Source organism: Lactuca virosa, chromosome 9, assembly GCF_052849685.1.
Source record: "Lactuca virosa cultivar CGN04683 chromosome 9, Lactuca_virosa_CGN04683_v6, whole genome shotgun sequence".
Classification (NCBI taxonomy): Eukaryota; Viridiplantae; Streptophyta; class Magnoliopsida; order Asterales; family Asteraceae; genus Lactuca; species Lactuca virosa.
In genome coordinates this window covers 70,538,440-70,610,039 of record NC_136434.1, presented here as the reverse complement: position 1 = coordinate 70,610,039, position 71,600 = coordinate 70,538,440, and the positions used below count along the sequence as shown (strand labels likewise).

Here is a 71,600-nt window from a genome sequence, read left to right as displayed (position 1 = left end):
GATTTTGTAGGTTTACTTGGGTTGGGCCAGCTGGATGTGGGCGGAGTGAAAATGTTGTGTGTGTTTGATGATGGTGAGGATGTTGTGGGAGATGTGGGGACAGGTCTTGTTGAAGGTAACATTACCGGTGTGGTTGGGGGTGGCGCAGATGGGGCAGGTGGTGGGGTTGGTGCAGGTGGCGCGGGTGATGAAACTGGTGCAGGTGGCGCCAATGATGGTGTATGAAGTTGTTTAGATCTGCCCTTCGGAGTGTGAAAAGCTTTGATGAAGCTTTGTTTTTGTTTTGTTTTCGAACAATGTGTGGCCTCTAAGGCCTTTTATCGTGTTATGTTGACAGTATTTTGCTTGCATGAATCGATGGTGGCTTTGTTTCTTTTCGTTTTCTTTTTGGTGGCATGTTGCGTTGCTTGTTTAGGCATGCTTGTTTATTTTGAGCATTTTTTATGATATTTTAGACATGCCAAACCTCCTATGTAGGTTTTTGTTGTTTGTTATGACTCTGTTCTGAGATTTGTCATTTTATTGTGTATGCATGTGGATTCACTAAGTATCCTTTGTGTTGTATTTTTGCTTTATTATACATATTCATTGTGCACAACATATCAAGACTAGTGAATTTTCTTTTATTTATGTAATCCTTATACATGCTAGTTTTCTGCACTATAATTCCCTGTCGGACTGCTCTCTGAGCGTTCGCCTGTTGGTCCGGGTGATCATTCCGGCCAAGGTATATTTCACTACCTTCCCTTTTGCGTGGGGGCTTGTAGGCTTTGCTCAAAAGTGGAATCTCCTTAAGTTCCTTGCATTCCATGTTCTTGGTATTTGTCTTCCCTCAGGTGTTTCCAAAGAGTATGACCCGTTACGGTGTGCTTCCACCACCTTGTATGGTCCTTCCCACGTATGGCTCAGCTTTCCGCGTGGCTGACTTCGTTCTTCCGTAGGACGTAATCCCCGACCCGAAAGGCCTTGTCCTTAACTCGCTGGTTGTAGTATCTTTCTACTATTTTTCTGTAAGCGGCCTGGGGCATGCTCGAGCGTGCTCGTCGTTCTTGCAATAGGTCTAAGTTTTCCCTTAGGTTCTCATCGTTTGCTTATTCGTGGCAGTATTTTGTTCATATCGGTCCTATCATTATTTCCACTGGTAACATTGCCTCAGCTCCATAGGCAAAGTTGAACGGTGTTTCATTTGTACTGGTCCGTGGTGTGGTTCAATATGACCAGAGGACTTCCGGTAGCTCATCTACCCAATTACCCTTTGCTTTACCCAACTGCTTTTTGATTCCATGTACCGGCATCCTATTAGACACCTCTGTTTGTCCATTGGCTTGGGGGTGCGCTACGGACGTGAACCTTTGCTCTATTCCTCTTTCGACACACCAATTTCTGAAGGGGTTCTCGGCGAACTGCAGCCCGTTGTCGCTGACCAAGACTTTGGGTGTCCCAAACCTTGTTATAATGTTTTTCCACATGAACTTAATCATTTGTTTTCCAGTAATGCATGCCAATGGTCCGGCTTCTATCCATTTCGTGAAATAGTCAACCGCCACGACTAAGAACTTCACTTTCCCTGGTGCCTATGGGAAGGGGCCGACGATGTCGATTCCCCACTGATAGAAAGGTCACGGACTAACTATGCTTGTCAACTTGGTAAAGGGTACTCCTTGCGCCGGCGAGAAGGTCTGGCATTCCACGCACGTCCGAACTAGTTCAATGGCATCCTGATGTATGTCCGACCAATAGAGCCCCATGTGTACTACTTTGCTTGTGAGTTCCCGTGCTCCCTCGTGGGCTCCGGCTAACCCCGCATGGGCTTCTTTTATGGCCTTTTTCCCTGAATCGTCGTCTATGCATTTTGTTGGGTTTTGGTATAATACAACATCCTATGGTGCACATACAACCCTAAATACCTTGGACCTATGTTTTCACTAATTATACATGCAAATGGTTTCCAAGGTATTGAACCTATAGCTAGCATGCAATTGTCATACAAACTACATAAAATACTAGATAGTGTAACATACCTTTTTGTGTGGCTGAAAGTCTTGATGTATTTGGCCTTAAGAACTTAGCCCCAATAGTGTGGAAGCCTCAAATGAAGTCACAACACATCAAGGACAAAGGTAGGACTTGAAAGAGAATCTCCATGCACTCTAAAACATTCATGAACTCCAAGAACATGCACACACACTCTAGGGTGACTAGGGTTGGCGGTTTTAGGTCATAACATAATATTTATATGTGTTGAATTCTAAGAGTCATGGGTATAACCCAAACCCATATCCATGGATTTTATGATCCATGGTTCATGTGGCCCAACTCTTTATGTATCCATACATAAACTTGGTCCAACATGGATCATAAGCCCAACACATATAAATATAACTAATTACCATAATTAGTCCCCATAGTTTTAATTAGTCTCTTTTGATCACTAAATTAATTCCAAATTAATTCTTGATCAATACTAATTAAAACATATGACTTCATATTAATATATTAGAACTTATAATATATTAATAAATCATATATAACCTCTTCTCTCGAAAGTCCATCCTAACAAATTGTCCTGATGATATGCAACCCAAATGGACCATGTTACTCTCGGGTCGAATACATACCAATAATAGTTATGGGCTTAGACACCTAATCCAACAGTCTCCCACTTGGATAAGTCTAAAACTATTATTGCATATGACTCCAAAACCCGACTAGCAATCGTAGTTCTTAAAGCCGCTGTCGAACTCTGAACAAATCAATGACGCGTCCATTAGATAAGGGATCATATATTCCTCCATTCTAGATATCATATGGACTGAGATATGGATTATAATCATTCTCTCTGTCCATTTGTTGTTTCCCGATTTCCGATTTATGACGACTGACTAATTGAACAAATCAAATCAGTCCAGGCCCGGCCGAGCACTTACGTTTGTCATCACCAAATCATCGAGGGGCCCACAGATATCGCTTTTATCCCTCCAAGGGTAAAAGGAATGGATAAACTTCGACTCATATGCTTGTTCTACTACTTGTTGAATCATACACAAATGCACGTTTTATAACATCGAGTTACCAAATGCGTTTACGTGCAATCAATGTATAACCAACTCATAGGCAACAAGTCATATCTCTAGGTTTGAAGAATATAAGATATTATCGTCTCATGATCACTCGTGATAAAATCCATGAAGTGATTCAAATGAGCGTGGGTTGAATCCAATACTCGAATCCCTATTCCAGGAGTACTCATGAATGTTGTAATAACTCTTACTATGTCCACTACCTTAGACATCTACAAACCCGATTCATGACAGTCTTGCCTTAATACCTACTTCCAACGTATTATCGACTGTGGATGGTTTGAATAACTTAATCATTCGGAAAGAATAACCTAGTTATTCTGGAAGTCAAAACATGCAAAGTGAAACACAAGAATAATACTAATCCTCTATGGTCCCAAGCACCTTTGAGAGTAAATAAAACACCTTTTATTTAAACACCATATTGATTACTCATTATTCATTGTATAATGTTTCAAATAATCAACTTTATACTTGAATTAAAACAATAGTTGTCCCATGCTCCAAGCATGTAAACTATGTTTTCTAAACACTAGTCATGCCATACACCAAGTATGCACACTATGTTTATCTATGATCTTTACTTTGTGAAATAGATCAATTGAACATGATTCCAATGATGCTCGTTTCACAATCCCAAATCTTTATCGCAAATGTAAGAATTCCAAATTCCTACCATTTAATGAAATCTGTTAGATTCTAAACTTATATGCATTGATCCTCTCGTAATGACTATGCACAAAGTCACAAAGACTTGTCAACAGATATTACAGAGTATTCCAATGGAGATCAATTCCATGGAAATGAAGTCTCACATTCAAAGTACATTCCTTTGAATTTCCTTCTTGCATTAAGTTTTCTAATCTTACACAGATTTGAAGAACAACTTCCACCTATGGAAACCTTTCCAGATTCCCATTTTGACTATCACTTCTGAACAAGAGTTACCTCTTTTCCGAATATGTCAATATGGTCCTTCCAAAATTAACACTTATACTTCCAACTGTCCATGAGCAACCAATCTTTGGTAAACCTTAGATTGTCCTCGACAATTGCTTAATCATTTTAGTCATATCCAATTCTAGACTTTTCCCTTCTTAATGCCCCGAGCATTTGGAAAATTTAGAAAGGATAAATATTACAGCACATGCAATCGATCCTATATCCGAAGCATATGGGACACGATTCATGATGTCTCACATAAAGACGTGATCATAGATCAGTCTTTTGCTACAATATATATATTTTTTTTATTTGCCATGTTCTCAAAATTTGACTATGAAGAGGAATGCCGTAATCATAATCGAATTTTGAGAACGCAATATATATAGAATTTCCTTATGTTTGGCCATTCCAACATAAAATTCGTATATATATCCTTGACTAAAGATGATTAAAATCTCAATCTAAGCTTTTAGAATTGAAGTGAAGTATAATTTCCTCTCCCTTAATTATAGCAAAACAACTTTTCAACCCCTGCAACTTCACGAATTGAAACTTTTGTTTTCTATAATTAACATTGCTAGCTTGCAATACTGAACATAATAATCATGCTCCCACTAACATGATAATTATCAGCACAACACTTATGCTCCCACTAGCTTTGACATGTACTCAGAAATCAGCTGGACTTCTAGAAATCAATACTTTATTGACTTCCTTAACAAAGTTTAGTTTTCTGATACGAGATGTTTTGACAAGAATTTATCAAATTCATACACCTTTCCTTAGATAACTCATATGAGTGTCTAAACAATTTCAGAACTATGAAAAGGGATGCCGTAATCATAGTCTCAATTGTTTAGACCTTTGCCATTTCTCACAAGTCCATGTTAGTGTGCCGGTTAACCACACACGCTCCACTAACGACTTTGAGAATGCAAATAACACAATTGCTATCTACTTAAAATCTACTTAGTGAAAGCGTTTCCTCATCATCATTTTCATGAATCGGAGAGAAACCTTATGACACTTAGATTTTATGGTGAATGAGTTCCTATCCATGTGAATTTGTCAAACCACAATCACAAGACAAGGTTAGTGACAAATCCAAACTCATATGGATTGAACTTGTGCAATCTTAACTTTTTGCCAACTGGCAGCACAAGGTCCTGCCATTGCTTCCAAGTTGTTATGCAACCAATTGAGAACTCTCAGAACTCCTATGCAAAGCCAACTTTAACTTGAACAGGCACAAAAATGTCAACACGATAGGTTATAAACCTCAAGTCGTGTGCTAGTGAAGAACTTCAGGTTTTTATTCTTGATTAGTTCTTGGAACTTTCAAGATCTTTAAGACTCCCACTGTCCTCTTGACATATAAGACTCTCTTGTCAAGAACCATTTCTTATCAAGGGTCAGTGCAGATTCTTATCAAGACTAACACTTCACATAATTGGCCTTAGTTGGTCTCTGTTTAACCCAAAACATCACAACTTACCAATTTCAAATATACAAGAGTAGAGACACATTTTACTCTTACTCTTGACAAGTGTTACAAACCTTCCTTAAGATATGTCACTCGAGTTACAATCTTGGAGTATGACTCTAAGACTTGTTATGGAACGAAGTATGATTCATTTTTTGATTTTAACCATTTCAAGAATCCACGATTTCTCTTCTTAGCCAAACAAATGCACTAAGATGTCCTTAGAGAAACAATTGTGATATGGTTTCATAATCACTAAGATAATCATAAAACAAGATACTCAAGTACTCTCCCATCTTTTCAGATTGGAGAAACTTTTATCTTCCTGCCTTATTTGATTCTTCTTATTCGTTCTGCCTAACATTGATACTTTTCCAATGTTTCAGAATTATACTTAAAAATGTAAGTATAACCATATTTACTAAGCTTTAGTAAATCATGACGAATAGTCTCATCATTCTTTGTGGTGGACCTGACCAATGCACACTCAAGTGTACCCGATCCCCTAATCCTTTCACTTGACTCACATATACATGTGAACAATGAATTAGTCTTAATTTCCCAAAGATGAAAATTCTCATTCATCATACAACTTGCATGATCCCAAGTTTCTACCCTACTGAAACGTGGGTGATGAGAATCTTTCCTTATTTGGTAAATTATGACACTACCACAGTCGAAAGAATCAAATCCATTTTCCAATATTGCTATCAATGGAAACATATAAACAACAAATTCTCACAAATGCCACTGTAAGGATATTTTAAAATAAAAAACTTTTTTTTATTTTAGAACTTTGCGGAAAACCATATCCTTACAATGCAAATGCATGTGAAAAACTATGTTGTTATGTATTCCTAAGCAATCTATCACAACTCTTTAAGTAACAGCTCAAAATTCTTCCTTTAAGCTTCCTCTTCACTTTGGTTCTTAAAACATCAAAATGTGATCTAATCACACCATGTAATAAGAATCTCCAAATAGGAACTTAATAAAGTTAGATAATGGACTTTACCTGAAGTAGAGTCAAAACTTTTGACTTTACCATCCTTACAGACTATCAGGTAAATTTGGCCAGCTTCGCAACCAATGCCCCTTCTTTTGGCAATAGAAGGTTTGGGAAGTCGATCTTCTAATCAAATTTGCTTTTACCAGTGCTCAAAATCATTGCTGACTCAGCAGCACCAAGCAAATAGGTAAGATCATTAAGGGTCAAGTCATGGTCTGTCACATAGTAGTCCCAAAGGAACTCACTATGTGACTTAGAAAGTGATTGAACATCCAACTTTCTTAATACTTTGACACCCAACTTTCCCGGCTTGTCAATACGTGACTTCATCTCCAAGATATGATCACACATAGACCTTGCTTGCCAATAGGGCTTGAGTGACCTTGAACTTGTGGGTTAGGGAGAATAATTGGAGGGGGTGATGAAACTGGTGCAGGTGGCGCCAATGATGGTGTATGAAGTTGTTTAGATCTGCCCTTCGGAGTGTGAAAAGCTTTGATGAAGCTTTGTTTTTGTTTTGTTTTCGAACAATTTGTGGCCTCTAAGGCCTTTTATCGTGTTATGTTGACAGTATTTTGCTTGCATGAATCGATGGTGGCTTTGTTTGTTTTCGTTTTCTTTTTGGTGCCACGTTGTGTTGCTTGTTTAGGCATGCTTGTTTATTTTGAGCATTTTTTATGATATTTTAGACATGCCAAACCTCCTATGTAGGTTTTTGTTGTTTGTTATGACTCTGTTATGAGATTTGTCATTTTATTGTGTATGCATGTGGATTCACTAAGTATCCTTTGTGTTGTATTTTTGCTTTATTATACATATTCATTGTGCACAACATATCAAGACTAGTGAATTTTCTTTTATTTATGTAATCCTTATACATGCTAGTTTTCTGCACTATAATTCCCTATCGGACTGCTCTGAGCGTCCGCCTGTTGGTCCGGGTGATCATTCCGGCCAAGGTATATTTCACTACCTTCCCTTTTGCGTGGGGGCTTGTAGGCTTTGCTCAAAAGTGGAATCTCCTTAAGTTCCTTGCATTCCATGTTCTTGGTATTTGTCTTCCCTCGGGTGTTTCCAAAGAGTATGACTCGTTACGGTGTGCTTCCACCACCTTGTATGGTCCTTCCCACGTATGGCTCAACTTTCCGCGGGGCTGCGCGTGGCTGACTTCGTTCTTCCGTAGGACGTAATCCCCGACCCGAAAGGCCTTGTCCTTAACTCGCTGGTTGTAGTATCTCTCTACTGTTTTTCTGTAAGCGGCCTAGCGCATGCTCGAGCGTGCTCGTCGTTCTTCCAATAGGTCTAAGTTTTCCCTTAGGTTCTCGTCGTTTGCTTATTCGTGGCAGTATTTTATTCATATCGATCCTATCATTATTTCCACTGGTAACATTGCCTCGGCTCCATAGGCCAAGCTGAACGGTGTTTCATTTGTACTGGTCCGTGGTGTGGTTCAATATGACCAGAGGACTTCCGGTAGCTCATCTACCCAATTACCCTTTGCTTTACCCAACCGTTTTTTGATTCCATGTACCGGCATCCTATTAGACACCTCTGTTTGTCCATTGGCTTGGGGGTGCGCTACGGACGTGAACCTTTGCTCTATTCCTCTTTCGACACACCAATTTCTGAAGGGGTTCTCGGCGAACTGCAGCCCGTTGTCACTGACCAAGACTTTGGGTGTCCCAAACCTTGTTATAATGTTTTTCCACATGAACTTAATCATTTGTTTTCCAGTAATGCATGCCAATGGTTCGGCTTCTATCCATTTCGTGAAATAGTCAACCGCCACGACTAAGAACTTCACTTTCCCTGGTGCCTATGGGAAGGGGCCGACGATGTCGATTCCCCACTGATAGAAAGGTCACGGACTAACTATGCTTGTCAACTTGGTAAAGGGTACTCCTTGCGCCGGCGAGAAGGTCTGGCATTCCACGCACGTCCGAACTAGTTCAATGGCATCCTGATGTATGTCCGACCAATAGATCCCCATATGTACTACTTTGCTTGTGAGTTCCCGTGCTCCCTCGTGGGCTCCGGCTAACCCCGCATGGGCTTCTTTTATGGCCTTTTTCCCTGAATCGTCGTCTATGCATTTTGTTGGGTTTTGGTATAATACAACATCCTATGGTGCACATACAACCCTAAATACCTTGGACCTATGTTTTCACTAATTATACATGCAAATGGTTTCCAAGGTATTGAACCTATAGCTAGCATGCAATTGTCATACAAACTACATAAAATACTAGATAGTGTAACATACCTTTTTGTGTGGCTGAAAGTCTTGATGTATTTGGCCTTAAGAACTTAGCCCCAATAGTGTGGAAGCCTCAAATGAAGTCACAACACATCAAGGACAAAGGTAGGACTTGAAAGAGAATCTCCATGCACTCTAAAACCTTCATGAACTCCAAGAACATGCACACACACTCTAGGGTGACTAGGGTTGGCGGTTTTAGGTCATAACATATGTATTTATATGTGTTGAATTCTAAGAGTCATGGGTATAACCCAAACCCATATCCATGGATTTTATGATCCATGGTTCATGTGGCCCAACTCTTTATGTATCCATACATAAACTTGGTCCAACATGGATCATAAGCCCAACACATATAAATATAACTAATTACCATAATTAGTCCCCATAGTTTTAATTAGTCTCTTTTGATCACTAAATTAATTCTTGATCAATACTAATTAAAACATATGACTTCATATTAATATATTAGAACTTATAATATATTAATAAATCATATATAACCTCTTCTCTCGAAAGTCCATCCTATCAAATTGTCCTGATGATATGCAACCCAAATGGACCATGCTACTCTCGGGTCGAATACATACCAATAATAGTTATGGGATTAGACACCTAATCCAACACATTTGACCCATGGGGCCGTGTGGCCTTTTCTCTACAGCGCTCCTCCCAGGATCGCGTATTGGGGGGCTCGTATCCTCGTTTTTCGTGCCTCTCCGTGGTCGTCAGGAAGTATGCCATGCTGCAAGTAATCTATGATGGGTGTCATCCAGTTGGGTTGTGCCGTAGACAGGGAATCGACTTGGCGCTCGTCGATGCTCCTCTCTTTTAGCACCTCCACCAAGACCTCCTTAGAGAGATGCCCAAAACATGTTGATGCGAGCTTGCTAAGGGCATCCGCCCGTCTATTACTTCCCCTCGAGATCTGTTTTATGGTGAAACTCTTGAGCGGTCTTGTGATTCGCTGGACTGCTTTGACATACCTTTCCATCTGTTTATCCTTTGCTTCAAACTCTCTGGTGACTTGGTTGGCCGCCAGACGTGAGTCGGTCAAAGCTACGATCCTTTCCGCCCCCATTTTTACTGCCAATCTGAGGCCGGCTAACAGGGCTTCATATTCAACTTCATTGTTGGAGGTGTAGAAGTCGAATCGCAGAGCATACATGATTTCTTCACCCGTAGGGCTGGTCAGGATTAAACCCGCACCTGAGCCTTCCTTGCTGGAAGCTCCATCCGTGTAGAGGGTCCACTGCTGATCAGTCTTTTCTTCTGAGTGTCTTTGTTGGGCCGTGCTGGTTATTTCTTGTTGGAGTTCCCCCGGGATTTCCAACAGGAAATATGCCAATGCCTGCCCTTTGATGCTCATCCTAGGATGGTATCTGACGTCGTGCTCTCCTAGTTCTATAGCTCATTTTGCAAGGTGTCCAGATGTCTCTGGTTTCAAGAGTGCCTGGTTGATCGGGCAACTGGTTAATACCTCTATCTGGTGGGCTTGGAAATACCGACGGAGTGCCGTCTCGCATAGATTAAAGCGAGCACCAGCTTTTCGATGATTGGGTAGTTAATTTTTGGCCCCTGCAGGGCCTGACTCACGAAGTAGATCGGGAGTTGCCGTCCTTGCCTTTCGACTACTACCACTAAAGAAATAGCGTCCTTTGATGCTGATAGATAGACCTGCAGCGCCTCGCCCGGTACTGGGCTGGCTAAAGTGGGGAGCGTGTGTAATGCCTTTTTTATTTTCTGTAGCGCGGATTTGGCCTCCGGTGTCCATCGGAAGTTGTTTTTCTCTATGCACCCCATGAGTGTGTGGAACAGGGGCATAACTTTCTCGGCTGACTTAGAGATGAACCGATTGAGCGCTGTTAGTTTTCCATTCAACCCTTGGACATCTCTTAGTGTGTTCGGCGAGGGTGTCTCTTCAAGCTCGCTGATTTTGGATGGGCTTGGTTGGATTCCCTCCTTTGTTACGTAATATCCGAGGAACTATTTTTCTTCTACCACAAATGTGCACTTTGCTGGGTTCAGCTTCATCTTAGCTTTCTCCAAAGTTTGCAACGTCTCCTTCACATCGCATAGTAATCTCCGCTCGTCTGGGCTCTTGATGACCATGTCATCAACATAAACTTCGATGTCTTTGCCAATTTGAATGGCAAACAGATAGTCGACCAATCACTGGTAAGTTGCTATGGCGTTCTTTAATCCGAATGACATTTTTGTATAGCAGAAAGCGTCGTAATCTGTGTAAAAGGCTGTTTTCTCTTCATCATTCTTGCTTATTAGGATTTGGTGATATCCCTTGTATGCATCCAAGAAACATTTCCATTGGAAATCCTATAGGGATTCCACCTTCTGGTCTATCTCTGGTAGTGGGTAACAATCCTTGGGACACGCTTTATTGAGATCCGAATAGCGATACACATGCGCCAGCTACTATCATGCTTCTTCACCATTACTGGGTAGGCAATCCATGTGGGGAAAATCGCTTCCCTAAGGATCCCAGCGTTGGTCAACTTGGCCACTTCTGCATTAATTGCCTTGTTTCGATCTCCTCCTTGGACTTGCTTCTTCTGCTTTACCTCTTTGGACCCCGGTTTTATCATTAGCTTGTGTTCTATGATCCCCTGGTCGACCCCCACCATGTATGTGGGTGTCCAAGCGAACACATGTTTATATTTTTGTAATAGTTGAACCAGCGTTTGCCTTGTTACCGTGGGAAGGGACGTTCCCACATTTACTTGTTGGTCTGGGTATTCTGTGTTAATTACTTCCCCCCGCCCCCCACTCGACGAGTCTGACCTCGGTCTCTTGGCCTCGGCTGAGATGTCTTTTGGTTGCATGATCTCGTAGCATTTAAACTCCCTTGGAGGGGTGGCTATGATTGTCCATGAGCCCCGGCTCGTGCTGAATTTCACTATTCTGTGGATTGTTGACAAGATTGCTCCGAACTTTAGTAGGGCAGTACGTCCTAATATGACATTGTGTTCGGATGGATGTCGTATGACCACAAAATCTACAAGGGCGGTCTATTGCTTGGTCTTGTCTTGACTGGTTAGAGTAAATAGAAAGTGAATCGTACCTAGGGGCCACAGGCTGTGTCTTGTGAACCCTGTGAGCTGGCCTGCGGCTGGCCTTATTCCTTCCTTCCATGCGTCTGGCAGCAGCTGGAAGCAATGCTCATAGATGATGTCTGCAGATCTTACTGTGTCGACGTATACCCGGTGGATCATGATGTCTCGAATGGACCCCTGGATGATAAAGGGGGTTGTCCCCTTTCCAACCGGTTGGGCTTGGGTCGGTCACAGAGAACGTTAGTCCTTGCATGGTTTCCGTGATGCTGCGTACACCAATCGTGTGTTCCGCTCTCCCCCTTTTATGGTGAATCGCGAGGATTTCTTGCCTGTAATATGCTCTTCCAGTGTCGTCTTTGGGATTCTCTGTATCGAATTTGGTCCGTAGACTCTTGGCGATTTCAATCACATTTCCCTTCAGTTGCTTCTCTTCCATTTCCCTTTTTAAGACTGAGCAGTTGACCGTATCGTGTGTCCTACTCTTATGGTATTCGCAATATCGCGTCTTAGTGCCCTTTACTGCTGGTTTTCCGGCGACAGTGTAGACTTCTGCTCGTCTTCCCCGCCTCTCGTCTTTGATGAAAGGTCTGAAACGTCCCTGCGGTCGTCTATCTCGTCCCGAGAACCTGCCTCCTCCTCGAGAATCATGGTGGGGAGTAGACTGGTGGTGTCGTTTCCCGGCTGAGGAAGACATGGCGTTGAGGTATGCTTGCTTCGACGCTTCGCCTTCTTCTTGGCGTAAGAATCGTTCCACTCGCTCCTTTAGTTCTGCTCTTGTCTGGGGTTGCTTGCCCATGAGTTTCTGAGATAGCGAACCTGGTAATAATCCCCAAGTCAACGCTCCCGCAATCAACCCCTCATCGTGTCCTGGGACGTCTAGTGTTGCCTTGGTGAATCTGGCGAAATAGTCCTTGACTGTTTCCCCTCTCTTTGTTTACATCCAATGATAGAGTGACAATCACCTTTGTACTTCCGGAGTTGCATGAAGTTGGTTAGAAAAAGATACTTCAGTTGGCTAAAGTTACTGATGTTGCCCGGGCACAGTGTCTTGAACCACGTCCATACGTTGTCGTCTAGGGTGGTGGGGAAATATGTGCACCAGAACCGTTCGTCTAGCTTGAGGGATGTCATGGTCCACTCGTATGTGTCAATGTGGCTGTCTGGGTATGTGGTTCCGTCATACGTTTTGAGGTGGGGTAGTTTGGCGGTGTTGGGGATTTCGTATTTCAACAATTCTTTAACGAACGACGACGTGACACTTCGTGAAAGGCAATCTTGGTTTGGTGTCCGCTGAACAAATTGGTACCCTGGTTGTTGCATTGCCAATAAGGGCTATACTAGCATGTTATTGTAGGCTGTAAGGTCCAGTGTTGCTTGGCCATAGAAACTTGACGGATGAAACGGGATGGGAAGCGTGTGAGCCATGGGTATTTGTTGGTAAGGCGTGAATGGCGACGCTGACGCGGTGCCCGTCACCAATGGTGGATGGTTTTGGGGTTGTGATATGACGCTTGGACCAGTTGTGGTGTTGTTCGTTGGTGCTGCATGTGTGTATGTGGGCAATTCGTTTACCGGTGGAACTCTGGGGGTCGTTTGTTGTGGGTCGTTAGCGGTTTGGGCAGATGGTGGTAGAGGGTTGTAGTCGGTGTTGTTAAATCCGATGGTGTTAGGAAAAAACGGTGACAGAGGAGGTACAATGTATGGATTGGGTACGTCGCTATTGGGGAATGGTGGAGGAGTTGCGTAAGTCAGCATGGGTAGTGGTGTTTGGCTCTGGGCTACGACAGACGACATGGTTGCTACGAGAGGAGGTGGCGGGCCACCGGATGATGGCGCTGGTGGAGTGCTAGCCGCTTCCAACGACGCCATCGGATGTATTGGGCTATGCGGTGGTTCTGATGGCTCGTCAGTCGTCTTGTTGGTCATGTGTGGCTAGGTCAAATAGAAAGAGAAAGGGTTTGCGTGTCTGTTGTCACACAAACAGATGGCGCCAAATGATGTGACCTGTTCTCCGACCACTTGAGCTGTTAGTAAGGATCGCCAGAGGGAAACCTGAAAGGTCATAAGGAAAGGAAACCGTTAGCTGTTCTCCGGGAGGAGGTCCCAGAAAAACGCTCCGACAGTCAAGTCAGTAGGGTGGATGAATGTGAGGGTTAAGGATCTGGGAAGAATAGCTTACCCGTCAAGGCAGGGTGATCATCCTTTTATAATGAGAATCCTCCTCGATCCGTAGGAGGGACAAGGACTGCAATCCCGACAAGATCCACCGTCCTTATTGACGGGTCGTGTTCCTCGTAGTGTCAGAGCTAACGATTGGTCCAGGCGATAATGCTCTGGATATGCTCCTTGTCTCATGGATCCGTTATCCTTGGACTGTAGCGAAGGACAACGTTTGGCGAGGGCGGGGCTCTTGCACGGTCGCCCCGCTGGATTCCTTGGTGGTCAGGGCGGCCGAGTCGGGCTCGGTCGGACCTCGCTGGGAATTCCTTGCCCAGGGCTCTCTTATTTCTGGCCCGCTCTGAGGGGAGTGTCATCACTTATCATAGTCAAAACTAGTATGTCAAATAACCAAAACATGTCATAGAAAAGTAATATCAGAGTACAACTCCCAAATATCTCATAATGCGGAAAATCATAGTGTTGCGATCATGCCGACTCCTTTCCTTTTGAAGAAGAAGAAGTACCTGAAACCAAAACTGAAAACCGTAAGCACGAAGCTTAATGAGTTCCCCCATCATACCACATAACAACATACTGCCAGACATATCTGGGTGCCCGACCTACCCTGTCAGGCATATCTGGGTGCCCGACCTACCCTGCTGAGCATACCTGGGTGCTCAACCTACCCATGTCAGGCATACCTGGGTGCCCGACCTACCCATGCCAAGCATATTTGGGTGCTCGACCTACCCTGTCAAGCATATCTGGGTGCCCAACCTACCCTCCGATTTATTTCAACCGGCTATGGGGTATGTCTCACCCCCTACCTGTGACATCCCCATTTTCACGGCCAGAAAAGACCGATTTTGTTTATGCTTTATAAAAATCAGAGTATCTCTTTTAATAAAAATGTTGCGGAATTTGTTCCCAGAAAAACATGATATATACGTTATCAAAGCATTTCCGAAGAAATGTATAATATTCATTTTAAAACCTTGGGATGTCATCGTCAATACAGAAACATAAGCATAAACAGAACTTACATTCATTATCACTAGTGATTTATATCTCCTTAATCTCTCAGTGTAATGTGACTTCATATCAACACTTGTGATATAAATAAACTGAGTGGGTCAGGTTGGAAAACCTGGTGAGTACATAGGGTTTTCAGCCCACAATAATATAATTATTATGTTTAAATAATCAAACAATCAACCCAATTACCCATCCCCATTATCTTCCTTACTCTTAAGAGTCTACCCTAAGAGTTATCTATCCTGCATTCATTCATTCCAAAGTCCATCGCTTCCAGGGTTCATATGATAGGCACTAAGTCCATAGCTGCCAATGCTTGTTTGTAAAGCACTAATTTCATAGCTGCTAAAGTTCATTCATCGGGTACTAAATCCATAGCTACCAGCGTTTATCTATCAGGTACTAAGTCCATAGCTACTAACGTTTATCTATCAGGTACTAAGTCTATAGCTACCAACGTTTATCTATCAGGTACTAAGTCCATAGCTACCAACGTTTATCCAATAGGCACTAAGTCCATAGCTGCCGATGTTATTTATTAGGCACTAAGTCTATAGCTGCCAATGTTCACTCATATCATCTTTTGTCTCTCATCATTCATCTACCCATGTTTTACCCAACATATTTGTAGATATAAAATACATATACAGTTTAAATTATTTAAAACATGTATAAATCGTTCATCCAACATAGATAACAAGTATACAGATAATATGCACACATAGCACGTAATTTATATAAAATACTTCATATCTATGTGTAAGATGAAAGGGACCATGCACTCACCTGAGAAGGTGGTGACTCGGCACTCGAAGAACACTTCGTTACTCTCAACACAATTGTAACGCCCGTAGATCCGGGCTAGGCAATTTAGAGACGATAAGCATCAAAAATGACTTTTTGATCGAAGATTATTTAGAAGGATTAATCTTAACCAAGTTGTAGTATATGTCTCAAGGTTTCCAGATATATAAAGAATGCCGAAATCCGAGTTATAACGAAGAAGTTATGACATGTCGAAGTTTCGCGACAAACCGGCACGGTGCCGAATGTCGTAAAAAGTGAGTTTTTGATAAACTAATTTTTAGCCTTAGTGATCTAAATGAAACTCGTAGTATTCGTTAAACCGAGAAGTTCGATAAAAAGAACGCCCAAATCTGACTTCGTATGAGGAAGTTATGATTTTTCGAAGTTTCAGCTTAGCAGTAGACAGCTAAAAACTCGAATTTTAGATCGAGTAATTTTTAGCCGACACGACCTAAACGAGAATCGAAGGTCTCGTCATTTGTAGCACAACGGTAAAAAGTCTGACGAAAACGGACGTCGGATGAAGAAGTTATGAATTTTTAACAGATTTCCTGTCCCGGTCTGTTAAAAATAATAATATAAAAATTAAAGTCAAAATTAGCCGACGAAGTCTAAGCGAAAGTTGTAGAGCGTAATTTTATCTACGTGTGCATATAAAGAACGTCAAAAATGGAGCTCGTATGCGAAAGTTATGGATTTTAGAAGTTTTTGCACAAAAATCGAGAAATTTCGCATAGGTGGCTTCGGCCACGTCACCCTCGCCCAAAACATGCCACGTTGCTGACTCATCCGAAGCTGGCTCCGCCGCGTGTCGCATACCTGTCGCTGTCTCATTGGACCGAAGCCGAAGCCAATCCCCATCGGACGCGCCTCGCTTCTGACCCATCCGAGCTTCGCACCAGGCGCCACGAACCCACCCTACCTCGGACTAGACCTCGGTCCAATCAGGAGGTGACACCGGACCCTCGCACATGCGAGGCATGTGCTGCCCCCTTCGGATCTGCTGCCGCGTAGCTTCTCTCCTGACCGTCCGATCAGCAGCTCGCAGCCTATAAATAGGAGGGTACGAACCCTCCCGGCTAGAATTTAGAAATTGGCAATTTTGGCCCCTTTTTCAATATTTTGGCTATTTTCACATCCCCCGAAGCCCCGGTATCGATTATAACCCCCGGAATACGCCCCGAAGTGCCCGAGAAGCCTGGAAAATTTATCTTTTCGGTTTCGAAGCCCGACCCTTCGCAGAGCCCGGTTTCTCAATAAAACTCTCGGTTTTATTAGAAACGATCGTTTTAGGAAACGAATTGCTGCCCAATTTTCATTAAATCAGGTGAGTGTATAGTCACTTTCATCTTACACATATATATGAAGTATTTTATATAAAATACGTGCTATGTGTATATATGTTGTTTGTTTATTTGAGATGGATGTTGAATGAATGTTTTATACATGTTTAAAATGATTTAAAATGTATAAATATTTTATCTTCAAATATGTTGGGTAAAACATGGGTAGATAAAGTAGGAGGGATAAAAGTACAGTATAGATGTACGTTGGTAGCTATGAATTTAGTACAATATAGATGTACGTTGGTAGCTATGAATTTAGTAAAGTATAGATGGACTTAGTGCCTGTTGTATAAACCCTGACGACTATGTGACGTAGTGCCTGTTGTGTAAACCTTGGCGACGATGTGACTTCATGCCTATTAGATAAACCCTGGCGACTATGAGACGTAGTGCCTATTAGATAAACCCTGGCGACTATGAGACGTAGTGCCTATTAGATAAACCCTAGCGACTATGTGACGTAGTGCCTGTTGTGTAAACCCTGGCGACGATGTGACTTCGTGCCTATTAAATAAACCCTGGCGACTATGAGACGTAGTGCCTATTAGATAAACCCTGGCGACTATGAGACGTAGTGCCTATTAGATAAACCCTGGCGACTATGAGACGTAGTGCCTATTGTATAAACGTTGGCGACGATGTGACTTCGTGCCTATTAGATAAACCCTGGCGACTATGAGACGTAGTGCCTATTGTATAAACCCTGGCGACTATGAGACGTAGTGCCTATTGTATAAACCCTGGCGACTATGTGACGTAGTGCATGTTGTATAAACCTTGGCGACGATGTGACTTCGTGCCTATTTGACATAAATTGCTGAGGGAAAGCAATGTTGTCACCCCGATGTTTGTTTTATTTGACATAAATTGCTGAGGGAAAGCAATGTTGTCACCCCGATGTTTGTTTTATTTGACATAAATTGCTGAGGGAAAACAATGTTGTCACCCCGATGTTTGTTTTATTTGACATAAATTGCTGAAGAAAGCAGTGTTGTCACCACATTGGTTGTTTTATTTGACATAAATTGCTGAGGGAAAAGCAATGTTGTCACCCCGATGTTTGTCTTGTTAGACATAAATTGCTGAGGAAAGCAATGTTGTCACCCTATTGGTTGTTTTATTTGACATAAATTGCTGAGGAAAGCAATGTTGTCACCTTATTGGTTGTTTTATGTTAGGTTGTCTTGTTAGACATAAATTGCTGAGGAAAGCAATGTTGTCACCCTATTGGTTGTCTTATTTGACATAAATTGCTGAGGAAAGCAATGTTGTCACCTTGTTGGTTGTTTTATGTAGGATGTCTCGTTTGACATAAATTGCTGAGGAAAGCAATGCTGTCACCCCTAATGAAAATCCTTAGGCTAGGTCCCTTGTGATAGTTGTTTTAGGGACGTAAAGTGAGGATAACGGGAATGGGTAATTAGGGTTGTTTTTGGTTGATGAAATTAATAAATTATTTGTTGATTGATAAACTTAAAGAGTTTATTATTTATTGTGGGTTGAAAACCCTATATGCTCACCAGGCTTCCAAGCCTGACCCACTCAGCTTTTTATATTACAGGTAGTGGACCCCGAGCATAGTCGGATGATGACAATGAGTGATTTTTGGATTATAGGTCAGTAGTTGTAAATAACTGATGTAAGGCTTATAATGTCTTGTTTATGCTTTTGATCTGTATCGGAACATGACATCCCGAGGTTTTAATATAAAATGAGAATATATATTTCTTAAAGAAAGGTTTTGATAAATTTTTATCATGTTTTGTTTTGGGAACAAATTCCGCAACATCTTTTAAAAAGATTTCTCTGATTTTATTTTAAAAAGCATAAACGAAATCGGTCTTTTCTGGCCGTGAAATTGGGGATGTCACAACAATTTTCCTCGGACAAAACCTAGTATCATTACCACTAGAGTTTAGTCTAAATATTCACCAAGACTAATTAATAGTCTGGCTATTATTACTATTATATAAGCGTTAAACAATACTTATATAACCCATAATAATAGCCCAAGTACTTATTATAAGTTCCTAATAACATTACTATAATTAAATAAAAGTTATATTAAAAATAGCGTAGACGTAGCTCACTTACAGCGGGTTTTATAGAAAACCGGACTTCGCTTGGAGCAGCGTTTCCGAACCGAAAGACCCTTTTTCTCGGGACTCCGGGAGCCTCGGGGCTTCCTTCGGATGCTAGGGGGTTTACCTAGGCTTACGAGGGGGTTAGGGGGGGTTAGAGAGAGAGTTTAGAGAGAGAAAGAAGTGGGGAAAGGTGTGGGAAATGGAGGAACCCGGCACCTCTATTTATAGGCTGATTTCCTGATGCACTCGCCGAGTCGGTTCACTGACTCGTCGAGTCGGTGCCACTTGTCAGCTTTCTGGTGGCAAAACGTGTGTGGCCTACATTGTGCCACGTCACCCCTTTTGCAGCAGCACCCTACCGAGCTCCGTTTTCGACGTTCTTTATATCCACGCGTAGGTAAAAACAAGACCTACAACTTTCATTTTGACTACGTCGGCTAATTCTTGACCAATCTTAAATTTAACAGTAGGAGGAGATTAGACTGTTAAATGACCGCGAAAAATTTGTAACTCCTTCATACGGACTCCGTTTTCGTCTGTCTTTTTACCGTTGAGTTCCTATTAATGAGATCTTCAACTCTCATTTAGGTCGCGTAAGCCAAAAACCGCTCGAACTAAAATTCGAGTTTCGGGTCGTGCACTGTTATGCCAAATCTTAGAAAATTCATAACTTCCTCATACGAAGTCAGATTTGGGCGTTCTTTTTTTTGTATGTTCTCGGTTTAACGTACACTACAACTTTTGTTTAGATCACTAAGGCCAAAAGTCGCTCTATCGTAAATTCACTATTTACGTCTCCCGTTGTCGTGCCGGTTTTGCCGCGAAACTTCGACGCGCCATAACTTCTTCGTTATAACTCGGATTTCGGCGTTCTTTATATGTACGAAACCCTTGGAACATATACTACCACTTGGTTAAGATTACTCCTTCTAAATAATCTTTCATCAAAAACTCATTTTTGATGCTCATTGTCTCTAAATTGACTAGCCCGGATCTACGGGCGTTACACCACCACTACCATATAACAACATATCATAAAATACTGTCAGGCATATCTGGGTGCCCGACCTACCCTCCGGTTTATATCAGCCGGTTACGGGATCCGTTTCCCCCTCCTACCACCACCACCACATAATAACATAGCATACAAGCACATAAATCTCTACCAAAATGTCCTGCCGACTCCCCGAGCTATCAATACCAAAATGTCACCCAATTAGCAGTTAGGTTCCAAACCATGTTCCATATCCTTACTTGGGGTGAAATGACCATTTCACCCCTGGCCTAACAAGATTCACAACCAAGGACCAAAACTATCAAATCCATACAAACCCATCAATGGCCCAATTTTCCAAATTGGGCCCAAACCCTTACATGAGCCTTTCCCTAATTCCCATTTACTTTTCTGAACCAATGATTTTCCGATGGCCCAAAGGTCCAAGCCCATTGGGCCCAATCAAGTCCTAACTATATTGGGCCCACTAAGGCCCAATTCACCATCCAAGGCCCAGAAAGTCAAACCCAACCAAAAGTCCATTACTCTAAAATCCTTAGTCCATTACGAGCCCAAACCAAAGGATAAGTCCAATACCAAGCTAGCCAACAATCAAAGAGCCCAAAACTTGCACAAGTGATGCTCAAGTCGTGAGCACCTTATGCTCACGTCGTGATGTCGTGACTTTGGTCCAGAAACTTCCTCGAACACGCTCTCACGTCGTGAGGCTTCATTCCTCACGTCGTGAGTCCATATCTGACAAAAAATGAGCATTAAGCTCCTAATCCATTAAGCTTTAACATGGGACAGTCTAGAGGGTCTTCCTTGACCCCAAGGACCATAAAAAGCGAAGATTTTCAGTCACATATGTCTAATACATGACTTAAACACCAACTTAGGTCAAAATGAAGGAAAAAGGACCAAGACTCAAACTTGGAGTCCAAAACCATGACCAAAATCCAGATCTGGGACTTATAAGACTTAAGATACCACCATGATCCATAAAGTTGCCAACTTTATGGATCCCATGCATACTAACCAACATTACAAGCCATAAAATGCATGGAAACTTAGATCTAGTAAGCAATGAAAGGAAAAGCATGAGCTTGAGGACTTACAAAGGTCCAAAAGCTCCACAACTAGCTGATGATGAAGCCAAGATGCCAACAAATGCACCACAATGATCTTCTTCTCCCTCAATGAGCTTCAAGAACCCAAAATCTCTTGAATAACACCAAGAATGACCAAGAACTTCACTGGGGGCTGAGATTAGGGTTTCTAGGGGTCTTGGAGGTGAAGGAGGATGAGGAGAAACAACCTTAATCATCTCATACCTTTAAATACCTGAAAATAAGGGTTTTGGTGCATCAGGTGCTCCTCACGTCGTGAGCACTTCATGCTCACGTCGTGAGCCTAAAATGAGCTTGGTCAACAAGTCAACGATCACTCACCCGAACCACTCCAACTTCAAACGGCCATAACTTCTTCGCTTCAACTCCGTTTTTGACGTTCTTTATATCCACGGAAAGGTGGCGAGAAGCCCTATGCTCCTAATAACACACCATGGCCTTAAAACTTCCCAAACAAAACCCAAAATCCATAGAAGACCTGAACTGCCACTTTACTGATATACCCTTGGTACCCAACAACGCAAACTGAACGCTCAGATCATCTAAGCTACATTAACCACACTCAAATGAGTCTAACCTTTCTTCCCTAAGATCTGAAGCCTCCCGGTATCATATATTCGAGTCACGGTCCCGAATATGAATCAGCTTAAAACAAGATGTTACAGAGACCTTGTAACTGCTAGATCTTGCAATGGATGAAGGACCTAATGGAGAATCCCTCTAATGTAGCCATACCCAAAACTCCAAAAAGCTAATAAGGAACAACCCTTTGAGAGGCTTATTTGACAATCACTAACCCTAGGAGACGTTATGATTTTGATTATAGGATATATATATATATATATATATATATATATATATATATATATATATATATATATATATATATATAGAGAGAGAGAGAGAGAGAGAGAGAGAGAGAGAGATTGGACGATTTTGGGAGAAGGAATCAACAGTTAGGGTTTATAGGTATCAGATAAATCCTTAAGCAATTCAAATTCTTCGGGACAATCCTTACCTTATTCAGAACCTGCCTTATCTCTATCCAAGGGACACCAAAACCGTCCCCTACCTTGGATCTTCTACAAAGTCCATTTTTCTAGGCGTCGATTACATCTCTCAAGGTGTTGGTGGCTTCAACTTTCATATTTTCGCACCATGCCTTGCGTCAGTCTGTGTTGACACTTACATAAATCAATTGCCTCTCTGTTGGTGGGTATAGGTCCTCCCTCCACACCATTTTTTGCCACTTCACATGTCACACCATCCCCCACGCCACACAATTTTCGGTAAGAAATGGTCACCACACCAGCGCACCAAAATAATTTCATGTCATCTTTTTTTTTTTTTTGAGTTTTTTTAATAATTATAAAAACAAATATAATTTTATAAAACATACTTTTAAAATGAAACCATAATATTTAAATCTAAATATAAAATATTACAAGACCATAAAAAAGATAGGATAAACTAAAAACATAAAACGATCTCAAGATTTTATTTTACCCTTAATTTTTTTTTTCCGAATCTTAGCCTTCAACGCTTGTAACAATTACTCATATTTCACGCGCCAAACCTTCCTTTTTACTCCTAAAAATTATCAAGTCGTTCTTAATTTTTGTGAAAACTTTTACCACAAGTTGCTTGCCATAGATGCTAGGGTTGTCAGCTTTGTCTATCGACTTGTCTTTAGGGTTGTTCACTATTCGGATAAAACCGAATTATCCAATTGGACAATTTGGATTGGACTATTTGGTTCGGATATTCGGATTTTTGGATTGGTTTTTAAAAAAACCGAATTATTATTTTGGATTTTGGATTGTTTTGGTTTATAAAATAAGAACCGAATAGTCCAAAAAAACTGAATAAACATTTATTATTTATCTATTTATAGTATATATCTATAGTTATTTATTAATTTTGTAATTTTTTTTGTTCAAATAGGTTTAAAACGTTTCACCCAATAAAAAAAACATTAATATGCATTTTCTCTCAAAAGTTTTCTATCTATAAAATATTTAACTATAATATATCATCTTATTAGTTCTTTATAAATTTCAAATCACAGCTAAATAATATGTCTTTGCTTCTTGTGTAACGTTAAGTAATATTATAATCATATGTCGTTTTAAATTGTTTCGGTTTTTGAAAACCGAATTATAAAACCGATCCAACCGAATTGTAATTGGATCGGATCAGATCAGATTTGAAGTTAGTTTGGATTATTCGGATCCATGTTTTGAAAACCGAAATCAATCTGGATTCACTTGATTGGATCGGATCAAACCGATCCATCCAAACGAACACCCCTACTTGTCTTGATCCGCTTCCCTTATTCCCTTTGTTAGGAGTTATGATAGGTATCCTTTAATCTTACATGACATCGAGTTCGAAGCACGTTAGCCTAGCAAGGAGTTCTGGGATGAGAAAGATATTGTATTAGGATGGGCCTTAGCATCAGCCCCTTTTAGTTCCCTGATCAGATTCAAACCAAAGCCCAAACATTAAAAGAAAAAGTTTGGGCCCAACAAAAGCCACTAGTCCACTACCGTCTCCGGGTGATTTTCCCGCCAAAATTGCATACTGTAAAGCGAGAACGGGGGAGGAAGAACCCTAACAGGGCTAGACATGGCACCGTCGGTAGCGGATGATTTGTCTCTCCCCCATATTTCCGATAACGATCTCAAGGTTGTAATATTCTTATTCTCTATCTTAATTTCTGAAATGAAGAGTTAATGTTGGATTATTTGTTTTCTTTTACAGCCATTTTTTGTGCTCCACAAAGCTTCTCCTCGTCAACATCCTGCTAAAAAATCAGCAGGAAAGGCTCGTAGATCCGTTAAGGTTAACTTGTCTGCATCATTGGATAATAATCATGAAGCTGAACTTCTCGATGATCAGTCGCACGAGAACTTGAGGATGAAAAACTTCCACAACACTTGGATGACAATTGAATCAACCATTAAGGTTGACCTCTCTTCTATCTCCCTGTTGTAATTTTTCCCATAAAAACAATAAAGAAAGTAAAGAAACAAGAGGGTGTATCTTCTTCAGGCAGCTAAGAGCTGACTATAATTTGACATTCATTTGGCAATACAGGAATGTATGCACAACATGAATGCTGATGTATTCAATGATATAGATAGCTGGGTCCACAAATCCTTTGATTCAATTTGTTCAAATGGGAGGCCCGATACCAACAAAGCCACTTGTTCATACCCCATTGTAACCGATGTTACAGCTAAACAACTTTATACTGCCCTAGTAGTAATGAGTAAGTTCCTTTTAAATTCAATTGCTATAAGTTATCAATTTTTCATTGTTCATGTAAGGACTGAGTATCAACAACCACTAATCTGCAGACAACATGGAATTTGTTGATGATCTTCAGACATTTGCGGATCTAGGTGTACATTTGAACTCCCATGGTTGCCATGTGGCTAACCTCTCATCAGTTGACTTTTCACCTAAGACTGGTGTAGGTGGTTGTTTGAGAAGTTTATCAAGGCAGATTTTGAAGGGTAGCATTGATGTAATATCTTTTTACCTATATTCAAATACTTAATTCTTTCAATGTTTCTTGATTTCATAATACTTCTTCTACCTTCTTATCTAAACAGTCAGCCGATATATCTGTATTAGCATCTTGGTATATGGAGAAAGAGAATTTTAAGCACCCAGTGGTTGTTATTATCGAAGACATGGATAGATGCAGTGAACCTGTACTTTCTGATTTCATACTCATGTTAAGGTATATATACTGCTTCAGTTTTTACAATTTTAAATGCATTCCATCACCTTGATACTTCAATATTTGCTTATTTTTTGCTTTAAACAGTGAGTGGGTGATTAAGATCCCAGTGATTTTAATCATGGGAGTTGCAACAATGCTTGATGCTTCAAAAAACATACTTTCTTCCAAGACAGTTCAACACCTGTCTCTTTTCAAGTTCATTTTGGGATCTCCAGCTGACCGATTGGATGCAATCATTGAAGCAGTCCTTGTAAAACCTTGCACTGGTTTCTTACTCGGTCATAAGGTTGCAGGTTTTATAAGAAATTGCTTCTTGAGACAAGATGGAACATTGACTTCTTTGATTAGAGCTGTAAAGGTTGGTGCTTTTGTACTATATTAGAAAGGGTATTTTAGACTTTTAGTATACAATGCTGATTGTGAACAAATTTTCTACAGATGGCAATTGTCCAGCATTATCTTATGGAGCCTATAAGCTTCACAATGAAAGGATTACTTGATGAACATACTTCATTGGCAGATTCATGGCCTAGTCAAGCTCTTGAACTTCCATCTTGTGTGAGGTATTTAAGATATTCATGTAATTTTGTGTTTAAAAAAGCTATTCAATGTATGTGTAATGTGTATGTGTGCTAAGTTATGTTTTCAATCCTCTTGCAAGGAGACTTTCTGAAACAAAAAGTGAAGTTTGTTTGGGAGGACCATCAAAAATGAAGGAAGTGCTGGATTTGTGGAGCTGTGTGGTTTTGGTATTTTACAGAATTAGAATGATATAAACACTTCATTTCTCCTTGTTTTATTGTATATTTTATAAACTTTGGAAAGGTAAAATCTCTTGTAGTGTTTGCATGAAGTGGGAAAGAATCATAAAACCACACTGTTGGATTTGTATTATGAAGCATTGGATCCAAAGCTTTGCAACATGAGAGATTCTGATTACTTGGAGTCAAAACCTGATCATCAAAGGTCTTCATGGAATCACAATATGAATGGAGAATCAGTTAAAATTCATAAAGGTGATTTAATCGGCCACACAATCCGCCAAATAAGGTAATTAATAAAATCATATATCTTTTTTTTTTGTACTTATTCTGTTTAACCTCTAAGAATAATATCATTTGTTACAGCTATAAAACTCATTGTAATATTTTCAATTATCATGTTATCACTCAGGGACCTCTCACCAGTTGCCTTGTTTAAGTTGCTTGAGAAATGGAATAAAATTACAGATGGTGTTAATGAGGTATGTAATTTCATCTTTAATTTCTAGGGCTAAATGCAAGAAATAGCAACATACTTTGTTTGAATTTGAATGACATTGCTATAATTGGGTAGATTTTTCAAAGTACATTGCTTATGTTTGACTATATCACTTACTTATACTCTTATTCATTCTAGATTCATGAGAAAGTAAAGGAGCTTCAGTCACAAGAGAAATTAGAGAATAGTAGTTCGAAAGAAACAGCAATAAGATCCAGGTAACCGATATTAAGATTTTAGAATTAAAAAAAGAAAAAAGATAAATGATGTTTAATTATTTACTTATGAAACTAACTTTTTATTTTATTAAAATATGACAGGAGACAAGCAATTCGAAATGTTGGAAGTTTTGATAAGTGTACAACAGCATTAAACGAGAAAGCTGCTGTAGTTATGAGTCACATGGCAAGGTAATTTTATTTCTACTATTTGATTTCTCATTTAATAGTAAATATTAAATATTAATAATAATGTTTGTGTATGATTTATGAAGCAGGGATTATATGCAGCCCATTGAGTCGATTCCTTTTCATGAAATCGTCTGCTTTACAGATGTCGACAAATTACAGGCTGTAAGTCATCATGCAAGAAAGTTTTTCTACTAAAATTACTTGATCTGTGTTTTTTTTTCTTATTTTTTTATTTAATAATATTGTAGGGTTTATTAGGAGACCCTAGAAAAAGAATCCAACTTGATCTACTCGGGGCCCACACCTTCATCAAGTGTAGTTGCTGCAGCACCAAAAGTGAGAGTTCCCCAATATCAACAATGCATGACACAACACTAATGTAAGATGCTTTTTGCTTACAATATTATTTATTACTTTTTTAAAATTGATAATGATTTTGAGATTTTACTTGTAATTGATTTGAACAGGTATAGTTTGGCTCAAGAGTATGGTGATGTTATAAATCTGCATGATTGGTATCAATCTTTTAGAGGAATAGTTGGTCAACAAACGGTCAAAGACCGAAACAGGTCAAAGGTTTCACCATCGCCTAAGAAAAGAAAAACTGCCATTGAACCTCAGAAGAAAATAACAGAAGCATCAATTCAGTATCCTTTTATTTTAAAATGACCATGTTGCCCTTGGATTTTTCATTAGAAGTTGTTTGAAATCCTTAACATGATGTTGTACAGAGCACGATTTTGCAGGGCAGTAACGGAACTTCAGATTACAGGACTGCTACGGATGCCTAGCAAGAGGCGGCCTGATTATGTGCAGAGGGTGGCCTTTGGACTCTAATTCAACTCAATTTTGTGACATTTTTTGTAAACTTATTTATAAATGATGGATGAAGTATTTTTGTAGTTTATTGAAAATGTTGTATAAAATGTAGAAACTAATGCCTTATGTTTATTATTTACCAAACTCCAACTTTAACTTAAGAACACAAGTCATATTGATCAAAAGTCATTTCAAGTCTATTATTATTACGTACAAGTAAAACCTCTTAAATAGTTTTGTTAGAAAAAAAGGTTAGTATCTCTTTTAATATAGTTTTTCAATCATACTTAAGGTATTTTGACTTGTTACTCAAATTGTTTTGACCCATCAATTTTGTGGGAGTTATTTACCAGATAAAAAGTTTTAAAATTAAGAAAAATAGAAGTATATTTTAAAATTTATTTAAGCTATCTTTGGTGCGTCATCATCTTTGGTGAGTCATAGCTAGCTGATAAGCTAGTTTATTTTTTGAGTTTTATTTTTTAAAATTAGTCAAAAAATAGTTGGTAAACTAGATTTTTAAAAAGCTATTTAGATTGTGTTTGACATATCACAACTAATTGATAAGCTAACTTATTTTTCAAGTTTTTTTAAGTTGTCATTTTGACAAGCTAAAAAATAATTTATAAGTTAGTTTTTTAAAAAGCTACTTAGACTAATTTTTTAGGAGTTTATTTTATTTTTTCTTTTTCTTTTCTTTTAAATATTACAATTATACCTTAATTAATCATATAAAATTCATTATCCTAAATGTCATTTGATGAAATTTTATATATTTGAGCTAGTTTATTAATTAGATTTTATCAAACATCATTTTTTTATCAACTAACTTTTCAACTATCGACTAGTTTTTCAACTAATACGTCAACATAGCATTAGAGTAGCTTTTCAGGAGCTTTTTTTTAAATATTCTAAATATACCCTTAATTAGTTATAAAATACATATTTTTCTAAGTGTCATTTTATATCTTCTAGCTAGTTTATGAACAAGTTTTTATCAAACATCATTTTTTGTCGGCTAGCTTTTTAGATATTAGCGACCTTTTCAATTATCAACTAGCTTTTCAGCTACCAGCTAATTTTTCAGTTAGTCTGTCAAACATAGTCTTATAACAACAACCTACCAAAAAGTTATTTGCAATCTAATAACCAATGACCTTTAATGTTGTTATAATCGAGAGTTCTTATAGAGTACGTTGCTATTATCAATGACCACTTCATTATAATTGAATTTTGGTATAATACCTATTAATTTTTGTACAATGTTGTAAAAATCGGTCTAGACGGCCGATTAATCGGTCATTAATCATTTGGTAGTCTACATCCGCCTACGAATAATGCTAATAGGCTGTATTAGGTGTGCCTAGTCAAAATCGATTATTAACCGGGCTAATTAGTAGATCTAGACGGTTAAAATTAATCAAAACGTCAAATGGTTAAAATTATCAAAAAAAATCAAAATAAAACACAAATCTAAAAAATGTCAAAATTAAAGAATGAAATACATGAATGATAAACCAAATGTCCTATTTTTCGCTTCACTATTTGTCTATCATCACGCTGACACTTATGTTATATGTCTCTTATCATGTCGGTTTCAGTGTATCATAGCATGAAATGACACAAAATTTATTATTTTTTTAACTTTTAACTATTTGTATATGTTTAATGTGTATTTGTGCATAAAATAAATCAAATTTTGATATTTTGTGATATATACTTATTTTTAATTTTTTTTTTATAAATTAGGGTTTCTGGTTAATCCTAGTTTAGATTAGGGGTGAGCATGGTGCGGTTTTTACACCAAACCGAAACCGAAAACTGAAATTGCGGTTTTTATATCCATGAAATCGATAGGTGCGGTTTTTGTTGCGGTTCGGTTTTGCGGTTTCATTTGCGGTTTCAGTTTTTTTTTGCGGTTTCGGTTATTACCCGCAATATAGAAATGGTGTGGTTTTATTTCGATGGTGCGGTTATTTTTATGTCCAACCACAACTTTCAGCTTTTATTTTCTTTATTAAGTTTGACTTTCCCATAACTTTCAGCTTTTATTTCCTTTATTAAGTTTGACTTTCTTATATGACAACTAGCACTAGATACAACATATAAGCATCAATTCATATTATATCAATATATTCCCTTTAAATTTTTTGAAGTTATAACTTGCCAACTTGAACTTGCATCCAAAAGATAATAAAATAGATATAAACACACGATCCAACCACATTTGAAATTAATAAATTCATTTTAATTCATAACCATTAAGTCATCAACATCTTGGTTTAAACTTGATACAACATAATATCCATCAAAGTTCAAACTTCATCAAAAAGCATAAACATGTTTTTATCACCAACAATAAAACATATAAAATAAACCACCATTAATCATAATCTCCTTGATCCTTGGAAGATTTTTTCTTGTTTTCAATCTACATAAATAAATAAAAATATTAGATTATTAGTATATAAATCACTAGTAATTATAATAATAATATGAAATCATAACATATGGAAAAAACCTTACCAATTTTTAAACCCGCCATCTTCTCATTAAATTCATCAATTTTTTTACTCTTCATAGCACAACCAAGCTCAAGATCTACCGATGAACACCTTATCCAATCTTGTGCACAAATTAGAACTTCCGCGGTGTCGGGGTTAAGTGAACTCCTATACTTACTTATCAATAACTCTGCCACCTGTACTAAATGCCGACTCTGGAACGAGCCTTTTCTTTTTGGATGTGTATTTTTATTATATATATATATATATATATATATATTCAATTAATAATAATATTTTAATATTGCGGTGCGGTTCGGTTATTTTGCGGTTTTCTGAAACATAAAACCGCACCGCACCAAAAAGTTGCGGTTTTTTGAATTTCTAAAACCGCACCGTCGGTTATATGTTCGGTTTCGGTTTTTCGGTTTTTCGGTTATTTTGCGGTTTTTCGGTTTGCGGTTCGGTTTTTGCTCACCCCTAGTTTAGATCAGTTACTCCCTCCCAATCAATCGATTAGCTAACACCTAACAATTTTACATAGGGATGAGCAAAAGAACCGAACCGGCCGGAACCGGCCCGAACCGGACCCGACCCGGGAACCGGCTTCGGCCAAAATCAAGAACCGAACAGGCCCGGCGGTTCTATCGGTTCCCGGTTCCTACCAGTTCTTGTCGTGTCTTCAAATGTTGGAACCGGTCCTCGAAAAATAGCATCATACGGTTCCGGTTTTTGCCGGTTCTACCGGTTCCGGTTATATCGGTTCCGGTTCCCGGTTCCAAAAATCCACAAAAATAACGTCCCGGTCCCGGCCCGACCGGTTCCATCGGGTTTCGGTTCCGGTTCCGGTATCGGTTCCGGCCGGTTCCCCGGTCCATATGCTCATCCCTAATTTTACAACCTTAGTTTCTTAGTAAAAAGGCAAAATAATAAGCCTTTTTGTACATCAAACTTTAGTGGTTAAGCATTCACTTTTTCTAAATACAAAGGGAATAACTGTACACTTTCTAATTAATGAGGAGGTAAATGTAAAAACCTTGACAGAAACGGTCGTATATCTATAAGCCACATCTCTCCCCATTTGGTTATTCAAATTTCAAAAATCAAAATCAGAAAGCAGAGAATTAGGGTTTCAAAATCAAGATGGCGTCCTCTGCAAGCATGAAGGGATTTTACAAGCAGACGAAGAAGAATGCAGGGATCAGCAAACCTCCACCTAACAAATCGAAGCCTAAGTCGAAAAATGCTGCGAGTTTCGGAGCAAAGAGTGCACAACCTCCTGCTCTCGTTGCCCATGGCTATTTTGATCTCAAAGGTGAGTAGATCATTCTTATGCCAGAACAATCCTCTAGAAATCGATATCTTTTTATGTAGTTAGGGTTTCACACTTCACAGTCTCTTCTTCCATGGATTTTGCATTTAGGGCAAAAATTCTGAAAACGAAATCAAACACTACCGTACGCTTCCGATGTATCAATTATATTGTTTTAGAGTCAGTTTGTTTTATTGTAAATGAAATGAAGTAACTTGTTTGTGTAATGACAAATGACAGAGAGTGATGGTGGAAGGGAAGAGGTGTTGAGGCAGTTTGACATGAACATGGCGTATGGGCCATGTGTTGGGATGAAGAGAATGGATCGTTGGAAGAGAGCTGCTATGCTGGGGTTGAACCCTCCTGAAGATGTCCGCAGTCTCTTGACATCTGCTACCAATGGCAATGAGGGTTGTGGTGATTCCTTGTGGGATGGTCGTGTTTGAACTTTTAAACAACAATCCATGGAAGCCACTTCTGTGCTTTAATGCTGTGTACAGTCTCTAGCTGTCTCGGTTTTTTCTTGATATGTTGTGATTTGATAGATTCCTTTAACAGGATTTATCTTTATGATTTTGGTTATGTATCAATGCTTTTGGTTATGTATCAATGCTTTTGGTTGTTCTGTTGTTCTTTGTGGTATGTTTCTTCAAAACAGCTTGCGAATTTCTTTATTAATGAAACCAAGTTACCAATAGGGGTAGTCATATCGCTCTGTAGTCTTGTACTCTGGTAATCTTTTGACATTGTGAAAGATTCGTTCATGGTGATTATTCATTGTTTCGATACTGAGGGAATCTCCAATACAACATCAACATTAAAACCTATACCTGGAAATTTTTATTGGCACACGTTAAATTCAAATTATAGCCTATACAAGAAGTTGCATCCACTTCGACAAGAAAGAAAGTCTATTGTTTCTAATCAAAATTTCAGTTTTAATAGTTTTTATGCTTAAATCATCATATTACATCCTTTAAAATACTAATATTACATACAGAGAAAATTATTAATCTAGCCAAATGACTTAATGATTTTTCATTTGATAGCAAAAAATTAGCCAATATCTCATTTTAGCCACCCAAACTCCACCTCAGATTAAGTCAACTGCGGTTTGGGCACCTCATCTGTGGTTTTGTGATTTCAGCCTCAGGTGCAGTATTGGACATTGGGCTATGGTTCCGCGACCTATCTGCTGTTTCGTGGCCCATAGCCTCTAATATATAAAGTTGAAAAAATTATTTAGGTCAGTTGCAAACATTTACATTTCTCTCTAATGATGGCTTCAAACAACAATCAGGTTAACACTCTTATACCTCAAATTTTATCGGTTTTTTATCATTTAAATAGAAATCTAGTAGTACTAGTTTGGATTTATGGGGAAAAACAAAAAAAAAATACACAAACCACATATCAACAAACCATCTACAGTGTACAAGTCGTTGGTGCACCGAATGTGCATTAGAAACTTGTACACCTCAGATGAACATGTCATCTGTGGTTTTCCAATTTTTTTTATAAATATTTTGTAAGGTTAGTGATATCTCTTAATTAAGGACGAAATAGCAGTTGAGTTCTTAGTTAATTATTATTTCGTTCTTGAAATTGTATTTTTTTTTCAATGGTCTGCATCTTGTTCATCCAGAAAAAAAACCATAGTCTGAGGTCGCTTATGTCACCTACGGTTTTGTCAAAAAAAAATAATTTTTTTTTTATAATCTCATGTGAAACCGCAGTTGAGTAGGCAAACCGCAGGTGTGTTTGCCCCAGTTGCGGTTTGGGTGGGCTAAAATGAGAAACTGACTAATTTTTGGCTATTAAGTGAAAAATCATTAAGACATTTGGCAAGATTAGTAATTTTCTCTTACATATATGGTCCTTTTGTTGTGCTCAAGTATCACATTTTAAGGAGTCTAATGCCCAAGTATCTTGATCAAATTTTATTTTTTTATATTGTTATAAAACATATTTTTTATAGATCATAATAGTTCGTATGTTTTGTGTACGTCATACCGAGCATTATGTCTACGAGAATATAGTTTAGTCCAAAATCGGATCATAAATAATATATAAATAATGTTTTAAAATAAAAAATTTAAAAATTAAAAGTAAGTTGTAAATAAGAGGGCTATAAATGTAACATTTAAATATATATATTCAACACACAATTCAACCACTCATAATTCTGAAACCTTTTCTGACACAATTCATCGACAAATAATTCAATTTGCTTAACTTAAATCATATCATAGTGATGAACAACAATGGGTTAAGTAGCGAAATGAGTTGGTCAATATTTGCCAGGGTTTGATGAATTAAATTATGATGTGTGTATCCATATATTACTATTAAGATATTTATGCTTATGTAAATTACATATTTATATTTATATGTATTGATTAGTTTGACAATAATCACACAAGCAATGCACTTCAAGATTATGATAATGAAATTGACACGTCAGAGTTTAAAACTAATATGATAAAAAATTTAGGTTTATTAGTATAGTTAATCAGTAAGTTTAGTCGTTTCTAATAAAAATTCATTTTTAGGTATTCAATTCTCGTGAACAACTAATAGACCGAGTCCAGACAGACTTAATTATGCTATTATAATAAAAAGATCCACTACTAACGTATTTTTTTTAGTATGATTGAGAAGGTGTTTACAAAAATACAAAAATGTCTAAAAAATATTGGTAGCAAAAGAATAAATTGTCCCTTTAATTTGAAAGACAATTATTCTAAAGTCGATAATTGTTGCTCCTTAAAAGTGATATATGAAATGCACAATCATGAGCTTGCCTTATATTTAGAATGTCAATTATATCCAAATCGTCTTTCTAAAAATGAAACCCAATTAGTGGAAGAGTTGACTAGAAAACATGTGAAACCATGAGATACATTATCTACGTTAAAAAGAAAAATGTAGAAAATATATACATTCTTTCAGCAATATATAATGCAAACCAAAAATTCAAGAAGAATAAGAAAATTGGCAAAACTCGAATGCAGATTGTTATGTTTTTCTTAGATAATACTGACTATGTTTATTACAGTCATGCATATACATCAACAAACAAGTTGCTTGATGTGGTAACGTACAAAACAAACATGTACGAGATGCCCTTCCTTGAAAGAGTTGGTGTCACTCCAATTAATGACTTTTTGCATAACATTTGTCTATATGCATAAGGAAACATAATCTAACTACGTGTGGGCATTAAATTGTTTAAAATCGACAATTGATAGATGCATGTTTCCACGTGTTGTTATTCCGGATAGAGATTTAGATGCTAAAAGATTACTTTGTAGATGACATATCAATACAAGTAATAAAATAAAATACAAAAGACCAATGTTGGGTCATTGTTGGACTGCTTTTTGTAAATGATGGAAAGGATGGAAAATATTACTCAGAATGTGAAACAAAAGAAGCATATATTGTCAATGTCTCACAACTTGAAAAAATTCTAGTAGATTATGCAGGTATTTATCAAACATATATTTTATTTTGTTATATTTATTTAATCAAAAGTTGATTTAAGTTTTTATATATTCAAGAGTATTGTTTATATGAAGACAACATGGTTGACACCATATAAAGAAATTTTTGTATCTATTTGGACCGACAAATTTCTTAACTTCGGAAATCACAAAATCAATAGTGAAAAATCAACATGCCATTTTTTTATAATAGCCTATATTTAATATTGTTACTTGTTTTATTAATAAAATTATTATTTTGATAATACAAATATTTATTATATACTGATACTTTATTTTGGTTATACTCATAATTCATTTTGAATGTAAAAAATGATGTTGAGGGTTGAACCTCATACCTAGAATGTGTATCTTTTGCTCTTCATTCATACATTATTGTTGGATTCTTTATTTTACACGATGAAAAAAGGTGTTTGTTTTAAAATAAATATATGATTCTTTTGAATTTTGATGCATGTTTATATTTTTGTTGACATTGCAAAACAAATACAAAAAAAACATAAACGGTAACCAAACAATATATTTCACCATGCATATACCAACCTTGTAAGTATTTGTAAAAAAATTGAAATAAATATAAGACAAGATAAAGAGATGATAATAAATTCATATGTATAAAAAGACCAATATGACACTAACCGGTCCCTAGTAAATTAGTAATATGCCAATCTTGTTCCTAACCAGTCTCTAGTAATGATGGTGGCCGGGTCGGGTCCTGCCCTTAACCGGATCCATGTGCTTTTTGTGCATTTCTGTTTTGTAAAAATAAACAAGATCCAATACTTACACGTAAATACACCAACTTTGTCTATGATCAAAGAACATATCTCCATATATACTCTTTGCTTCACTCTTCTTTTTTTCCAATTTCAACCTTCGGGCTCTCTGGAATAAACGACGACCAAAACAGAGGCACAACAGTACATGCTGCCTGTATCAACAGCGCTTTACGTAGCCCTGAAAAATCAGTTTCTGTAACCTCAACATACGAAGCAAGCGCAACGCCAACATACCCACTTATAATAAACGCCAATGCAATAGAGGACATCACAAACGCCATTAGAGACCCTTCACAACCAGGTGGACATAGCTTCGCCATTAGAACACTGAAAGGTAAAGTCTTGAAGTAATACAAAACCTCCAGAACCCCAGAAACAAAGATGACGTATAGCGAGTCTGGTATCCCGATTCTATGATAGAAACCGGAAACGAATAGTGAATCTGACACCATTAGAATCGCCAGTATTGCTTGAATTGTAGAGATTAGTTTTCGTGGGGGGATGGATTTTAGACGACGATTGTAAACGATGCCCCATGTTAACATCGCGACTTGACCGAATACTTTTGAGATTCCGAGAACTGATGATTCGATGTTTAGATGTTGAGTTTGGTAGTAGAACATTGTTCCTGTTAGGGCTGGGATTATGGCGTATGATGCTGCAAACCATGAAATCGGTTGATAAATATCTGGTTTTTTTAGCACGAGTAAGAGATCTAAGAATTGTTTTCGTATTCCGTGATTGGATTTGCTTTTTGGTAAGTTGAGGGATTTTTCGTTTACAGAGATTGTGATAAAGAACTGAATAGTTAATAAGATTCCGAAGAATAAGAACATTGTTTGTGAGGAGAATCGTTCGATTGAAATGCCACCTAAAAGGTTTCCCATTACACCGCCAATTGATCCAGCCACCCACGCGAATGATGGGAGATCGGAAGAAGAGGATGATGCTGAATTTCCGGCGGGTTGCCTCGCGCATTCTGCTACTACGGCGTCGTTTGCGACCTCGACTATTGAAGCACCTAGGTTTCCGAGGAGGAGATTAATGGTGATTGTGAAGAAGGAGATGCTTGAAGGTGGTAGGCATGCAATGGAGAACCATGATACAGCCTGTAAAAACGCTGCAAAACATCACCACGATCGAATTTAATCAAAATCGTAACCGATTTTTGATTTGTAAATGGCGGAATAGATTGAAAAACGGTTTACGATTATTAAAACCACAGCCGCATACATGTACGTGTTAATTAAGATGCAGAATCAAAAACGTATAATCAATAAATGAAGAATTAGATTCGTGAGATGCGAAGAACAAGGATAAAAACGTAATGGTACCTCCGCAGGCAATGTATGGGATACGGTGTTGGCCGGAGATATAGAATGAATCCGAGAGAAGGCCGTAAAGCGGTTTTGCAACCATCGGAAGATTTGCGGAATTCTGGAGGATTTGCAGCGTCGATGGATCTAGATGGAGTCCGTCCTTAAGGAAGAAGATGACCGCCATCCACGGGTAACATCGAAATCCTTGCATCCAAAACCCTATCCCTAGCAACATCCCCCGTCGTCCTCGTTGTTGTGCGCGCTCACGTTCTTTGCACTTGATTCCATTGTTGGTTGTTGTTTTTGTGATTATTTCGAGTCTTTTTTCCGAAGGAGATTCCATCGCCACCGTTTCTCCGCCACCGGTCGCTGTAATTGTCGTTTCTGTTTTTATGTCTGTCGCCGGAAAGGAAAAAGATTATAAGAGATGCTAAAAAGGAAAAAGATTGATCCTCTCAATTGCCATAAAGAGGAGGATCCTGAGTCACCGTGGCAGAGACAGAAGTTTAGAAGTTCTGTCATAAACAACCCTAAGGTTTTAACATTTTCCAAAAGAAGTCCCTTTATAAAACTTTAAACAGAGTGAATTACGAAAAGATATAAAATACAAAATAATAATCGTTCCCTTTGGTCACCAAAGTTTAAAATAGCAAAAATTCATGTTTCATCTTCAGCAACACTTCCATTTAAACTTTAAAGTAATAAAAAGCTACCAACTTGGTTCATATTATATATATATATATATATATATATATATATATATATATATATATATATATTATACTTTTTTCAAATTCAGATATTTTCTTAATAACTTTGGTAATTATTACGATAAATCTTTAAATAAATTGCACTTTGTCATATGATAGCATGTGAACATTGTTTTCTTGCAAAAGGATTACAATTTTTTTTGGAAAGGATCTTCATAACGAAGATTTCTATGTCAGCTTTAAGACGAACCTCACAACCCAACTGGTTTCTCATTTTGCATTTGATTGAAATAAAGATTGTTAAATCAAGTGCTCCAAGCACTTTAACTACATAAATTGGATTCATCTATTTACCTCTTCTAATAAATGAAACTTAAAAATGACACGTATCAGTTTTTTAAAATGCCTCTTTGACACAGTGGCTATTTTCTATGATTTTTATTATTTCCTTTTTTTTATAACAAATCAAATTCAATCCAAATTTTGAAAAATACAAAATTGTTTTCTTGGTTTTATTTTGCTTAACAAATTAATTTTATTTTGCTTAACAAATTAAATTGCTTAACAAATCAAATCAAGTGCTCCAAGCACTTTTATTTTGCTTAACAAATTAATTCATAATTACTTACAATCGACAATATCTTGGTTTTTTTACATTTATTATTATTTTTATTTATATATAAATTTTAAATATACCGACCGTGGTTTCCACGGGTTATAACCTAGTTTAATAACTATACTCCTCCGGATTAGTTGTCAAAATTGTTTTCTTTTAAGCAATAAGGCCATAAAGCATTATTATATATAATAATAATCCATGTCCATACGTTTCACTTTCCCTTATGATTTGTGTGCTTCAAAGTTGTTTAAAATGCAACTTTATCACAAGTCTATTAAGGTGCTGTTTGTTTTTTCGAAGCGAAAATTCATGAAGTCTGCGGACCACCTCTGCAATCCTCTGTAGCAGAAGAGGTGGAACAAACGACTGCAGCCTGCTGCAGTAAACTGAAATTTAAATAAACTAGTTTTATAAACTGAAAATAGTTCTCAACACCGAAATTTAATAATTCTAGTATTAAAACATTGAAATAATAATAAAAAGAACATGTAAAAAAACAAAAATATAAAACTTTTTTTAAAAAAAAAAACTTAAAAAAATGTAAAAGAAGCTAATAGTTTTATTCTAGAAAAAAAAACTAATTTTAAAAAACATTAAAAAAGAAAATAATAAAAAAATTAAGAAAGTATTGCAAACGATGTCTATAAAGTTCGTAAAAAATTACACACGTTAAAAAAGATGCAACTGAAATTGAAAATATTATTAATAAAACGGTAAAAAAAATTAAAAAAATCAAGTTAAAAAAAATCGTGGAAATTATAAAAATAAATTGTATCACATCCGTAAATAAAAATTTAGGAAAATCAAAGTTTAAAAAAAAGTTAAAAAAAAAAGTTATACAAAAATTCTTAAAAAAACACTTAGAAAAAATGAAAGCTGAAGAGGTTAGAAGAGGCAAGTCAAGTGTTGCGCCACGCAGCACACGCGCAGAGGTTTTGTAGTCTGAAGCCTTCCAAAAAACAAACTGCTGCGAGAGGGAAAGTGCTGCGCGTGTGCTGCGCCGCGCAGCAATAAGTGGTTTGAAGAGGTTTTTATAGAAAAACAAACAACACCTAAATAAATAAAATATACCATCATCATTAAATACTCATCAACATAAAAATTGATCTATATTACTAAAACAAAGTCATCCATGTGGCTGTTGCATGTTTATATATTTCTTGCAGCACAAATTAACCATTTTCACCTGCAAAAGCCAAAAAAAAAAAAAAAAAGGGAATTTATTCAACCCCACAAGAAGCAAGGGTGATATATGTGTGAAGATGGAATTAGTAAAACCAATACACACAAGAAGCAAGGGTGATGTATTTGAAAATGTAGTTAAAAAAGAATTAATATACATGCACACATTAGATATATACGTGTGTGACGTGCTATAAATTACCATTTTAACCATAAAGTTCTTGATGGTCAAAACGAAGCAAATAAACTGTATGCATATCAAATCAGTGGGGCCCTAATTAAATGTGAATTGACATCTTTTGTTATGTTGATTAGATGGAAATTAGAAATAGGAAGTAAATGAACAACAATAACAACAAAGGATACAAGGGTGGATACAGAGTTTCATAAACTGCTGAAGCCTGGATAGTATTTCCTACTGCAAGTTTCGTGCAAAATGTCACAACTTAAATCAACACATCCCCATTACCAAAAATGAAAAATAACTTTAAAAAAAAAAAAAAAAAAACAATTTCAAGAACATACCTCCTCTTAGCTGCTGTCTAACAAAATTGGTATATCACAGAGCTGTCAGATTAGAGATCATCATCATCATCATTCATATCATGAGATTTAGAAGGATCATATCTGTCCTCAAATTCATTCCTCTTTTGATATTTTCTTGAGCGTTTATACTCATCTTGTTGCCTATGATCATGAGATCGGCTCTTACTAGTATGATATTCTTGATCTCTGTTTCTGTTGCTTTTTTCTTTAATCTCATTCCCAAATCTTGATGATTTCATACTGATATCAGAAACTGAGTCTTTCTCTTTCCGATTACTTTGTGGAACTGCTTTCTTTGATATCTTTGCCTTGTTATCTAAGTCATTCATGGAAGAAGGTTTTGATGCAAGCTTTGCAGCATCTAAAGAAGATTGACCACTCCCAGCCATGTATGCATGCTTGATTTCTTCCATGTATTCGTCAATTATATCCCTCATCACCTTTTAATAATAATACAAACATAAGTACATTGATAAAAGATATATGTTGATGACAAAGAAATATTATAGTTGTTCACCTGGGTTGTGCTTCTTTTCATTTTCTTGCCACGATATGACACTCTTCGCCTTTTGTAATCCCTTTCTTCAGCTAACAATTCCTCTCGTGACTTATTCTTATTTCCATCCTATAATGATTTAAAGATATTGAGATTAGACTAAACAAAACTAACCATTACTAAATAAGGGACAATTACAATTACAATTTACAGGTTTAGTTTACTACCTGGTTACCTCCATGATGCCAAAGCACTCCATCATGTTCAATTATGGCTCTATAATTTGAACGTTTTCCACGTTCCTCATCAGCTATTTTAGATATATATCCATGTTCTTGAGCTCTGAAATATAGTTAAATGTTAATTGGAAGATGAGAAAATACTATGAGAATAACTGAATAAGTGTGTTTGAGTAATCAGTAATGTAAGCACCTTTGATAAACTGGAACAAACCGTGAAGCTCGTATGGTTCTTATTCTTGTTTCAAACAAGAAACGTTCATGTAATGCAGCAACAGCTGCTGCTACCTGGGAAACCAAAATCATGCCTGGTGTTCTTCCATCATGTTCCATGACAGCTTTACCATCGATCTCACTTACATTTACTGATTTGCTAGCCCTTTGTTCACCATAAAGAAACAAAGATTTTGATGCAGAAACCAGTAGGGATTGCTTTAACATGCTGATTGCAAATACTTTTCCGTTTACTTCTCCATACAATATAGCAAGTTGTGAAGCTAACCATGTCAATACTCTGGACATTACAGGACACTGAAAGCAAAAGTTACCATCTTTTGGGTCTCCTTTAGAGATCGAAACCAGATACCCAGCAGCTTCCCTAGCTATGGCTTTCATACAGAGCTTAAACAGCAAGTGAATGTGATCCCTCGTATACACATCAATCACAACACCATAAAATGGAGAATTCACCAAGATCCATTCCATTAGATACTCCTTCTGAGATATGTAAGAGCATAAAACTGAGCGAAGGACGCTGTAAGAATAGCTAGTGGGATAATCATTCCATTGATTAATTTCAGTTCTAATATTCCAGTATTCAGAGGCAAGTAGCTCAACAAGATCAGAACTACTGCACAAACCATCAATGGTGTCGTTTATATCAATGCTACGATCACCTATTAAATCTGCACACTCAGCTGATAAAACAGCAGGCAACGTAAGCGTACAATCAGATTTGTTATTGTCATGAGGAAATGTAACAACCGCGGGACAATCCCGGTAGAAAAAATTCGAATCAAGTGATGTATGGTAACCATCTAGGGAAAGACATAAGTCTGTGGTCGCATCGTTGGAAAGCGTCTGGGTGAGACAATTGTTTTCCTGATTAAGTAGAGATTGCGGAGCTTGAAGGGAGTTGGGGTAGTGAAGGGAGTCACATAGGGCAAGATCGATAACTGCAGGAGAAGAGGGGCATCGAAGGTGGTGGTTGAAGAGGGAGTTGGGAGGGACCCGGTGGTTGGAGTTGTAAGGGCAAGTGGCAATCGCATCGGTGGCGGGGGTGGTGGTGGGAAGTATATTGGAAAGGGACTGGATGGTGGTTTTAGAGAGGTTGATCAGGTGTTTTAGGGTTGAAAGGGTGGTGTGGAGATCAGGAGGTTGGGTTGGGACGGTGGTGGGATTGTGGTGGTGATGGTGGTGGTAGGGCGGAAAGATTTGAGAGTTAGGGTTCGGGTTTGCGCCTGGAGGTGGAGGGAGAATGGCGAATGATGGAGGCGGCAAGTCCATGGGGAGGAGAGTTCTGAGTCCAAGCCGACGGGAGGAAACTTAATGTATAGTCAAAATCGAATTTATTTTGTTACCTAAAATTAGGGTCATTCACATAAAATTCTTGAAGTTTTTTTTAAGTTTTATCCCTTGTAAGTAGCATAATTTTTTTTCCCGATAAAATATATAGAATAACACCATCGAGGAGCTGAAAAAACAAACATGAGATTGCAAAGAAAAAGAGAAAGCAAACAAGGCCTATACAAGATGAAGACAACAAGAAATAAAGCTAAGCAAAACAACAGAGAAACTACAATAAATCCACAAAATGAGACCAAACCTAAGCAAGACCACAAGCAGCAGCTAGAATAAATCAAGAGCAACACCATGCTAATGAACTAATAGGCAGCCTCTATGAAGATAAGCAAATCGTCCACATAAGAAACACAAAAGAAGCAAGGGCAAAACCATCAGTCCGAACCAAAAAATCTCACCAACAACTAGAAGAAATCAAGTACAAACCATGAAATGCATCCTATGAACTATAAATCAGTATATGTGGAGATTAATGTAGGGAAGTTTAGGGTTTGTGGTGGAGATCTGGATACCAACTTGGATCGTAATATCACTTTCCGAACTGATATTTCTACCCTATGTCTGGGTTACAAGAAATTCAGCCTAGGATAATCCAAGTGGACACTTACGATTCTAGGCATCGGCGGATCTAGTTGGTAGCCAGGGATAGCACAGGCTATCCCTCAAGTTTGTCCGAGAAATAGAAAAACATTTGATATGCTAGTACTACATTACAAAGGTGCTAATCCTTAGACGTTGCAGAGGAAGATGATTAGAAGAAGAATCAAATCAGTATGTGTTCCTAACCCGCCCTATCCTCAAAATTATAATTATTAAGATTCCCCCCACTCGTTTTATATTTAGATTCCAAATGGGTTTCCATAATGTTGTTTTTTTTTTCATAATCGATCCAATCTTCAACCGTTAGTAAGTTTTAATTCATTTGGGTATTCCTTATTGTTGGAAATTAATAAGTGCTAAGGGTCATTTCATGATGTCGTACAAGTGTTTGATGTTATGCCTAAAAGAAACAACATTACGGGGAAGAGTTGATATAAACTTAGAAAAACAATAAGTAGCACTAGTATACCCCGTGTGGTTCTATTTATTAGTGGATTTATCTTAGGGGAAGATATAACAAAATTACATGTTTTTGTACTTCTGATGGTGTCAGGGCCTCCATGCTTAAAGAATAGACAATCCTAGAGAACTTAAACTGTGTATTGTGAATTCAAAGTAAATCTATTATTTTAAAGGCAACCATCAAAAGGTGGCATTGCAAAGTTTCAATGCATTCAAATGACTTTAATTTCGTTATATAGTGGGACATAATGCAAAATTATATTTTATAGGCATTCACAGTACAAAAACTTTGTGTGGGTTTTAATTTCAAACTTTGTTTAGGTTTTAGTTGTTTATTGTTGACTACAAAGTAATGATCAAGGTCCATTTTATATTAATGCCATCTTCCATTAAATTGCTTTGATTAGTAGAGTGTAAATATTGTTAAAGACTTGCACATTTAAGCTATTGATGCTTAAAGTGAAGAACATGAACCGACAAAACCACCTATAACTTCTTTTTTTACAAACTCCATATTCTTTTAGGTATAATGTTGCTTCCAAATTCATTCTTAAAGTGTAAAACATAGAGTGACAAAACCACTGGTCCTAAACTCCTAAGTTTTCCTTTAAATCCACAGATAATAGGTGGTCATTCTAAGCTGTGAATCGACCAATTTGTCCCCTGCCTGCTAAAACTTGTATAATTGTATGAGATCCTTTGAATGCATAGATTGTCAAAAATTTATGCTACCCCTGATGAAAGTTTCTGGTTCCGCCCCTGATTCTAGGCACAGAAATCGTAAGCCAATACGTTAGAGGATTCTGTGAAAGTATGATGAAAAACGAGAGCTTAATATCGTATATATCTTCTGGAAAAAAGAGTCGTTTATATAATAAACGATATTAGAGTTTCATTAAGGTTGGGCCGCTATGGATTCCTTTGGAAGCAAGTCAGCGGGACCCCAGCCTGGGGCTCTGCCCCTTGGACCCCGCTAGGGGCGCTGCCCCTTTGGAAACCCCGGACACAGGGGCGCTGCCCCCGGACCCCCGACTAGTCGCCGAACCGGCTAATAATTTGATTTTATACATGCGTGCACTCCGCACCAACCCTTACACATATTAGAAAACAAATTAAGAAGCCCCTTAGCTCACATGCTAATTCCAGTTACATAAAATGACATGGTGACACTAAAATCACCAACAATTAATAATAATTAACTTCAACATAGCATCCAATACACAAGTTCAAAACCGTCCATTCGGTCAAAAAAGAACACTAACAAAGGAAGAGAGCATCCGGAACACTAAAACTCAAAATAAACCCAACTATCCCAACCATAAAGCATTAAGCAGGTAGCAACATCAGAGAAAACCATTACATTCAATCATAACTATGACCAGAGGAAATGTATCATATCGCCAAATGAACAATGGAATAGACCACATGACAATAGAATATCTCCCACAGTAAACAAGAAAACACTTAGAAACGTTAGGATTACTAAACCACTAACAACTATGTGCAAAAACATTATGATTACAAACCCACATAAACAACAAATTAAAATTTATAAACTTGTTGGGGGGGGGGGGGGGGGGATATTTCATGATATGGTCGTCCGATCTGAAATCCATCGGAGGGTTGAAAAATTGGACGACACTCTCTTATGAAAGCACATTGACGATTGCGATGGTTGTTGGTGTTGGTGGTGAAGAACCAACCCTAATCTCCTAAATTGAACACTAACAATCACTCTGATAATGAATTAACCACCTCATCGACTCCCCCATTTGATTCTTCATCTTCGTGGCCAACATGTAAGGAGTAGCACCTCCGATAATTTGGCAATAGCAAAAACATCCAAAAAAAAAATCTTGGATGATTTTGAGGGGTAGCACGTGCTACCCATTGCTCATAGCTAGTTCTGCCCCTGCACATAGCCACCATCTTGCCTAGTTACCTTCTACATCCCTACTCTCTCTCTCTCTCTCTCTCTCTCTCTCTCTCTCTATAGTGCTATCGTCGCTATCCTCCGCCATCGAAAAACTGAAACCCCCCTTTATTTTCGGATCTGCACATACTGGTGGAACCGACTTCCCTCCGCCATCAAACCCCACCAACCACCACTGTCTTCCGACCACTGGAGCTACATACGACACCTTATTCTCTCCGTCGAAAAACCAAAAAGCCCCACCATTTTCAAATATGCACACACTGATGGAGCCGTCTTCCTTTCGCCGTCAAACTCTACCAACCACCATTGTCTTCTAACCACCGAAGCTACCTCCATCACCCTCCTCCCCCATACGGAAAACCAAAACCTAATCTATCTCTCCATTTCGATTTCACTACAATCTCTAGCCTTTGTTTTCGTCGTAAATCCTAGCCATCACCTCCATCTCTGCTTTGTATTTTGATTTTTAAAGGGTGGTGGTGGTGGAGGAGACATGTAGTGGTGGCGATTTCCAGGTTTGTGTGTATGGTGGAGGTAAGTGGTGATTGTCGTGGTGGAGGCAAGTTTGTGGTGATGGCGGTGACGATTTCTATATATATGGCGGCATATGGTGGTGGTTACTTTTGGTGGTAAACGCTAGGGTGTATTGTGGTTGTGGAGACCTATTGTAGAGGTAAAAAATGGTTGAAGGACAAAAATGAACAAATTTTCCGAAATATTAGACATTAACGCACCAAAAATCGTCACAGGGGCAAAAACGAAAAACTTGAAAACCATAAGAACTTTTATGTAAAATTAAGAGTAATTAACATAAGTTTTAGGTTATTCTGAGAAGGTTTAATATCAGTAGAACCCAACAAAAATTGGCTTTGGGTTTAAATTATTCTTTTGTTATATTTATACTAGACGAATTCTTATGCGTTGTGTAGGTTAAGATTATGTAGGTTTTAATATTAAGTACGAAATAATAATTATTATGTTATGTTAATATATAAAATTGTAAGTTTTTTGAATAATATAATAAAATAAATGTATATTGCAATCAAATTTTACAAAACCCTTTACATTCAGTTTATGCATGAAATGTTAAATAGAATTTTTTATTTTATGTTACTTTTAACTATTGTTATAATTAAATGATTTAAAGATTATTTATTTGATTGAGTATTATTTTTAATTATCGTTATAATTAAATGATTTAAAGATTATTTATTTGATTGAGTATTATTTTTAATTATCGTTATGATTAACTAATTAAAAACCTTATTTTAAAACATTACTATACTACTTTAAATCATAACACACTTAGGAACAGTGCCTTTTCGCCTATTAAGAAATTTGCAACAAAACTTTGCCGCTTAAGAATGTTGCCACATAACTTTTTGCCTCTTAAGAATTTTGCCACAAAACTTTACCACTTAAGAATGTTGTCACAAAACTTTTCGACATTGTCAATTTAGGTCCCTACAGCACACATAGGAATAGTGACTCAAAATTCTGCCACAAACCTTTAGCACTTTGTTAATTTTGGTCCTTGAAAATGAACACTATAACTTTTGACACCTTGCCACTTTTTTATCTCTTACATAAATGGTCTATGGATTTTGTTCAGCTTGACATTTTTGGTCGTTATATGGGTTTTACTATTATGCATCCCTATAGGGATGCTATCTTTCATTTTTGTCGTAAGTTACATAAATGATTCTTGCATTTTAGTGGCTCATTAAGAAATCATCCACTTATGATAATTTTTTATTTAGTTTTTGTTGTTTTAAATGCAACGATTTTTTTGTTTTTTTTTATATAAAAAAAACACGTCTTAAGCAAAGCCTAGGATCACCTACTAGATTATAATAATGGTTCATAAAAGTTTTTCATAAATAATGAAAATAAAATAAAAAAAACACGTCTTAGGCAAAGCCTAGGATCACCTATTAGTTTATAACAATGGCTCGTTACGAAACTTCCAAAGATACCAAAGAGTAGTGAGCAGTGCATCTATAACCCTTCTTTTATTAATTATTAATATCCTATCAAACACTCAATAACGTAGATAACATATTTTGTTAGTATTTATTGATCACTTAATATTTTCAGCGGTTGATATATATTACACATTAGATATAATCACTTATCTCATAACAATATCATTTTATTCCTTTTAATTATAATTTATAATTATGTTTTATTATATACTAATTAATTAATCTAATAGATTAGATGCACAAAATAAAATTTAATATTATATAGAAAAAATATATAAAAAAAATTTAGTCAATTAAAATGAGATCACATAATTTTAAAATAAAAAATAAATGAGGCTACTTTACAAAATATGTCAAATATATAATAATATTACTATTAATAAAAGTAATCACATTTATGTATATTAGATTATAATAGCAGAATCATCGAAATATAGATTCTTCAAAAATCATTTTGTAATAAAAAGATTTAAAGTTGAATGTTATGATGTGAAAAAATTTCAAAGTACAACAATAACATCTATAGAATCATCATACATTTTTATTCAATAATTAAATATATATTTTTAACCGTATTGATGTAATGAAAATTTATTAATTGCATTCACGTTCTATTTTAATATTCCAACTTTTCAATTTTCCATCTAAATGTTATTTAAAATTAAACCAATGTAATTAAATAGGTATTTTCATTCATGATACTTAATTGATACTTATGATAATTAATTAAATATGATTAGAATAATTATATTGTGTTTAATAAATTAAATGAATAATATAATTATCTAATGTCTAGATCAAATATTATATCAATAGCCTTCAAACCAATTATTAAAAACCAATTAAATGAATAATATAACAATAACATCCATAGAATCTTCATACCTTTAAATCTAGATGGTGAAATGTTTCGCTCTAACTCGTCAAAATGATTACGAAATAATACTTTTGCTGATAGATTTTAAAGATCAATATAGATATTGGTTGTATTAATCACATTCTCAAATTCACAATATGATTACGACATCCATTTTCATATTTCGAATTGTGAGGAATGACAAAGAATTGTTTAGAATTTCAGGAGACATGTTTATCACGTCTTGAAAGGGTTTGAACACATACACTATCCGAACAAAGTGCATAAGCTTAAGAAGCCTAATTAGAGGCTTGACGAAACAATCGCGGAATATGAATCTACACTTCCATGCGAAAGTAAAAGGGTATTGATTTCTAGAAGTCCAGTTAATTTATGAATACATATCAAAGCTAGTGGGAGCATAATCGTTACGTCTGGTATGCAGGTATTGCATGTTGACAATACTATACATAGGGAACAATGTCTCTAATTTGCAAGTTGCAAAAGTTGGGAACTTTTTCGCTATAGTGGACATAAGGGAGAGGGCACTCATACTTCATTACGAATTTAAAGGTTTAGACTATATAGTTTAATAGAACTTAGTCAAAAGCGTATATGAATAACATGTTGAAATGTTTCAACGTTGGATATTCTATATATGGAAATATTATAGTAATGAATTGAACAAATATTGGGTCCTTGTAATAATGAATCGAGTCTCATATGCTTCTATAACACCCGCGTTTCTCGTGAGGCATTAATAAAGATGATGTAATGGTTAGGGTCAACAATTGTAATATTTTAAGGTTAATAAAAGAGAGTTATTTGATTATTGTGTGGTATTTGTATGTATGTATGTATGTGTGTGTGTGTATATATATATATATATAGTGTTTTTAGCTACGTAATAAAATAGGGATAGAATTCGTGTCTAAATAAATTAATGATTAGGACGAATAACTTAAGAGTAAGATGCAATAGTCGTAACAATGATTCCACATATATAAGGAGCGCTCAAAACGGACTTAGAACGAAGAAGTTATAATCCGTTAAAGTTTCACGTTCGAACCGGCACGACTATGGATATCGTAAATAGCAAATCGGATATAGGTCGATTATTAGCCTTAGTAATCTAAATGAAAGTTGTAGTTATCGTAAAAGTGAATCCGTACGTATAGGTATCGTTTAAATCTGACTTCAATAGAGGAAGTTATGATTTTTCTAAGATTCGACGCAGCAGTGTGCGCACTGATATCAAATTTTAGATCGGTTGATTGTTAATCAAAACAATCTAAACGAAAGTTGTAGATCGCGTCGATAATTACACGTGTATATAAAATATGTCAAAAACAGAGCTTGTATGAAGAAGATACAAAAGTTTAAAGAGGTGGAAATTCATATGAAGCGCGCGGCGGCGGATGGGTGGTGCGGCGCACCGACGAATCTGCACCTGAGACGTGGCAACAAACTTGGGGAACAACGTAGCCCAGATGCACGGCAAACATGTCCAATTTCCTATCTATAAATAGCTTCCCTGAGCTCATTCCATCCCAAATATTCTCTACACAAATCTCTCTCGATTTCTACTCTTTTGGTTCAAATTATTCTTAGAGTTTAGGGTATTTTGGCAAGTTTATAAGTCCCTAGGAACTCGACATCTAGTAGCTATTAGCCCGGAGTTCTGCCAGTGCAAATTTCCCAGTTTTTGCTAAAACCTCTATAAGTTAAGCTACACTCTAGCCTTTTTAGTGTAACTTATATTTATAGTCATAAGTCGTTATTATGAACCAATAAATAAGATTTATTTGTGATTCCAAGTCGTTATACTGATTAATCTACTTATGGGAGAGGTGTCTAGAATGGTCATGTTGGCTTGGTTGTTGGATTTCAGAAAAGCTTTATGCCGAAATGATATTGCTTCCCAATTGATCCTTATTCGATAGAGCTATCAGTATTCATTGGAATGATTGATAGGTCTAGATTATTTTCAGTCATGTAGGATTTTAGACTAATACTTATTATAATGATCCTAGGTCACATCAAAGAAAAGTTCAGTTGCTAGAAGCGAAACTTTGCTCGAATTTCGAGTCGTTCAATTTAACAAGTGAGTGCATGGTTACTTTCATCTTACACATAGATATAAATTATTTAAGATAATTACATGTTATATGTTCCTATTATTTGTTTTCCTAATATCTATGCTAGATGAACAATATATACATGTTTTATTTGATTTTTAAACTGTATATGTATTTTTATTACCTATAAATATATTGGGTAAAGATGGATAGATGTAAGATGACATAAGTGATGAGAGATCAGAGATTATATATATGTTGAGAGATGAAAGATGATATAGATGATGAGAGGCCTTGACTTTAAAGATGATTCAGTCATCTAGCGGAGTAAAGATGACGACCACAGACTATTCCAGACAGTCCAGTAGAACGCTAGCAGGCTCGTAACCTGTAGGTGTTTTTGAATTTAGTGTTCACCAGGTGTACTCCATCCCCCCATGGTTACCTTATTGACATGTATTGTTGAGGAATCCACTAAGCATTATTTTCTATCCTGAAGATGATCCTTATGATAGGTCCCTTGAAAATAGATGTTAGGGACAGAGAGTGAGGATAGCGAGAAGGGGTAATCAGGTTAATATTCGAATGATAAAATATAATTAAAAGATTTAATTATTGTTGGTTGAAAACCCTATGTGCGCACTAGGCCCCCAAGCATGACCCACTAAGTTTATTGTATTACAGGCAGTGGCACGACAACACAGGGGTGATGATTGGATGAGAGATTTACGGATTTTAGGCCAGTTGAATAATAAATGTTTGTAAGGCCTATGTTATTCCCATTTATGCTTATGTATTGTATTGACGATGACATCCCAAAGTATAAAGTTGGAAACTTTATGGATTCCAACCACTATATCATCTTGAATATAAAGGATTAAGCATAAAAACCTAGATCTAAGCTTATGGACTCATGAAGCAATGAACTTAAAACTCACAAAAGGTCCAGAAGGTGTGAGAATGCTTGATGTAGAGAGTTGAATGTAGAAATGATGGACTATATGCTCTTCCTCTTCTTCTCCTTGGATAGAATCACCATAAATAAGCTCAAGATCAAATATGGATGCTAGGGTTTCAAAGGGGAGTGCAAGGAGGTGATAGAGGCTGAGGGTGGGCTAACCCTAGCCCTCACTTCCTTTAAATACGGAATAAAACCCCCAAAATTGGGGTTTTCCTATGAGGATGATCTCACGGCATGAGTTATATGTGCTCATGTCGTGAGCTCGAAGGTGATGCTTGATTGCACTAACATCCTCACGACGTGACATACATACCTCACGTCGTGAGTAGGGTTAAACGTTTGAATTTTTAAACCTGAAAATTGCTCACATGAACTGAATGTTACAATGTGGTTTACCTGGAAGAGATAATGGTTGACCCAATAAAGATTGAAGTTGTGATGAAGTGGGAGCGACCAAAAAGTCCCACTGAGATTCATAGTTTTTTGGGATAAGTTGGATATTACAAAAGGTTTATCCAATGATTTTCTTCGATAGCTGATCCATTAACAACTTTGACCCATAAAGGAGCTACATATACGTGGAGTGAGGAGCACGAAGAAGCTTTCAAAAAGTTAAAGAAAAAGTTGTGTGAAGCATCGATTCTTTCTTTACCTGACGGAGTTGAATACTTCGCAGTGTATAGTGATGCATCTGGAGTTGGGTTAGGTTGTGTGTACACCCAGAGAGATAAAGTAATCGCATATGCATCTCAACAACTGAAGGAGCACGAAAAGAGCTACCATGCTCATGATCTGGAGTTGGCAGCGGTCATATTTGCTTAAAGATACAGAGGCATTATCTTTATGGCACAAAGTGTAAGCTTTACACTGATCATAAGAGTCTCCAATATCTCTTTGACCAAAATTAGTTGAATATGAGACATCGACGATGGTTGGAGTTACTCAAAGACTATGACTGTGAGATACTTTACCACCCTGGTAAAACGAATGTCGTAGCAGATGATTTGAGTAGGAAGATAAACTTGGAAAGGAAGAAGCCAAAAGTGTTGAAAATCGAGATTGTCTCAACAATCGTAGAGAGCATCAGGAAAGCTCGTGAGGAAGCTTTGGAAGGAGATAATCGAAAGGACGAACGTTTAGGAAAACATTAGAATTCGGTACGAACAGTCAAGGGTTGAAGGTATTCCAAAATAGGATTTGGGTGCCTAAGATAGGAGGAATGAGAGATCTCCTCGTGGAAGAAGCCCATAAGACCATGTAATAGATTCACCCAACAATACCAAGATGTATAGGGATCTGAAACCTTACTATTGGTGGCCGGCGGTGAAGGTCGATGTTGTAAAGTATGTGGTTGACTGTGTGAATTACGCAAGAGTTAAAGTGCAACATCATAAACCTTATGGGAATTTGGATCCCTTACCAGTACCCATGGGTAAATGGGGGGATGTCACCATGGATTTTGTGACTAAGTTACCTAAGACGAAGAAAGTTCATGATATGATTTGGGTAATCATAGATCGATTGACGAAGAGTGCACTTTTCATAGCGGCTAATGAGAAATAGACAATGGATAAGCTTGCATATATCTATGTGAGGGAGATAGTAAGAGTTCACGGTGTTCCCTTAACGATTGTATCAGATCGCGACAGTCGTTTCACTTATAGGTTTTGGAAAAGCCTATAATAGGAAATGGGTACGAAGTTGTGTTTGAGTACGGCCTACCATCCACAAACTGATGGTCAGCGTGAAAGGACAATTCAAACACTGGAAGAGAGCATGTACCCTAGAATTTCAAGATAACTGGGATGGGCATCTACCTCTAGTAGATTTTTTTCTATAACAATAGTTACCACTCGATCATTAAGATGACACCTTATAAAGCCTTCTACGAACATAAGTGTCGTAGACCATCTTGTTGGCTTGAAGCTGGAGAGAAGTAGTTTATGGGTAACTTGCTTATCCATCATACTGCTGAAAAATTGAAGGTGATTAGGGAAAGGATGTTAGCAGCTCAAGACCGTCAAAAGAGTTATGCTGATAATTGGTGTTGCTTAAAGTATCATCATGGAAGGGACTTATAAGATTTGGTAAGAGAGGGAAGCTGAGTCTAAGGTTTATCGGACCATTTAAAGTGCTCCATAGGACTGGAAATCAAGCATACAAGTTAGATTTGCCAGCAGAGCTTGATGGTATTCATAACACCTTCCATGTATGTTATTTGAGGAAGTTATCGGAAGAAGTTCTTGATATAATTCCACTTTTGGAATTAAGGATTGATGAGAGTAAGAGGCTGATTGAAGAACCCAAGGAGATTGTTGACCGTAAGACGAAGAAGTTACGGTGGAAGATGGTAAAACTAATGCTAGTGTGATGGAAACATTCGAATGGGCCAAACCTCACTTGCAAGACAGAGGAAAACATGCAAGGTCGCTATCCACATCTATTTGATGATTCTGCCACATAATCATCCTAAGGGAGAAATAATTGTAATTCCCACGTTTCCCGCTAGGCATTAATAAAGATGATGTAATGGTTAGGGTCAACAATTGTAATCTTTTAAGGTTAATAAAATATAGTTATTTGATTATTGTCTGGTATTTGTGTAACACTCGGTTTTGGATTTGCTTCATTATTCAAGGTTGTGGCTCAATCATCTGTGTCATGAGGCTTAGGGCCGTGGGGAAGAAAGGATTTGTCCCTTTTCAGACGTGGGTGTGATGGCTTAAGTGATCCAAGTGTTCGATGGTGCCTTCGGAGGCCAAGGGTATAATCGTAATTTGATAGCTTGGTCTTTTACGAATTTTAGGTTTTATTCGGGAAGTTTTAAGGCTATTGTGGGTTATTAGAAGCGTAGGGCTTCCCGCCGCCTTTCCGTAGATATAAAGAACGTCAAAAACGGAGTTGAAACGAAGAAGTTATGGCCGTTTGAAGTTGCAGTGGTTCGGGTGAGTGATCATTGACTTGTTGAGGCTCACGACGTGATCATGAAGTGCTCACGACTTGAGAGGCACCTGGTGCTCCAAAACCCTAATTTTCGGGTATTTAAAGGTATAAGATGATTAGGGTTGCTCCTCCTCAGCCTCCTTCACTCCCAAGACCTCTGGAAACCCTAATCTCAACCCCCATTTAAGTTATTGGCCATTCTTGGTGTTATTCAAGAGCTTTTGGGTCTTTGAAGTCGTTTAAGGAAGAAGAAGATCATTTGTGGTGCATTTGTTAGCATCTTGGGTTCATCATTAGCTAGTTGTGGAGCTTTTGGACCTCTGTAAGTCCTCAAGCTCATGTCTTTCCTTTCCTTGCTTGCTAGATCTAAGTTTCCATGCATTTTATGACTTGTTATACTGGTTAGTATGCATGGGATCCATAAAGTTGGCAACTTTATGGATCATGGTGGTATCTTAATTCTTATAATTCTTAGATCTGAATTTTGGTCATGGTTTTGGTCTCCAAGCTTGAGTCTTGGCCCTTTTTCCTTCATTTTGACCTAAGATGGTGTTTGAGTCATGCATGACTGAAAAGCTTCGATTTTTATGGTACTTGGGGTCAAGGAAGACCCTCTAGATTGTCCCATGTTAAGGCTTAATGGATTAGGAGCTTAATGTTCATTTTTGGTCAGATCTGGCCTCACGACGTGAGGAATAAGACCTCGCGATGTGAGAGCGTGTTCGAGTAAGTTTCTAGGCAAAAATCACGACCTCACAACGTGAGCATAAGGTGCTCACGACGTGAGCATAAGGTGCTCACGACGTGAGCATCTCCTGTGCAAGTTTTGGGCTCTTTGATTGTTGGCTAGCTTGGTCTTGGACTTATCTTTTGGTTTGGGCTCATAATGGACTAAGAATTTTAGAGTAATTGACTTCTCGTTGGGCTTGACTTAATGGGCCTTAGATGGTGAATTGGGCCTTAGTGGGCCCAATGAAGTTAGGCCTTGGTTAGTTGGGTCATTAGTGAGCCTAGTGCTTGGGTTTAGACTTGTGTATTGATGGAATTTAGTTTTGGGGTTTTTGTTCAGTGCTTGGCGCCAGTTCGTAGCAGAAGCAGTTGTAGGGTTCGTCTTTCGCTTAAGGTGAGTCTTCTCACTATATCCATGGGTCGAAGGCACCAATGTCGGCCCATCACGTGTTATGTGGTATGCTAGTTGTTTCTGTGATACTTGCATGGAAGACCCCGGGGGGAGCCCATGGCATTCTAGGTAAAGACCATGGGGGGGGCCCATGACATTCTAGATAAAGACCATGGGGGAGCCTGTGGCAACTATATGTATGTTGCATGATACTCTGTGGTTGTATGTTGTATGGTATTTTGGGGAACTCACTAAGCTTTGTGTTTATGGTTTTCAGTTAATGTTTCAGGTACTTTTGTTTTCAAATGAAAGGGCTCGGGATGATTGCAGAACACACACCACATGTTTCCACATTTTGTGAATTACTCTCATTTAACGATGTTTTGCTAAGACTCAGTTACCTTGGTTTTTATGGGAAAGCTATGTATTAAAGATTTATTAATCTAAAAACAAAAAATTTTATGTCATGATTTTCGGGTCGTTACAATTTGTATGTGTATATATATATATATATATATATATATATATATATATATATATATATATATATATATATAATGTGTTTTTAGCTACGTTATAAAATATGGATAGAATTCGCGTCTAAATAGATTAACGATTAGGACGAATATCCTAAGAGTAATACGTAGTAGTCGTAACGATGATTTTGGAGATATAAGGAGCACTCAAAACGGACTTAGAATAAGAAGTTATGATCCATTGAAGTTTCACGTTCGAACCGGCACGGCTACGGATATCGTAAATAGAAAATCGGAGATAGGTCGATTATCAACCTTAGTAATCTAAACCAAGGTTGTTAAAATTAAGATCGAACCGCGCGCGATCGTAAGATCGGATCGGAATTGTAAGATCCTACCAAAATGAACTCGTATTCAAATTTGTTTGCAAGATAGTGTAATCAACTTTAACTTCTTAAGCATCAACCATAATTTTTGTTGCTACAAACTATAAACATTAAGAATAAAACATCCTGATTAGAAATAAGATCATTTTGATTATGTACAAGTAAGACATAAGAACACATAGGGATTATTATGGCCATGCTTTGCCTAACTCGAGATTAATTGATAAAATGGTGATGCTCTATAAGACTTCTTTAAACTTGTGACACTCGATTTCAAGTATGAATAGACGAATTTTTGATACTTGGCTATATAATAAAACTAAAGTGGTGGGATCAGGATCATAGTGTGATCAGGATCGTTTTTCACTTGTAGGATCTTAAAATCGTAAGATCATAAGACCAAAATCAAAATTTTAACAACCTTGATCTAAACGAAAGTCGTAGTTATCGTAAAAGTGAATTTGTGCGTATAGGTATCATCTAAATCTGACTTCAATAGAGGAAGTTATGATTTTTCTAAGATTCAACGCAGTAGTGTGCGCACTGATATCAGATTTTAGATCGGTAGATTGTTAGCCAAATCAATCTAAACGAGAGTTGAAGATCTCGTTGTTAGGATTCCATCAATATAAAGACAGCCGAGAACGAACATCGGATAACATAGTTACAAATTTTTAACGGAATTTAATAGTCTAAGCCTGTTAAAAACATAACTTTAAAAATAAAGTCAAAATTAGCTAACGAAGTCAAAAAGAAAGTTGTAGATCTCGTCGATAGTTATGCATGAATACAAAATACATCAAAAACGAAGTTGGTATGAAGAAGATACGAAATTTTAAAGAAGTGGAAATCCATGCGAAACATTGTGTGAAAAGGATTAGAAAAGATACTCTGATTTTAAATAACCATAAATAAATCGGTCTTTTCTGGTCGAGAGATGAGGGATGTCACAGCTTCGGATATAGGATCGATTAGATATCCTATAATATTTGATTGTTCCATTACTTTTAGCATTGTGTGAAAAGGATTAGAATTGCATGTGACTGAATTTTTCAAACAACTGCCAAGAACGTTATGAGGTTTTACTGAAAAATTGGTTGCTTGTTGACAGTTGCAAGTATGTTATTGTTAGGATGGACCATAGCGACACGTTCTGGATTGAGATGATTCTTGGTCAGAATGTTGGTCATAGGGGAATATGGAAATGTTTCCATAATAGTAGATGTTTTCAAAATCTACATGTGAGTTGGAAACTTTAATGCAAAGAAGTATTCAAGGAGAGTACCTTGAATTTGAGACTTCATAACCATGGAATTGTTTCAAGTAGCTAGTTCTAGTGAAACATTCTGTAACATCAGTGTCTCTAGAACCTTGACATCGTAGAAAGACAATGCATGTAAAGATCAAATTCCACTACATATTAAATAAGGACAATAATTTGGAATTGTGAAATGAGCATCATTGGAGTAATGTCCAGTCAATATATTCACAAAGGAAGGACCATCGAGAGGCATAGCATGCATGTTCACAACATGGCATGACTGATGTCATCTAATTCAAGTGGTTAGTTGATTACTTGAAACATTATATAATGAATAAATTCATAGTTTTTATGGTGATTAATTAATAGGAATTTATTTATGATCAATAGGTATGATACCATAGTTAATTTATTTATTATTGTGTTTCACTTTGCATGTTTACTTCCCTGAGTGATTTTAATATTATAGTCGTTCATACTTTTGGAAGTAAGTAGTGAATTAAGACTGTAATGAATTGATTGTAGATTGTCGATTGAGGTTAAGACATTGCAGTTGAAATTGCTACAATATTCATGAGTACTTTGAAAATAGAGATTTTAAGTATTGGATAAACCGACGCTTAGAGATTACTTCATGGATTTTAATCACAAGTAATTATAAGACGATAATATCTTATATTCTTAAAGCAGAGATGTATAGTTCATAGTTTATAGATTATTTGTGCATTGGTTTGCTCAAACGCATCTCATAACTGGATGTTATAAAGGGTTATTCCATGTGTGATTTGATATGTAAATTGTATGACTATATAGTCAATATAATTCGTTCCTTTTGCATGAATAAGGAAAAGCGATATCTATGGGTCACTCGGTGATTTGAGTTGATCTATGAAAACCAGACACCTGGTCCGGACTACATTGATGCATTCGATTTTATAGTCTAAATTGATCACAAATCGGGAAATCAGGAAACAAATAAATGAAAATGAGGTTGATCCTTTAATCTATGACTCAGTTCATATGATATCTTGTAGAACGAAGGAATAGTTGATCACTTATCTTAGGGATAACGTTTTATTTGAATCAGAGTTCGGCAGTGACTTTGGAAAGCACTATTTGCTATTTAGATCAAGGTCTATACTTGTAGTTGTAGTAACAAACTTATCCAAGTGAGAGACTATTGGATTAAGGTGTCTAAGCCAATAACTAAATTGGTATATTCTTGTAATTAGAAGCAAAATCCTTTTTGGGTTGCACTCATAACTAGAACTTGATTGGAATGACATTTATAAAGAGAGGATGATTATTAGATTATTATATGGTTAATAAACTAATTGGAAATTATGAGGAAATGATTTGTTAATATGTTATATGATTAATATATTAATTCGAAACAGATAGTTGATTTATTACTTTATTATGTGATTAATAAATTAATATGAGATCAATAGTTAAACAATTGATTTGTTAATTTATAAGGTTAATAAATTAATTAGAAATCAATTAGAATTAATTAATTATTAATCATAATTAATCTGGAATTAATTTGGGATTAATTTGAGTTAATTAAAAGTGCAAGATGTGAATTGTAATTGTTCAATAGTTGAACAAAAGAGGCAATTCTAGAACCATCCAATGGAGGACGATTTTGGGAGCCTCTTTAGGGTTTCCAGAAGCCTCTTGGATGCATATAAGGAAAGGATTTGGATTGGGATTAAATCCATTCAACTCTTGATTGTTCCCTAAGTTACCTAAACTATAAATAGGTTCACTTATGACCTTAATTTCGTTCATGCACTTCCCATAAGCCTTAGGAAAAAAATTTGCCTCTCATCCTCTGTCCTTAATTGTCTTCTAGTTCTAGGGTTTGGGTGTGAGCCATTAGAGGCATCATACTTTTGGTGCTACCAAGCTCTTCAAAGAATGATTTAAGCAATTTGTTTACTACAACAAATCAAAGGTATGTAACCTAGTTCTTGTGTTTTTTTTTTTTTATTATACTAGGTTTTCAATTGGGGTTCTTGCTAGTTTTTGTTGTTCATAGTATGTTGCATTCAAAGTGTGTGACATAGATCCTTTAGGTTGCATGTGCTTTTAGTTGTTAAGTGAAATTCCGCAAGCACATAGTTCTTGTAACCTATAAAACACATCAGTAAGCCGTTAGCTCTTCTTCCAAAACTATGAGTTTGACCAAAAGTCAACTCAAGTCAAAAGTCAAAGGTTAAAGGTCAAGGTCAACAGTCAAACTTAAGCATGGAAATTTCACCCAACCCGGTAGGGAACTCGGTTGACCCGCCCCACCCCCGTATTGATGACATTATATATATATATATATATATATATATATATATATATATATAATATTACTATATTGATATTTTATTGATTATGAAATAAGTCCACTAAGAATGAATTGATTTGCATTGGACCAAGAGTCCATATACCAAATTATGTTCCTAATTCCAAGAGTTCTTAAATCCTCACTTTGTTCGACGATCCGTATACCAAATCGTCACGTCTTGTTTTGATGCTTGTTAAACTTTATGATTGATGTAAACATAATCTGATTATGACCTTTGTTTCTTATCACTTACTAAACTTGATTTTTTTGCATAAGTTTAGTTTATTATTTTTATAGATCGGGGATGGGCCGGGGAAAATGCCAAAATTTAAAGGGGAGGGTATTCGATTCCCCATATCCGTTGTGGATAGGGATGGGGATGGGGACGAGGTTAGGCGTTTGGGGATGGGGACATGGATGGTCAACCCCGCCCCATACCCACCCCATTTCCATCCCTACTCAAACTTCTCACTTCAGCGAATCGCCACGCCATGGCCATCCTTGACCACGTCATGGCATCGAATCAAGACAAAACAATCGATCTATCCCCAATCACCACGACATGGCGACATGATGCCACGTCGTGGGAACTGGGCTCCAAACAGCTTAATGGATTAAGTTGTTTCCATCAACCCTAAGAGCTTCAAAGCTCAGATTTGGTCTGAAACATGGTCTAGAATGATAAAGTTTCCAACTTTATCCATTAAGACCACCCAAAAGGTGAAAATCTCAATCCCTAGGTTCCAAAAAGTTTAAACAAGACATGGATTCATCCATTAAACACTTATTTTCCAAAAATTCCTTAGCTCATCAACTCTAGAAGGGTTTCTATCACCAAAACTAACATAAAAGTTGGTGCTTTATAGACATGCATGTCCAATGCATGTCTTGAAGCCATAATGAGTCAAAATAAGGGTTTTTTGATAAAAATATCATACATGGCTCAAAAACTCAACTATACTTCAAATCCAAACCATAAATCACACCAGATGTCCCAAAGATTCATAAAGTTTCAAACTTTATGAGATCTCACCACTCCAACTAACAAGAACATGAAACTTAAGGGACAAAACTTAAGATCTAGAAACCTATCGTGATAAAGATCGAGTCTTGGACACTTACAAAGGTCCAGAAGAATGACAGGGTGAAGAATAGAGACTTGTTTGCTGAATCCTAGCTCACTTCTTCTTCCTTGTTCATTCAAGAATTTCCAAGAACACCAAAAAGAGCTTTAATAATGGAGGAAATATATTAGGGTTTCTTCAGAGCTTTAGGAGGCTAATAGAGACCGAGGATGAACAAACCCTAGCCTCCTCATTCCTTTAAATAAAGAGCAAACCCGAAACAATAAGGTTTTCCAGCAGACAGTTGTCACGTCGTGGCGGCTTAAATGAAACATGTGTTCCAATCTTGCCTCGCCACGTCATGGTAGTGCCTCCACCATGTCATGGCAACCCTAAAATGCCAAAAAAAAAACATAGCGTACCTCAAGATCCGGGTGTTACATTTCGGGTTGGAGGGCGAAATGCCTTTCTATAGGAGGTCTACTCACTATGTTGAAGTCGATCTTGGGTACTATAGGGAGTTATTTAATGTCGATGTTTTTGGTGTCGAATGAAGTTTTTAGCTCCTTAGAGTCCTTGAGTGTTCAGTTATTTTGGGGTGCAGATCTTGATGAGAAGAGGATACATTGGATTGTATGAAATAAAGTTACGGTGAGTAAAGATAATGGTGGTTTGGGGTTTGAGAGTATGTTATCCTTTAACCATGTTATGCTTTTAGATGGCACTAGAGATTCTTCATTCGCCCGATTCTCTTTGGGTGAGGGTTGTTAAAGCCTTGTATGGAGTTTATGGGTGTTGTGCCTTATTGGTCTCGTTGAGGATGTATTTGGGTCACTAGAATGGGATTATTTGTTCTTTGAGGCAACTGAGGAATCAAGTTTACGACCTTCAGAGTTTTTCCCGATTCGTGTTGATGATGATTCATATACGATGCTTTGACAGGATAGTTGGTGTGAGGATATGCCCCTTGCGATTTTGTTTCACAAGATCTTTGCTCTGAATCTTCATAGAGTGGTGTTAGTCAAAGGTCGAGTGTCTTTAGGTTGGGAGGTGGAGTCCCTTAGGCATAGTTCATAGGGGATGGGTCGAGCAGATGTAGGGGGATGTATTCATTTCTTTGATATGAGGATTGCACCTGAAGTTGTGCACATATAGGCTTGGTTGGCTTTTTGACGTGGCGTATGTGTTTTCAATCTCTCTTGGTTGAGCTTATTCAGATAGCGGGATGTTGGTCACCGTGGGGATGGAGACTCAATGAAACAATTGAGTTCCTATTAGGTTGAATATCCTGCTTTGGTGTATTTGGTTATTGAGCATTTCCACTAGAGAGAGTCTTTCGTATAAGGGTATCGAAGTGGTGTCTATTATGTGCTCAATGTGTTGAGCTTCAGTGGAGTCGATAAATCATCTTTTTGCAAAATGCTCAGATTTGGTGGACTTATGGGGTCGTATTGCGATTTGGTGGGGGTGCATATCCCACTCTTATCACGGTTTAGTCCTTAGTTACCTTGGCGGATTCAATTTGGTTTGCAGGAGGCCAATGGAAGAAATTTGATGCACCGGTGATGATTGTGTTATGGTATTTATGAAATTTTGTAATTCACTATTTTTAGACTGCTATTCTTAGGAAATCTATTATTTTTTATGATGTGGTAGATATGACTATTTTTAGATTTCTAATAAGCATAGAAAAGCTAAGTTGTTGTAGGTCTCATGGTTGCAAAACCCATACTTGGCTTTTATTTCTTGTAATTAGTGTTTTTCTAACGCCTTGGCAGTTTTTTATAAAATTCCACAGTTTAAAAAAAAAAACAAAAATATATTATTTTGATAATTCAATAAAGCTTTATACCCGACACCGGAAGTATAACCCTAGTTATCAACGATAATCCTAATACATATATGGTCAAACGTCATGAACGCATCATACATGGTCAAAACTTGGTCAAACGTCATTAACGCATCATACATGGTCAAAACTTACCCATTTGAGAAACATTACAAAATAAAACCAAATCCATCCTTTAATATTATTCTATTACTTTACAATAAAGGTTAACTGAATCCATCATTAGTCAAAAATGGTTTTAGAAAAATACATATGAATCAGCTCATATACATTTTGAAAAAAAATAGAAATATAATTATTCATTTAATAATAATTTATTTAGTTGACTATCTTGAATGATAATACCATTTTCCAAAAGATTGATATTTGGTCAGGGTTGAATCTTTTAATGCCAACATTAATTTCATCAAATTCATTTTCACATTTGCTTGCTTAAAACAGTAATATTATCACACTAACCATCTATATAAACCCATTGTCAGTCGCATCTTCTCCCTCAAATCTGAAAACATCTTTGTAGTTGCTTCAAACTCACTAAAAAACCAATCTCTCAATGGTTCACTATCAAACGGCTAGTCTTTGGTTGACTTTAGGATTGTGTTTTGCAGTAGGATCTAGCACTGCTGAACCCAATAAGACACATGTTGTAGCCAATGTGACTCATGTTGAACCCAATGGAGCCCATGTTGCAGCCAATGGGACCCATGCAACACCAATAGCTCCTAATGCTAGCCCAAAAGGAAACCAAGTTCGACCATTTTTTGTGTTTGGTGACTCTTTAGTTGATAATGGTAACAATAACTATTTGATTACGACAGCAAAGGCTAATAAGCCACCTTATGGCATCGATTCTCCTACACATCAGCCTACAGGACGCTTCTCTAATGGGCTCAACATCCCTGATGTTATTAGTTCGGTTTTTCCCTATTTTTCTTTTGCTTTTTTGATATTAAAACATGATGACTGTTTATATATTTAATCGGGTCGATGTGTTAAATCAAGATTTATTGTCATTGCAGGTGAATATATCGGGTCGGAACCCACTTTACCGTATTTGAGTCCTGAGCTCAAGGGAGAAAAACTTCTTGTTGGTGCAAACTTTGCTTCGGCTGGAGTTGGAATACTCAACGATACTGGATTTCAGTTTGTAAGTCAAAGTCATTGCATTTCTGTTTTTAATTTCTTAATATAGAATGTAATTATACTTATTTCGTAATTTTTAAGTTTGACATAATTATAAAATATTTGTTTGATTTATTTAGAAACAAAGTTATTGTATTTATAAAGATTTTTAAGACATTTATTGTTCACTATATTTATGTTTTTAAATTCAAATAAATGTTAAACTATTTCAAATTTGATAAAAGTTATATCTAACATGTAAGAATATATTTGTACTTTTTGGTTGTTTGTGTGATTCAAATATGAAAATATACAGGTAAACATACTCAGAATGCCATTACAACTCGAGTACTTCAAAGAGTACCAACAAAGACTAAGTTACAAAATAGGTGAAAAACGAGCCAAAGAGCTCGTGAACCAAGCGTTGGTCCTTGTTTCATTGGGTGGCAACGATTTTGTAAACAACTATTTCTTGTACCCGTTCTCCGTTAGGTCTCAAGAAGCTTCACTTTCCGATTATGTTCGCTATCTCATATCCGAATATCGAAAAATCTTGGTGGTAAGTGTTTTTTCTTTCTTATAAACATGATGCTAGTTTGTACCAAAAATTCTTCTAATCTTCATATTAAAATTTTAGAATATTTCATATTGTAGTTCGGATCGAATACAATCTTACATGTTTATGACACAAGCTGAGTCCATAAACGAGACTATTTTATGACGGTTTTTGTTGATAAAAAGTGATGCCATGAAGACTTTCCCGGTCCTTGATTTATGATGCAATTACGATATTAGCCGTTTGTTCATTAAAAAAAAGAGTAAAATTCGCTATGATACAGAAACTATACGGATTGGGAGCAAGGAGGATGATTGTAATGGGTTCAGGACCGCTTGGGTGTGCCCCAGCAGAACGGGCCCAACACAGTGTAACCGGTGATTGTGCCATGGATCTACAAGCCGCATCGGCCTTGTTCGAGCCACAACTCACCGAAATGATCAACGACCTCAATACTGAGTATCATGGCAATGTTTTCATCGCTGCCAACACCCAACTCATGCACCATGATATGATTTCGGATCCGCAAGCATATGGTATAATCGTTACAATCACTTAAAATAAACACCTAGTTTTAATTTTTTTTAATAATTAATCTTGTATTTGTGATGATTATGTAGGTTTTGTTACATCAAAGACAGCTTGTTGTGGGATTGGACCATTTAACGGGCTATTTACATGCTCACCTTTGGCAAACTTGTGCCCCAATAGAGATGAGTACGTATTTTGGGACGCTTACCATCCGACTGAACGAGCAAGTAGATTGATTGTGCAACAAATTATGAATGGGACACACGACTACATGAAACCAATGAACCTTAGTGTCATCATGTCCATTGACTCGAACATGTGATCTTAATTATATCAATCGAACCAAAAGTTTTTTTCCAAGTATTTTATGTATGCAATACGATCGATTCAATGTATTCGGGTTCCTATTTATATAATAAGTTCTTTGAATTTGAATGGATTATTATTATTGTGATTTTCTTTGTTTGCCCAAATTCCTATCTACTATAGTTAATGCTAAAGTGCAATTTATATACGATGAAAAATACACTAGTGTGAATTGTATTGTTATGAATTCAGTACACAGCTGTCTAAATCCTGTCAAGATGGTTTTCGTGTTTGTAAGGATCACATTGCATTTGACATACGACCCAAAAAGTTGGTTGAAATGAACGAAGCATCATTACTTTCTTTGCCGGTGGATTTTATTACAAGTGTTAAATAGTCACCTAGACATAACACATTCTTTTTTGAAATCCGATGTATATATTAAATAAATTTCGTGTACTACTAAAAGTTATGTTTCTCGAACTACTAAAAGTCACATTTACACTTATTAGAGTTAGGAATTAGATAGCATGGACTCACCAAGTCATATGCATGTGCATATCCTTCATGTTTGTTTATGATGATGATTATTTTGATCCACAAACCTAATCCGTCACTATTAGGTAAATGGAAGGCCAAAAAAATTATATTTAATAATTAAAAATCCACAATGATACTCAAATTTTGATATTTTCGGGTTCATTCATTAGTTGAGTTTGGTTACAACCATTGATAATAGATAAAATGATTATTTACTACTATTAAGCACATAAAACAATTAAATAATACTAGTAGTTGTTCATTACCACTTGCTTCATATATGTTTCATTTATTGGACGTACTCTGTTACCTCTACGACAAGCCTTAAATCTTTACTAAATCAGGAATGTTGATATTTCATATTGAAATTGTATTGCTATATATAGTAAGTGACCTCACCCTGTTGAAACTTCCTTTACCCATGGGAGTCAACACTACACTACATAAACAAGTGTATATTTTATGGGGTTTGGTCCCTTGACATGATATATATGAACCCCTTCCATTTCAAGAATACAACACAACAATGATGTCTTCCTTACCACTTGTTAGTATTTTCATTTTTCTTACTTTTGGTCTCGTTTTAGGGACCGAAAGCAAATCCAACACTAATCAACAGACTGAAAACACTCGTCGGGTTTTCTTTGTATTTGGAGACTCATTGGTCGACAATGGAAACAACAACTTCTTGGCTACCACTGCACGGGCGGATTCACCTCCTTATGGGATTGATTATCCCACACATCGTCCCACAGGCCGTTTTTCTAATGGCCTCAATATTCCAGATATTATTGGTTGATCTCTTAATTCATAATCATATCTTCTTTTTTATATATTGTGTAATGAAAAACAACTTGATCTATGAACTAAATTTTGATTATTACAACATATGTATGTTATGATTTCAGGGCAACGCATTGGTGCGGATCCATTATTGCCATATTTGTCTCCGGAGCTGAAGGATGAAAAGTTGCTAAATGGAGCTAATTTTGCCTCTGCTGGGATTGGGATCCTCAATGATACCGGAGTACAATTTGTAAGTGGATATTTATTATATAAATCGTATGTGTTTATTTGTGTAACATATACATGGATATTTATTAATTATATGATGATTTATTTATTTTATGTCGGTGTTTCATGTGACTTAACTTTTCTAATATATTTTTTTACACGTATTTAAAGTAAACTAGCCGATCTAAAGATATTATACTTAAAAAATAAGAGTCAACATCATTTACAGATATTATTCCTTCTATATGTTTGCAGGTAAATATTATTCGGATGCCATCTCAATTGTCAGACTTTGAGACATACCAAAAACGTGTGGCTGATTTAATCGGGGCGGAGAAAACCAAAAAGTTAGTAAGTGAAGCATTGGTTTTGATCACTTGTGGTGGCAATGATTTCGTGAACAACTACTTTTTGATTCCTAACTCGATTAGATCCATTCAGTATAAACTCCCCGACTATGTCCCATTCCTCATCTCTGAATACGACAAGATCTTAATGGTAATTAATAACCATCTTAATTAGACTCTACATTTACAACCAAAGTCTAATATTTGACGTTTTAATTAATCTGTAGAGACTTTACGAATTAGGAGCTCGAAAAGTATTGGTAACAGGAACAGGGCCACTAGGGTGTGCGCCTGCTATCCTGGCGCTACATAGTAAGCAAGGAGAATGCGCAGACGAACTTCAACAAGCTGCAAACCTATTTAACCCGCAACTTGTTGACATGGTCACTGCACTCAACAAAAAGCTCGGTGGTGACATCTTTGTGACTGCTAACACGAACTATATGCACTTGAATTTCATCAACGATCCCAAAGCATTTGGTATTTGAGTATTTCCTATTTCTATTACTTTTATTAAGTAATTGTAATTGTTTTCATTGGATATTATATATTTTGACTTTATAATATATTATGTAGGATTTGAGACGTCAAAAGATGCTTGTTGTGGACAAGGCCCGTATAATGGGCTAGGACTTTGCACGCCGTTGTCAAGGTTGTGCAAAAATAGGGATGCATATGTGTTTTGGGATGGCTACCACCCGTCTGAGAGGGCAAATCGAATCATTGTGGATGAAATATTTAATGGTATAAAGTATGTGGAGCCAATGAATCTTAGCACTCTCATGGCTTTGGATTCTAAAAGAGTCTAATTAAGTAGCGTTTTCAAAGTTCTGTTTGTAGAAATATATTCTACGTTTGTTATGGGTTGATTTCTTTATCCGTGTGTTCCTATGTATGCAAAATTATGTACTATGTGTTAATTTGCTACGTTGTTTGTGTAATCATTACATATACCAAAGTTGTTGCTTCTGTCTAATTTGGAAAATCCAAGTTTGAATATCACTTTCATATTGTGCATTGTATTAATAATACCACTTGAACCATTTGACCCACATCACCATCAAAATCTAGTTTGAATCTCACTTTCAATTGCAATTGGTACGATTTATTAATTGGGCATTTGGGAAAGATAAGTAAACTAGTAAAGAAACAGATATACAATATTTGGTCTAAATGAATTACATAATTAGTAAAATAATATAAATTTACAGTTTAAGAATTCTAACTATATCAGGTGGTAAGAGTAATTCAATGGCGGATCTAGTATGTATCCCGGGATACCCCTCAAAAAAATTTAGGGGGTGTTTGGATAAATTAGATTATAGCTTATTAGCTTATAAGCAATAAGCAAGGGGGAGATGCTTATTAAAATCAGTTTATTTAGTTTATCCCTACCACAATAAACTGATGGTTTAATAAAATTACACAAATAGAAAATACAGTAAAATCAAGAAAATAAAATAAAGTCATGACATTGTACTTTTAAAGTACAATGGTTTAATAAGACAAAAATTAAGATAAAATTAAAAAAGTTTAAAAAAATAACGATGAAAGTAAGTTCGTATATTTTAAAAATAAATGAAAGCAGATTGTTATCATTTGTATATATAAATTTCTTTATACTTTCAATTGTTTTTTCTAATATAGCATCTTACTATCATTTTTATTTCTAAGTTTCTTTCTAATCATTTTTTTCTTATTTACACATTATGCTTTGAGATACCTTGCTATAGTGCAATAAATAATGTATATACACACACACGCGCGATTGTGTGTGTTTGTGTCGTATGTGATGCATGTATATGTGGGTGTATGTGTGTGTATATGAACTTGAGTGTATCTATATGTGGTTGTGGCAGAAGAGTTGGTTGTCAAAGGGGAGGAGGGGAGGGGTATATTGGTCATTTTAAAGAAGATAGTGAATAGGGATCTCTCACAATGTTCATAGGCTACATAAATATGGTAATCAGTTGTTGCTGTGGTTTTCTCAAAGTTTTTACCATAATGTCAAATTTGCCCTTGGGTGCAATTCTTATTCTACTTGGGCTCCATCATAAATTATCTTATATTTAGACATATTTTCCCTTGACTTTCATCAATTCTTTTTTTTTTTACACATAGTGTAAACTAACTAAAATCAACATGTGAATATTTAAATTCAAAATCAGCCTATTAACTACCACAAAAGTTTCACTGGATGCTCTTTTGTTGCTGCTGGATAAACCATAAAAGTTCATTGTTTCGTGTGCATACATGGGGAAGTCGATTTAGATTCAGATTTTAAATCTCTTAATGGTGTATGTTGATCGCTTACTGATTAGGATGTGCATACATGGTGAAGGGTAAAATGACCCATTAACCCTTTGTATGTAGGTGCAAGCTTAAATCATAAGAGTTAGGCGGCATTTAAGCTTATTTGATGGCCAACATCAACATTTAAAACCACCCACTGAGCTATGAGATGTACGGTCCTAAAACAAGAAGCCCATGTCATCCTCGAGCCTAGAGCATGCTACCGATTAAGTTTTCCTTATCAATTATAGACTTTTCACTTGGTATAGTGTTTTTAATCATTGTTGAAGAAATAGTATGCAAAATCTTTTTTAATGATAAAATAATAGGTTTTGAGTTAGAAAATACGTATTTATGTATTGATAAAAAATAAAACCAAAACTCTTTATTAAATTACTTTTTTATCATTTATATAATATATTATTTTAAACAAGAAAAAAAAAATCTAAATTTACATTAGTTTACCGTTCACCAAATCGATTTAGATCTGTTTTGGGATTGGTAATCAGTTTGAAGGGTAATTAGTTTGAAGGAATTTTAAGTTATATTGTTATTCTAATTACTTAGTGATTTTTAACTTCTCAAATTTTAATTTGCGTTGGTAAAAATATTTGAAGATATATGTTCCTGTCCTTCCATTATATATATATATATATATATATATATATATATATATATATATATATATATATATATATATATATATATATATATATATATATAGGGGATAGGGAATATACATTACAGCCCCACCTAAGTTTAGGTACTAAACCTCTAAAATATTTCGTTTTAACTTAGTAATTAAAGTCGATTTGGTTTTCATTTGGTAAATATATCGTCCCCAATAACATTTCTTCCCTCCATTATCGTTTTACCATCCTTGTTTTCATTCTTCCATTATCGTTTATTATTTCACGAAGGTCGAAGATAATCAATGTTCTTGCTTCCTTATCAAAACTATTATGTACATCATGAATCTACATCTTCAATTATTAATTGTGAATCCCCTAATCGCAATCTTTATATAGTAAAACAACTTATTTTCATGAGGTTTAATACCTAAGTTTAGGTGAGGCTGTAATGTATATTCACTTTTCCCATATATATATATATATATATATATATATATATATATATATATTAAAGCTCATGGACTTTTGGAACAGTATACTTTCTTTGCTTCAAACTTTGGCCAACAATTTTTACATACTTTAATTTTGGCCACGGTAAATTTGGAAGGGTAATAATTTTGGTCTTGATTTTCAACTGCGATGTCCACCGCCTCAATTTCTTTTAAAAAAAGATAAAATTGTTTCTCTTTCTATTTTCTGGATCGTGTTTATAATTTTAACACTATATTTTTACTTTTTATTAATTTTGTCACTAAAGTTTTAACAAACTTTTCATTTTTATAATTTTGTCCCTTTATTTTTACTTCTTCATATTTTTGTCACTAAACATTCACTTTTACTTCTTTAAAATCTTTTTTCTTTATTCTTTTATAATTTTACCATTTTATTTTTACTTTTTTATAATTTTGCCACTAAAGTTTCAACAAACTTTTCCTCTTTATAGTTTTGGTACTTTATTTTTAGTTTTTTACTAGTTTTGCCACTAAAGTTTCAACAAACTTTTCCTCTTTATCACTTTATTTTTTCTTATTTATATTTTTGCCACTAAACTTTTACCCGTGCAAACGCACGGGCCTTTTCCTAATTTACATTAAAATTGATATTACACCGTTTATGTTTTGAATTTGTATTTTGTGTTCTTATTATTTAATAGACTTATATAATTCACTTTACATATATATTAAACAATATGTATATTCATTTGAGTTTCCATATAACTATAATCGAATGTTTTGTAAATGGTTCAATGGTTCAAGGGAGACAAAACATGAGGAATCATATAAATTGCCATTCATGTTATTATTTTGTAAAAGTTACACACAATTATATAAGGCCACTTAAGAGTTAGCAAAGTTAACTTTTTCGAACAGAGTAAATATTGATTTCTATTAATTTGTAATATTATTGCATTTAACATATTTTGAAGCAGATTGACCATTTTTTTTATTTCCTAGGAAATATAACACATAAAGGAACATTTAGAAGTTTTATGTTATCATATA

At 36.5% G+C, this 71,600-nt stretch overlaps 6 protein-coding genes across 7 annotated transcripts; 4 read left to right on the top strand and 2 right to left on the bottom strand.

The window, feature by feature from the left end:
• Window positions 1-23,956: 23,956 nt before the first annotated feature.
• Window positions 23,957-27,791, top strand: ORC3 (origin recognition complex subunit 3). 2 transcript variants are annotated; one of them, XM_079069820.1, is made up of 16 exons: window positions 23,957-24,092; window positions 24,168-24,371; window positions 24,504-24,678; window positions 24,767-24,936; window positions 25,025-25,155; window positions 25,243-25,516; window positions 25,597-25,721; window positions 25,823-25,907; window positions 26,000-26,208; window positions 26,332-26,401; window positions 26,557-26,636; window positions 26,739-26,828; window positions 26,915-26,990; window positions 27,077-27,207; window positions 27,296-27,475; window positions 27,560-27,791. In XM_079069820.1, exons 1-16 carry the CDS (start codon window positions 24,033-24,035, stop codon window positions 27,663-27,665), a joined length of 2,166 nt encoding a protein of 721 aa, XP_078925946.1. In that variant the 5' UTR covers window positions 23,957-24,032; the 3' UTR covers window positions 27,666-27,791. The 2 variants fall into 2 exon arrangements, with proteins under 2 accessions (XP_078925946.1, XP_078925945.1); XM_079069819.1 differs by having other exon boundaries at window positions 25,820-25,907.
• Window positions 27,792-31,226: 3,435 nt separating this feature from the next.
• POLD4 (polymerase delta 4) lies at window positions 31,227-32,170 on the top strand. The gene is made up of 2 exons (XM_079070335.1): window positions 31,227-31,466; window positions 31,704-32,170. The coding sequence occupies exons 1-2, from the start codon at window positions 31,295-31,297 to the stop codon at window positions 31,907-31,909; spliced, it is 378 nt and encodes a 125-aa protein (XP_078926461.1). The 5' UTR covers window positions 31,227-31,294; the 3' UTR covers window positions 31,910-32,170.
• A 3,394-nt stretch (window positions 32,171-35,564) lies between these two features.
• LOC145136151 (Major facilitator superfamily protein) lies at window positions 35,565-37,723 on the bottom strand. Its single transcript, XM_079070337.1, has 2 exons — window positions 37,083-37,723; window positions 35,565-36,868 (listed from the first exon to the last, which is right to left on the bottom strand). The coding sequence occupies exons 1-2, from the start codon at window positions 37,408-37,410 to the stop codon at window positions 35,817-35,819; spliced, it is 1,380 nt and encodes a 459-aa protein (XP_078926463.1). The 5' UTR covers window positions 37,411-37,723; the 3' UTR covers window positions 35,565-35,816.
• Window positions 37,724-39,133: 1,410 nt separating this feature from the next.
• Window positions 39,134-42,398, bottom strand: LOC145138035 (U11/U12 small nuclear ribonucleoprotein). Its single transcript, XM_079072178.1, has 5 exons — window positions 41,053-42,398; window positions 40,848-40,962; window positions 40,642-40,749; window positions 40,104-40,564; window positions 39,134-39,996 (listed from the first exon to the last, which is right to left on the bottom strand). The coding sequence occupies exons 1-4, from the start codon at window positions 42,363-42,365 to the stop codon at window positions 40,154-40,156; spliced, it is 1,947 nt and encodes a 648-aa protein (XP_078928304.1). The 5' UTR covers window positions 42,366-42,398; the 3' UTR covers window positions 39,134-39,996; window positions 40,104-40,153.
• Window positions 42,399-63,273: 20,875 nt separating this feature from the next.
• Window positions 63,274-65,362, top strand: LOC145137598 (GDSL esterase/lipase At5g33370-like). Its single transcript, XM_079071726.1, has 5 exons — window positions 63,274-63,669; window positions 63,778-63,905; window positions 64,197-64,439; window positions 64,720-64,972; window positions 65,057-65,362. Exons 1-5 carry the CDS (start codon window positions 63,312-63,314, stop codon window positions 65,287-65,289), a joined length of 1,215 nt encoding a protein of 404 aa, XP_078927852.1. The 5' UTR covers window positions 63,274-63,311; the 3' UTR covers window positions 65,290-65,362.
• Window positions 65,363-66,257: 895 nt separating this feature from the next.
• On the top strand, window positions 66,258-68,122 carry LOC145137351 (GDSL esterase/lipase LTL1-like). The gene is made up of 5 exons (XM_079071493.1): window positions 66,258-66,607; window positions 66,722-66,849; window positions 67,083-67,325; window positions 67,402-67,654; window positions 67,751-68,122. The coding sequence occupies exons 1-5, from the start codon at window positions 66,340-66,342 to the stop codon at window positions 67,981-67,983; spliced, it is 1,125 nt and encodes a 374-aa protein (XP_078927619.1). The 5' UTR covers window positions 66,258-66,339; the 3' UTR covers window positions 67,984-68,122.
• The last annotated feature ends 3,478 nt before the right edge of the window (window positions 68,123-71,600 follow it).

What these genes read in the sequence shown, in the direction of transcription:
- LOC145137598 (XM_079071726.1), top strand. Translation starts at nt 63,312, where the DNA reads ATGGTTCACTATCAAACGGCTAGTCTTTGGTTGACTTTAGGATTGTGT. An exon ending in CAACATCCCTGATGTTATTA is followed by an intron (nt 63,670 to 63,777) that starts GTTCGGTTTTTC and finishes TTGTCATTGCAG; the next exon opens with GTGAATATATCGGGTCGGAA. An exon ending in TTCGGATCCGCAAGCATATG is followed by an intron (nt 64,973 to 65,056) that starts GTATAATCGTTA and finishes ATGATTATGTAG; the next exon opens with GTTTTGTTACATCAAAGACA.
- LOC145138035 (XM_079072178.1), bottom strand. Translation starts at nt 42,365, where the DNA reads ATGGACTTGCCGCCTCCATCATTCGCCATTCTCCCTCCACCTCCAGGC. An exon ending in GGCATCATGGAGGTAACCAG is followed by an intron (nt 40,750 to 40,847) that starts GTAGTAAACTAA and finishes AAATCATTATAG; the next exon opens with GATGGAAATAAGAATAAGTC. An exon ending in TGAAAAGAAGCACAACCCAG is followed by an intron (nt 40,565 to 40,641) that starts GTGAACAACTAT and finishes TATTATTAAAAG; the next exon opens with GTGATGAGGGATATAATTGA.
- POLD4 (XM_079070335.1), top strand. Translation starts at nt 31,295, where the DNA reads ATGGCGTCCTCTGCAAGCATGAAGGGATTTTACAAGCAGACGAAGAAG. An exon ending in TGGCTATTTTGATCTCAAAG is followed by an intron (nt 31,467 to 31,703) that starts GTGAGTAGATCA and finishes GACAAATGACAG; the next exon opens with AGAGTGATGGTGGAAGGGAA.
- LOC145136151 (XM_079070337.1), bottom strand. Translation starts at nt 37,410, where the DNA reads ATGGAATCTCCTTCGGAAAAAAGACTCGAAATAATCACAAAAACAACA. An exon ending in CCCATACATTGCCTGCGGAG is followed by an intron (nt 36,869 to 37,082) that starts GTACCATTACGT and finishes GATGTTTTGCAG; the next exon opens with CGTTTTTACAGGCTGTATCA.
- ORC3 (XM_079069819.1), top strand. Translation starts at nt 24,033, where the DNA reads ATGGCACCGTCGGTAGCGGATGATTTGTCTCTCCCCCATATTTCCGAT. An exon ending in TTTTGAAGGGTAGCATTGAT is followed by an intron (nt 24,937 to 25,024) that starts GTAATATCTTTT and finishes TTATCTAAACAG; the next exon opens with TCAGCCGATATATCTGTATT. An exon ending in GAACTTCCATCTTGTGTGAG is followed by an intron (nt 25,722 to 25,819) that starts GTATTTAAGATA and finishes TCCTCTTGCAAG; the next exon opens with GAGACTTTCTGAAACAAAAA.
- LOC145137351 (XM_079071493.1), top strand. Translation starts at nt 66,340, where the DNA reads ATGATGTCTTCCTTACCACTTGTTAGTATTTTCATTTTTCTTACTTTT. An exon ending in CAATATTCCAGATATTATTG is followed by an intron (nt 66,608 to 66,721) that starts GTTGATCTCTTA and finishes TTATGATTTCAG; the next exon opens with GGCAACGCATTGGTGCGGAT. An exon ending in AATACGACAAGATCTTAATG is followed by an intron (nt 67,326 to 67,401) that starts GTAATTAATAAC and finishes ATTAATCTGTAG; the next exon opens with AGACTTTACGAATTAGGAGC.